Below are 58,631 nucleotides of genomic sequence, written 5' to 3' on the forward strand. Positions count from 1 at the left end.
TGAGTAGGACCCTTGGATCTTCAAGAGTGCATTGTGGGGGTGCTGATCATTGTAGCAGTGGAGAGATGTCTGTAGAAACCTAGAGTTTACCTTGACCAGCTAAGACATATTAAAACTACAACTTGTTTTAAATACACAAGGATTTTAATTGGCGAGTTAATACACGTTAGCCACTCCATGTTAAAAGAATACAAGATCCTAGCTACACTGATCGTATAGAGCTATCTGGAGTAAAAATCAATAAAACCTTATTTTAATCTCTAAAGCCACAAATACAAATCGGAAGTACAGGCTCTATGGAGTAACACAGTGCCATTTTTACATAGATTAGAACTATACTTTAAGAAGAAATTTTCTCTCTCAAAAGTTGACTATTATAACCCAACCTGTGCATCTCTCTAACATTAGCTTTCATGTTCTGGTATGAATTTATTCAAAACACCATCATTTTGCACACAAACTTTACCAGGGAGAAGACTGGATGCAATTTATTACCCCCAGACCTGGCTTTGAAGCATAGATTTCTGACTAGTATGGGAGCAAAGCATCAGAGTATGTAAAAAATCCAAAATTTATTGAGAACCACCCCACTCATTAATTTATCACCTCCTTAGACCTCACTTCAGATGTGGGAATGTTCATGTTGTACGTGCTACATACATTTTCTCTGCTGAAATCTTCCTCATTCTCCAGTCATTTCAGATGGCAATAGTTTTAACTGTGCTAGCTAGATTGGCTCTGTACTGAGTCCTTGATCTATGTTTTTTTAAAATTCAAAATGGCCTGGGGCAGAGTACAGAGAGGTCTTTAATAAAATGAGCCAGAGAGGTCCCGGGCAAAAGGTCAGAAGAGAAAATGGCTGAGTTGTAGTGAGCACTGAGTCCAGGAACAACTGAAAGCCAGAAGGGAAACTCGTATTCAAAGTTGATGCAGGTGATCAAAGACAGGAGAGATAGAATCCCTCTCACATTCTGAAGTGAGAGAATAGTCTGGCCATTGCATTGTGGGCTCCCTGGAGTTTAGAGGGTGGTAATTTAGGAAAAGTGTTAAAGAAAGAATGGCAATATTTGAGATAAAGAAAGATTAAGGAATTAAAATATTTTTGACGGGAGCAGGCTCAAAGAAAAGAAGTATCCTGATAATATTCACATACAGATAAAACTGAGAAGTTGACAATTTACAGAGAAGGAAGATGTAGGATGAACAGTTCCAGAGAAAGAATGACACAAATGACTTGTTTGGGGAGCAAAGTTTAAGAAATCAATAGTGGAGCCTGAGACAAGGGAAAAAGACGACTCTTTTCCAAAACGGACTTCGGTCCTTGCAGCATGTAGATACTAAGGCCCTTATGATGACACTAGGAACTAACAGTCAGGACAGGTGGCTAGAGGAAAAAGAGAAGTGTAGAGCTGGGAGTTATCTGCATGGAAGTGATGTTCACAATCAAAGCTATCAATGAAACCTCCCATAAAAAGCAGCTCTATGGAGAAGAACAGAGAGACAGTCTTCAGACCCAGTTCCTAGAAGAGGGATACATGGAAAACCAAGAGTGGCAGTTAGCAGTGAAATTCAAACCAGGGGACAGTGATGGAGTCATTACTGTTACTTTGACAACTGAAATTAAACACTTCTAGTCCATTTTGCTCTGCAAACATCTGACATCAGGCTAATGAAACTGTTTCTGTGTCTAGAATAATTTAGGATCTTGGTTAATTTTTTGCAGATGTTACTAACTTACCCTCATTTTCATCCCTGCCTCTTCCCTATGAGTTGGCTACACATACTATGTTAATGGATAACATGTATTTTTGTATGTTCCCCTACAGACTTCAACAAACTTTCAAAATGTGATCATAGTCAGGGGCTTACTTGGAGCCTTACACAACTGAGGAAAATAACTTGTCTTCAAGGCTTTAAAAAATTAAAAACTTTTGGTTTTTTTGGTTGTAAACATGACACTCAAACTCACCAGCTGCGCTGAGAACCACATCTGAGGAGCTTTTCTCAGTGAATTGCATGCCACAGACAACAGTTCCTTTCAGGAGCCTCAACCGCAGCTGGGCTGGTGGCTAGTAACTGCTGCATCTAGCACAGCTGGGCCCGTGGCTAATCTGCAGGAGTCACTTCGTATGATGTTGCATTGCCAAGGCTTCTTGATGTACAACTGAAAAGTGCCATCAACTTTTCTGCGCCATTTTTCCCATGCATGCTAATCAGCAGCACCTTGCCCTTTCCCATACTGGACTCATCCTCTCCATGGAAGATGAAGGGCAGTTTAGCTCAGGATGACACACTCCATGCTGAGACCAGCGTGTGGGACACGTAGGGAGCTGTGCTGTTTCTGGGGCACTGTGTTCTGGAGAGCCTCTGCCTCCAGCTGGTTGAAGGGGGGTGATTCATTTTGGGAGCTGTTGCTCTTGCCCTGGAGTGCTGGGAGCAGGGACCCTGCAGGGCTGGGGCAGGCGGGGGGGGACAATGGGTGCAGTGGGGGGGGTGCTGAGAGCCATTAAATCGCTGTCCACCCTGCACAGGATGGAAACCACTTCAAGCCAAGGGGTGCACCCGTGGTGCGATGGGAGCCGCGGGTGGGCGCACAGGGCCCGCCCCGAGTGACTCCCTCTGCCCCAGGCCCCACGAGAGCTGCCGCCCCGACAACCGGCCCAGCCCCCTCAGCTCCACGCTGCCTCCAGTCCCCCTGCTGCCTGACCCCGGCAATGCGCCGCCTGGCCACGCCCCCGCCCGCCTCCTATTGGCCGCAGCGCCGGCCAGTCAGCTGGCGGCAGAGGGGGGCTGGCGATTCCCGACGGAAGCTCCGCCTCCTGGGTGCGAGCTGAGCTCGCATTGGCGGCGGAGGCTGCCCGTCCCGGGCGCGTCTGTTTCCGGTTCCGTGGGGCGGGCTGGAGGGGGGAGAGGCAGGGACTCTGCCTGTGAGTGACACACAATGAGGCGAGGGGCCGCGGCGGGGCCGTGAGGGGCCGGGACCGAGCGGGGGGAAGCAGCGGGCCCAGCCATGGACAATCAGGTGAGGAGGAGGAAGTCCGGCTTCCCAGACACGGGGAGAGTGAAGGGGCGATGGGCCCCTCGCCCCCTCAGCGGCATGGGGGGAGGGGCAGCAGCCGGGCTGTTCCCCCCCCGAGTCATAATTGGGGGGAGGGGCAGCAGCCGGGCTGTTCCCCCCCCCGAGTCATAATTGGGGGGAGGGGCAGCAGCCGGGCTGTTCCCCCCCCCGAGTCATAATTGGGGGGAGGGGCAGCAGCCGGGCTGTTCCCCCCCCCGAGTCATAATTGGGGGGAGGGGCAGCAGCCGGGCTGTTCCCCCCCCCGAGTCATAATTGGGGGGAGGGGCAGCAGCCGGGCTGTTCCCCCCCCCGAGTCATAATTGGGGGGAGGGGCAGCAGCCGGGCTGTTCCCCCCCCCGAGTCATAATTGGGGGGAGGGGCAGCAGCCGGGCTGTTCCCCCCCCGAGTCATAATTGGGGGGAGGGGCAGCAGCCGGGCTGTTCCCCCCCCGAGTCATAATTGGGGGGAGGGGCAGCAGCCGGGCTGTTTCCCCCCCGAGTCATAATTGGGGGGAGGGGCAGCAGCCGGGCTGTTCCCCCCCCCCATCTCAGAGTCATAATTGGGGGGAGGGGCAGCAGCCGGGCTGTTCCCCCCCGAGTCATAATTGGGGGGAGGGGCAGCAGCCGGGCTGTTCCCCCCCCATCTCAGAGTCATAATTGGGGGGAGGGGCAGCAGCCAGGCTGTTGGCCCCCCCACCCCCTCAGAGTCATAATTGAGGGGAGGGGCAGCAGCCGGGCTGTTATCCCCTCATCCCGTCAGAGTTATATTTAGGGGGAGGGGAAGCAGCGGGGCTGTGGGCCCCCCATCCCCTCAGAGTCATAATGGGGAGGGAGGGGCAGGAGCGGGGCAGCAGTGGCGTTGTTGCCCCTCCCGTTCAGAATCATAAAGGGGGGAGGGGCTGCAGTGGGTAGTTACCCCTCTCATCTAGTGCTTAATTTGTTCTCGGGCTTGCTAGGGCTAAGCCCTGGCACTTTTTGGCTTGGCAGTTCAGCGCCCCAGCACCTCTGGGCTTGCTGCATCAGTTATGAATGTAAAAATATGGCTTGAGGCCTGGCATCTCTTTCATTACAAATTAAGCTCTGGTTGCCCCGTCAGAGGCATAAAGAGAAGGGCAGCAGCATAAAGAGAAGGGCAGCAGCATAAAGAGAAGGGCAGCAGCAGGGCTGTTCTCCCCCCGACCGGTCCCCTCAGAGCCATAATGGGAGGAAGGAGGAATGGCAGTAGGGCTGTTGCCTGCTCTAGAGGAGTAATGGGATGAGCAGTAGCAGGGCTATTGCCACCCCCCCTTCTCCTACCCAGTGGCATAATGGGGGGACAGGAGGGACAGCAGTGCTTTTGTGGCCCCCCCATGGCATAATGGGAGTGAGGAGGAGCCCTCCCATCCCCTCAGAGTTATAATGGGGGGGCAGCAGTGGGACTGTTTACCTCTTGTCTCCACAGAAGCATAAGGGGGAGCACACAGAGGGGCTGTTCCCTTCCCCTTCAAAGGCATAAGGGGACAAAAAAGGCCAGCGGGGTTATTGTCTCCTTCCATCCCCTCAGAGGCGTAATGGGTGGGGCAGGGGCAATAGTGGGGGGCTATTGCCTTCCCCTGCTCTCTCAGGCATAATTGGGGAAAGGGAAGCAGTGGGGTTGTTGCCCCTCTGCCCCTTCAGAGACATGAGGGGGATGATACAGCTGGCCTATAGCCAGCTCACAAGGTACCCAGACATGGGAAGGGGAGTATGATGGATAGCAGCAGACCTGTTGCTCCCTCACTCAGACATGAGGAAAGGACAATATCAGTAGCAGGGCTCTGTATATTGCCCCCTCCCACAATGAATGAGCAGAGCAACTGCATTGCCTTCTCTAGGCATTAGTTTGGGGGAGGACCAGTGTCAGCATTAAGGTTATTGTCCTGCGACTCTCCTTCACTCAGGCCTGCTTGAGGGGAAGTCATGTCAGCAATAGTGCTATTGCCTCTTGTCAGACATTGGGGGGAGAGGGAGAAGAGGTAGTGTTATCAACAGGGCTATTTCTGGCCCTGGACATTGGGGGAAGCCCTGCATTCCCAGAACATATATTATCTTGCTTGGCCAAATAGGAGGTCAGGGCTAGAAGTTTTTCAGATCATCATTTTTCCCTAGTCTTTTTCTGTGTCCCCATGTATGTCTTTTGACTGGAGTGTGACATATCCGCACAAGTACAGGCTTATGAAATCATACGGGAGGCTCAGTTAGTGCTTGATTGATAATCCATAAGGAAGAGAGAATAGGTAGAGTTGATGACTTGAAAACGATTGGTACATCGAAAGAAAACTAGAGGGGAGGATTGAAGACTTTCAGTAAAATATTGTAGTGTATATTCATCCCCACTATCACCAGTTGAACAGGGTTTTTTGTTTCCTGGGGGCATGAGAGGAATCTCTTCCTCCATAATTTCAAATGGGGCAAATTCAAATATTTTAGATGGGGAGGTTTTATTTGGATTTCCTTTCAGCTATTAACTGGACCTGAAGAGAATGCTGAGAATAATTCCCACTTGAAGCAGTTCTTTTCTATATTTAATTTTCCCCTCATCCATATAGTTTTAGCTGACAACTGCATGGGACTTCTTCCTCACTGAAACTGAGGAACCTCCGTAGAGTTGATAGCCATTTATACTTCCCTGAAAAGTAGAGCGTGTTGAATGAAGTAGCAAAATTTAAGGTGTAGTTGAAGCTACAGAGTAAAATGAATCTGCTGAAAAGAATTCCTGTTTGAACATCCTGGGAAATAAACTTGCTTTCAAGAGATTTCCCCCATGGACGTCAGAATTTAGGTAGACTATCTACACAACGGTGCATCACCATGTACTAGGTTTCCATGTGTTGATTAAAACTCAGTTTGCCTTTTCCCTTGGACCTTCATGATTTTTAAGCCTAAAGAAAGGGAAGCATTTGTTAGGAAACAGAAATATCTGACAACAGAGCACCTTCATCTTTAATACTGAGGTGCAGCCCATGGAAATGACAGGTCCCAACGTGCAGAAGAAGAAAATGACCGAGCAAGATAACTTTAAGAGGAAGGTGACTCAAGAGGCGGACATTGGTAGAATGGATTAAGCAGTTAATTAGAAGAGCTGGTTCCTGGGTTTTATGGTGGTTGTGTGAACTGCTGATCTCTGAAAGTATTTGATGCAGATGATAGCTTGGAAGAAAAATGTAAAAATCTTTTTGCCTTAGAGAAACAATTTTGAAGGTTGGTTTTCTGGTTGAGCTATTAGACTGGGACTCAGGAGATCAGAATTAAATTCCTGGCTCTGCTATTGATTTCCTGTGTGATCTTCAGCAAGTAGCTTAGGCCACGATTTCAGAAAACTCTCTGATTTTTGTCTGCTCTAATTAAGACTCCTTAAAGGGTCTAGCTCAGGGGTGGTGAAGCTTACTGACCCACCAAGCTGCATATGACAATCTTCAGAAGTTCGAGAGCTGGGGCTCAGAAGCTTTAGCCCCACCACTGCACTGCAAGGAAGAGGTCCCGAAGTGCCCCTCCCCACAAGTCTGGTAGGTGGAGAATGAGTGGGAGCATGGGGGGGCTCTGCGAGCCTCACTTTAACGATGAAAGAGCTGCATGTGGCCCGTGAGCCACAGTTTGATCACCCCTGATCTAGATAATCAGCAATTTCTGATAAAACACCTTCTGAAAACCAAGCCCCTTCAAAATGTGTCAAGTTTGGGCACTCTAAATCACTATTGTCATACTCTCAGATCACCATTTCACATATGGAGAAAATACCCTGATCTCATTTGGGACCCCTGCATGCAGCTGTAATACAAATAATAACGTTCTCCTTAAAAATGCCCATCTGAGACTTGACTAGTAAGTTACATACACAATTTATAAGTGAAATCAAATCCCTTATTCCTCCTAAATCTTAGTTGAGTGGGGATCAGAACCAAGCACTGCCAACCTTCATGTGGGTTTGAACTTCTACTTGGTTAATCTTACACTAAATTTAATAAAATGATCAGATGGTCTTGGCAACTACATTAGTTTGTGTAGGGCGTGTATTCTCAGGTGAGTCTCTGGCTCTTCAAATTTCTCCTGAACCCTTTTGATGTGCTTTAGTTTTTGTGTAATTAACACTTAACTCCCTCTCCTTCATCAGCCTACCTCCTTCCACTGTTTCAGCTATAACTTGTCTGCAGTAATCTATACGTCTTAATTTAATTTCAGCTGGGTTTTTTTTTTTTACTCTATGTAGTGGGCTTTTTTCCTGCTTGTATGGGGCACTATACCCATTTTTTTTCTAGTGTTATCTGTTTAAAATTATTTAGACTAGACTTCAGAAACTTTAATGAGGACTAGATCCCCATAGTGCTGGGTGTTTTACAAATACATACAAAAACACAGTTCCTGCCCTTAAAGAGTCTTCTGATCCTTTCTTTGAAAGAGGTTACATAAGTTATTTGGTAAATACACAGAACATTATACTTACATTTTTTGGTAAATTACACGATTCTTCTACTAGCAAACCCACAATAGTGTATTGTCTGCATAAGTCCATGTACGTGTAGGACATGTAAATCAACAAATATATGAAACTTATAATGCTACTAAATTCTAGTTCCTATGAAAATACATGATACTTGTGTCCTGGAACTTTCCTGACCCAAGTGCTGTCAAAAAGCAGTACTGTAAAATTTTTGATGGGCTTTCATAGTATTCTAACCCAGTGAGCAAATGCCTAATGTTCTTTTAAAGATTATTTTACTAACTGCAAATGCTGTAAACTGTTGGGATCTGAGAGTCCAGTTGTTCTGCCTCTGTCTTCCTGAATGACCAAGATTGTGGAGTCAGAACTTAGCTTACAGCTTAGTTGATATATCTGTCTTCTATAGCTGTATTGACTCTGTAGAGTTAGATGTGACTCAGGCACACACAATAGATTTATGATGTTAGGAACCATTTTCACAGTCACTTTTTTCACTGACCACAATTTAGTTTTAAAGAATCACCATGATCTTCTGTGGCAACTTAGTTTCATTGTGATACACTTAATTTTCCTCTTGTCCTTTTGATAATTAGCACCTTCTGTCTGTAGATCTCAAAGCTCTGTAATACAATGGCATGTGGCCTGTATTGACCAGTGTCCCACATCTCTCTCTCTCTCTCTCTCTCTCTCTCTCTTTCCAGTGCACGGTGCAAGTGAAGCTGGAGCTGGGGCACCGAGCCCAACTCCGGAAAAAGCCCACCACTGAAGGGTTTACTCATGACTGGATGGTATTTGTCCGTGGCCCAGAACAGTGCGACATCCAGCACTTCGTGGAGAAGGTGGTCTTTCGGCTACATGAGAGCTTCCCTAAACCCAAACGTGGTGAGTGTGCATGTTAACAATCATGCAGTCTCCTTTCTTTGGGGAATAGTCATGCAGTCTGGATCTGGCATTGCACTGTTGTTTCTGTGGAACATTTTCTTAAGGAGAAACAAAACACATATTGCATACACTTGAGTCTTGAGCTTTGCCACTTGTGTTTGAGAAAGATTAGAGAGAATGTGACCTTTCCTCTAATGAAAGGGTCAAAGGTGAAATGCTTCCTCCCTCTTTTTTTTGTTACTGAAGCATTAGTATATGAGTGTTTTCAGAGCACTTAATGCCAAGAGAATGGGGACAAATGACTGTCATGTTACATGGTGGGAAGTGCCACTGGTGGTTATGCAGCTGTCTTAAGGGTATATACTTGTCATGGTTATTTGTGAGACTCTCATCCTGTGAAAAACAGCTTGAAAAGTTATTGTTCTGTCTTAAACCTGTGCAGGTAATACATATAATGATGATGTCTGTCACAAGTTGGTGGCAATAAAATTGATGTATGGTAGGAAACTGGACTGCTGAACTAGAAACAAATTTATAGAAAGACTTGAATAAAAGTTGCAGTTTGCTGTGCTGGGATCCTTGTCAGCCAGCATAATTACCTTATAACAAACATCTTTATGATGACTATACATCTTTCCTAACCAGATTACTGTGTCACCCAGCACAAAAAATGGTAGTTTGTTTGTTTTCCCTTTCTTGATTCACACTTGCATTAAGATTCGCCATCATGCCAACCTGCTTTTCATCAAAGAGGGGTTGGAATAGAGGGATTTTGCAGTCCATCTATGCTATTCCTAGCAGGGCTCTGGAGCTGGGCCCCGCTCCAGCTCCAGGCAAAAACCTGCAGCTCCACTGCTCTGGAGCTGCTCTGCGCTCCAACTCTGGGCTCCGCTCCAAAGCCCTGATTCCCAGATTGGCCTGAAGGGTTGTTGCAAATTACTCTTTCTCTAACCTGGAGCACAAGATTGCTGGCAAGGTCTGGACTGCACTGCTAACAGGTTATTTTAACAACTTTAAAATATTGTAGAAACAGTTTAGTAAAATAAAAAAGGCTGCCTGCCAAATAGTCTAAAAATCTGAAATCATTTCACGGTAGGATTTTAATGTGAAACCAGAGTTAAAATAAAGTCTATTGACCCTTATTTCAAACTGGCTTTTTTATTGTTGGGAATGCAGGGAATTGTTGGGTTACATCTATTGGCATCCTTACTATAAAGTAAGAGTTTAGAAGTGGAAATGGTGTTAGGTTTGAGGAAATTACCATTTCCTAATCAAGCTAATAATTTTAAATTCTTTGAGTGATAGTCCCTATAGGTATTCCACATGTGGGTGCACATGTGTGGCATGCGCCTGAGTCTGGAAGTGTTTGGTAGCGGTGTCCGTTGACCCCCACGTGCATAGTGTTTCCCCTCCTGCTTGGCAGCTTAGGGTAGAATAGGTTGTCTGGGTTGACCTCTCTCCAGTTCCCTCTTACTGCTGCATGGCCTGAGTCAGAATCCCTGTTCCTTTGTGCTCTTAGTTTTCCCAAAAAGAGTTACTTCTGTCCATTTGTTGTAGATAATTGTATATAGTTGTAGATTGTAGTTTTAGAGTAGATAATTTAGTTAGTGACGTTTTTCCCCTATTTGGGGAGTGTCCTCCCCCTCCTAGGACTATGCCCTGGATTCTGAGTTTTAAAAACTGTCTCTCTTGCCCTCGCCCAACCTCTGTGAGCGGCAAGCACCAGAGATGCCTTTGTTGCATTGGCGAGGCTCACATCGTGGTTTTCTGCTCCATTTTTAAGTTCTTCCTGCCCCAAACCTGGGAAGCTCTTGAGCTCCGCCTCCATAAGTTCCTAATGGAGTAGGCTGTGCGACCACATGCACACTCAGATCTGGGACCATTGGACCCCCTGTACAGTGGCTGTAACCAGCGGTGAGTGCCCCTATGAGCACCTTGCAAGCCCTAGGTCCAGCGATATCGAAGACGAACAAGCTCCAACAGGAGACTCTCTCATGGGCACAAGAGCAGACCTTAGCTGCAGACTGTTCCCGCGCACAGCTTTTCCTACCTGAGCTGGGCAAGGTTGGATGAGATGTTGCGCGTTAATCTGGCTGGACCAGCACAAAGGCTTCCCTGGATGGAGGGTAAAGCTCAGTGCAAACAGGATTCAGTGGTGACCCTGGTACCCATGTATCCGGAGTGCTCACTGGCATATGCACCTCCTATCCTACCATTGTCCCTGTGGCTCCTGGAGAAGCTGGCCCCACTGGTTTCTGCCTCATGCCTTGTGCCAGAATCTTCTCTGCTCTCAGTTGTCTGCTGGACTTATTTAATGAACCCAATTTTCTTTAACTATTAAGGTTCATCTCACCGCAATATCAGGATTTTATTCCCCACTAGAAAGGTTTTCTATTTTTACTCACCCTATGTCATTGAGATTTATTAAGGGTCTGGGGAACCTTTACCCCAGGGTTAAGAATCCTACTCCAACTATTAAGGGTCTGGGGAACCTTTACCCCAGGGTTAAGAATCCTACTCCAACATGGGATCTCAACCTTGTACACAGATATGGGGGCCGCTATGAAGATGGCCTTTCTAGTAGCTATATTTTTTTCAAGAACAAGATGTCCCTGTGACTGCACCCAAAGTTCTTTCCTAAGGTGCTGTCCGATGTCAATTTTAACCACTCTATCCACCAATATTTGTTCCTAAACCATATAAATCTCAGTGGGAAACTTCCCTTCCCATAGATGTATGACAGGCATTGATCTTTTATCTGGATAGGACCAAGCAGTTTTGGAAATCACTTAGACTCTTGTCTCTATCGCAAAAAGATCAAAGAGATCCATGATCTCTTCACAGACACTGTCAAGCTGGATCTCTGGGTGTATTACTGCTTTCTGTGATGCAGCTGATATTTTGCCTCCCCAAAGAACTATGGCACACTTTATCAAATCACAGGCAATTTCCATGGTGTTACTCAAAAACATTCCAGTATCTGAGATATGTGGAGCTCCTACTTGGGATTCGGTGCATACCTTTTCTAAATATTATGCCTTAGTCCATGCTGCCAGATCTAGTGAGCCTGTTCTGGTGTACTGTCTTCAGTCTTTTATATTTAATTCCGAAGCTCGCTTCTCCCTGTGAGGATACTGCTCGGGTGTCAACTGGATTGGAGAAGCCCTACAGACACTACTTGAAGAAGAGGAAGAAAAGGTTACTCACCTTGTGTACTAACTGTGGTTCTTTGAGATGTGTGTCCTTGTGGGTGGTCCACTACCTGCCCTCCTTCCTCTGTGCTTCTGACTTCTTATTGGACGCTCAGCCAGAGAAGGAAGAGAGTGTGGTTTCCCCCATGCAACCCTATATACCTTCGTAACTCAGCATGAGGTTGTATAGGGTGCATGCGCAGGCCGAACAGACACTACTAACAAAATCTCTGCTTTGAGGGCTCAAGAGATCCACTTGCACCTGAAGTGGAGCACCCATAGGGCGCACATCTTGAAGAACCACAGTGACTGCACAAGGTGAATAACCTTTTATTTTCCAGGGTAGCGGGCGAGCAGTTTTCCTACCCCTAATTAAGCATATGATCTTATTCTGTATTGTTATAAGGGTCAAAGGTTTGCCCTGTGTTGTCAGAGGCTCATTTCTCCTACTTGTAATTGCTCTGATCTAGGATATTGTTACATTATGTCTGAAGCTAATGTTTGTTTTGCTTTTTTCTTAGTGTGCAAGGAGCCTCCTTACAAAGTGGAGGAGTCTGGCTATGCTGGTTTCATTATGCCCATTGAAGTATACTTCAAAAATAAGGTAGAGTCCTATTTGCCTCATTGTTTTGATTGCTTTGAACTGCACCAGACAGTTAAACTGCTTGGCAAAAATGTGCTAAATTATGTGACCATTTTGTGTGGTTTTGATTGCTCTGATAGACAGAAATTGACTCTGATTGTTGGAAGTTACAGCAAGCTTTCTGCCAGACTTTGAAAGGAAACACTCACTCCTGTCTGGTAGAGAGAATGTTATATAGAAAGGTAATATAAAGATAGTGTAGCAAGTTGTGCGCTTGTCTAAACACAAGTTGGTATAGTTGCACAGATTCCCAAGTGGGGGTGCAGTTATATTGATATAATGGTGTGTATACCAGAATAATTTTTTTGTCTTGCTGTACAGGAGTAAACTATAAGCACCTTTTTATATTGGTATAATGTCTTCCATACTAAGGATTGTACTGCTGTTAATTATTTTTTTAAATCACACCCTTAACCTAAATAGTTATACCAGTATTAATATGGTGTGTAGACACAAACCTAAGATTTGTGTGTCTTGAACATTGTAATTCACAATAGATACTATAGGTCTGCGTTTATGTTCATCCCAAAAGAAAATGCTAACGACTTTAAATCTTAAGATTCAACAATAACAATATGAAAGTTAAAATGTGGTACAGTATTAGCTGCATACCGTGAAGATAAAGTTTAGTCCTGTCTTAAAAGTCCTATGCCACGTGTCTTAAAGAAGGTTACAGAGAAGGGATTTGTCAAACCCAACTTTGCACTCTCTGGTTGTATATTCAATTCAAATTAACTCTCTGTTGTGACTCAGTACTGAGCATTCCCTTCTTGTGGTTACTACACACTAAATTTAGTGTGTATCAGTTGTTTATGTATAATATAGTTGACACACACGCAGAAAAGCTAGGAAATGAAACCATTAAGCCACCTAACAGTACATAACCTCTACTTCCTAACCATGGGCAGATGCCTTACCATTACCACAACTACTGTATACCACACACTAATACCATAACTCTATCTATCTGCTTTCCAGCACCTCCTTTACTAAAAACATTAGGCTATCTCCATCCTTGCCTTCTGCACCTCTCTTCACCACACTATCTCCTCTGAACACTATTAGATGTGAATTGTTTGGTGTGTTTGTCTGCTTTCCATTTGTAGCGTGTGGAGCTCTGATCATTATTACTGAAGCAGTAATGAGCTGGTGAGCAAGTCCAATAAATTTCCCATGTTTTGCCACAGAAGGTGCACCTCTGACATAGCATTAGAAGCTCTTTTTGCCCAAGACTACTGCTGTTCAGAGGCTGGGATATGGGGAAGCCCAAGGCATGTAAAGAAAAGTGGGGATTGCAGTGCCTGGGGCACGAGGGTGGGTAACGGAAGCAGCTTTTTCCAGACCCACAAAAGTAATGAGATTTTAAATAGACAAAGTTTGTGACTTTTTTCCTTCTGAATTTTTTGAAAGCTTTTAGGTGAAAGCCACACCTCCCACTCTCTGCACTCACTTTAGGTTCAGAATTCGCCTTTAAATATCCAAACAAAAAATGAGATCCTCTCCCCTTTGGCAGCTGGGAAGGGACTCTCCTAATCTCTGGTGTGGGTGAACAGTCATTCACTTGCTCTTCACTTCTCTCCCCTATCACTGTCTTTTCCTCTCTTCCATTTTCCTCCCATTCTTTTGCCCCACTTGCATTCTCCCTCTGTATTACCTTATGATCACCTGTCTTTCACATGCCCTCAGTCTCCCATCTCGCCACATTCTCTCTCCTGCACCCACACTCGATTGTCCTTCCTGCCCTCCATATTCTCTTGCTTTCCCTGTCTTCCTCCCCTATTCGCATGCCGTCAGTGTCCCCTCTTTGCCACCTAATGGCATATAGGGCTGTCACCTTCCCTGAATATAGCTTGGTTTCACCCCTTTGGGGAACAGTGGGAGGTGGTGGTCATCATTGCAAAAGACTACTTAAATCTCTTCCTTCGCAGATATTAGGGACCTGGTGTCCATCTTAACTGATAAAAAGCAGGGGTGCTCTCTTTCCCACTGAGAACAATGGGGGACAGTAGCCATTTTGAGAGTCTTTGCAGAGAAGGAAATGTGAAGAGGAGAAGAGAGGAAAATCCCAAAGATCTGGAAGTGGAGGAGAAACAGAAAAGAAGATTAGTAATCCTGCCCTCTCTTCCATGAGTCCTGCAAATCGGTGGATATCTGCTTTATATCCATGGACCATGTGTGCAGATTGGATGCAAATACAAATTTTGGCTTATAGAGAAGCATGCTTTCTCGCTGAGTGGTGAAAGTGATATTAAGGCACTGAACAAACAAATAACTAAATGTTTATTACTTAAAAGCTGTATCCTCCCCAAGATTTCTGTGCAAACTTACTGATATCAGCAGCAGGTCTGCTATATATTGTGGGCACATATAGCCCTGAATTTATATCACAGTTCATGGGTCATAATTAAATACGGAATTTGGCCCTCACTTCCAAATGAGTTTGATGCCCCTGCTTTAGCTTAATTAGAAGTTTTGGATTTGATACAACAATCAGTTAGTGAAATGCTCTGTAGCCTGTATCTATGCAGGAGGTCAGAGTAGATGATCACGCTGGTCCCTTCCGGTCTTAAAATCTCTGAATTTTGACAGTTCTGGCGAATGGTTGAAATGTGTCCACTTGGTGACTCAGAGGTGTTTGTCAGTTTTGACCCTTATATTGTGTTCCTGGTGAATTGAGAATTATGACGAGTTTAGGCCCTGTAACAATATCACTTTTAATAGCCTTTTGAAAGGTTGAGGGGTAGGAGAGTGGAAACAAACAAGAGAGGCAGTGGACTTCTAATCCACGAGGGTACATCTTTTTTTCATGGGTTGCTTAAATTTATTTTTAATTCCAAGGTTTTGGTTTCTTCTCTAACTCTTCCACTTTCCCATTTGGTTAGTTTCTGAATCGTTGCTAAGATGGGAAGTAGTGGTTGTTGGAGCCAATGTACTTTTTACCTTTTGCGTAATGAAGCATGCTGCCATCTAGTGCTATTGGAGAATCTTACTTTGAGAGTATCTTCAATGAGCTTCATCGGATTCTTCTGGTCAGCCTGGTATAAAGCTGCCAGTCAACTCTGTCCTCTGCATTTTCTCGCTGGCCAGTTGGAGTTGGGAGAGTCAGCAGCCCCAGCACCACCATAGCTGGAGCATGTTTAATTCTAGTATCTGTCTGAGAAGGCAGAGATAGCAGAGTACTGAAGGTGTTGTTGGGAGCTGTTCTTACCCCCAACCTCATGTGGCCCTGCCTTGACTGTGTGTATTCACCTTTCACTATATTGTAATTTGGTTCATCATGGGTGGGTGAATGATTAAATTCTTGTCCATTTGATTTGGAAAAAGATCCTAATGATCTGAAGGCAAATGATTTGAGTCCTCCACAATGTCAGAGCAGGCTCTGTGGGCAATAAGACTTTCATACGGTAAAGGTGGGCGGAGTGGGGGGGGAACCCTTTCATGGCTAATCTAGTGCTGGTGGCCAGCTGGAGCTCCTGTCTCTGGAATCAAGCCTGAAAATAAAATGGAAGGTTCTCAGCAGATCACCTGAAAAGCAGTTTTGTGAAAGTGAAATTGACTAATAGTAACTGCCAATTCATTTGAGACTGTTTGACTGAAAATGTTAGCTTCTATTTTTAAACCCTTTCTATTTCTTCCTGTAATTGGATCAGTATGAACTGGTTACAGTAAAGGCATTGCAGTCTTCCTCCTACTCCTTCCCAAGAAATCTGGTGGTATTGAAATTTCTCACAGCCTGCTGCTTGTTTCCAAATACATGTATCAGAACAGCACCCACTTAAATATACAACATAAAATATAGGTACGGTTTGTGGTTTTCAACCACTATTACAGTGTGGACACTGTCCAAATGATTATAAACTATCAAAACTAAAGAACCAAATACAGTTTCATGTTCTACCAAGATCAGACAGAAGATACTAATGTGATAGGTATCAAAAACCATTGCATTAAGACCCAAATAAAGTTTTCCATCTTCAAACTGCAGTGTTAAAAAGAGAGATGATTTTCAATATTTATATAATGGAATACATAGTAAGAAGGGAGATGGGTGGGGAAGGAGAAATACCAATTTGGTTCTTATCCAACATTTTGCTTTTATTTAAGAGTTTTTTTTTTTTACTTTGTCTAATATTTGTTTTGGAAGAAAACTTCTTTTGCATTAGCAAGTCTCCTTCAGGGTTTGAGTTAATTGTTTATGGTGATCCAGAAGAGTGTAACTAGGAGAAAAGGGATGGAATGAGCAAAGGAAACTTTTAGGCTAAATAGCGGGAATCTTCCTTTCAATGAGATGTTTTAATTTTGTAGAATCATCTTCCAGGGAAACTGCTGAGAACCCATTTTACCTGAGACACTTAAAACTTTTTACTGAAGAAAGTACTTTTAAGGTGCCATAGGGGGAAATTCATGCACAGATTGGGGGTGAGCAGGACTAGATTTGACCTCTTTCATCTCTTATTTAATTGTCGCATGCTGAAAAAAACAAGAGTTTAGTTTACTATTTTATTTTGTTTGTGCTTTAAATCAGAACATCACACGGTGATCTTGCATTTTTCAGTAGCATTCCTTATCTGTTTCTTAATCAGCCCTGCAGCATTTTCTAGTGGGCTGCTGATGAATGGAGCAATATCTATATATTTCATCTTAAATTCATATTAGTTGCTTTGTTTTAGCCATTTTCTTTTTGGATGGACTGAAGTTTGTTCAGTATGGATATGTCTACACTACGAAATTTAGTTTGATTTAATAGAAGTCGATTTTTTAGAAATCGATTTGATACTGTTGTTTGTGTGTGTCCCCACTAAGCGCATTAAGTCGGTGATGTGCGTCCTCAGTACCGAGGCTAACGTCGACTTTTGGAGCGTTGCACTGTGGTAGCTTCCCCCCCATTGGAATTGGAATTTCTCCACCCCCCATTGGAATTCTGGGTTGCGCTCCCAATGCCTGATGGGGCAAAAACATTGTCGCGGGTGGTTCTGGGTACATGTCATCAAGGACTCCCACCCCCCTGGTGAAAGCAACCGCAAAATATAGTTTCTCACCTTTTTTTCCCCTGGTTACCTGTTCAGGTGACATACCACAGCAAGCATGGAGCCCGCTCAGCTCACTATCACCGTACGTCTCCTGGGTGCTGCTGACAGACGCGGTACTGCAGTGCTATGCAACAGCAGCTCTTTGCCTTTGCAAGTTGGCAAAGACAGTTACCAGTCATACTGTGCTGTCTGCTGCTGTCATGGGTGCTCCTGGCCGGCCTCGGTGAGGTCGGTCGGGGGCGCCTGTACAAAAATGGGAATGGCTCCCCAGGTCATTCTCTTCTTTAAGTTTTGTCTAATGGAGAGTCAGTCCTGCCTAGAATATCAGGCAAGCCTACTAAAGAACCAGAGAGGCAAACGGCTGCTCCGGGTCAGAGCCCCAAACATTCCGGAGAAATGATGAGCTGTATGCTGTTCTGGGGGGTGCCCCTACAACAACCCCACCCATTGCTTCCCTCCTCCCCCACCCCTCCTGGCCACCTTGGCAGTTATCCCCCATTTATGTGATGAAGTAATAAAGAATGCATGAATTTGAAACAGCACTGACTTTATTGCCTCTGCAAGCAGAGATCAAAGTGGGGAGGGGAGGGCGGTTGGATTGCAGGGAAGTAGAGTGAACCACCATTCTGCATTTGCTCAGCCTATAGTTGGACTGCTCCTTACTACTGTCTAGGCCAGGGGTAGGCTACCTATGGCATAGGTGCCGAAGGCGGCGCGCGAGCTGATTTTCAGTGGCACTCGCACTGCCTGGGTCCTGGCCACTGGTCCGGGGGGCTCTGCATTTTATTTAATTTTAAAAGAAGCTTCTTAAACATTTTAAAAACTTACTTATTTTACATACAACAATAGTTTAGTTATATATTGTAGACTTATAGAAAGAGACCTTCTAAGAATCTTAAAATGTGTTACTGGCATGCGAAACCTTAAATCAAAATGAATAAATGAAGACTCGGCCCACCACTTCTGAAAGGTTGGCGACCCCTCATCTAGGTTTCAAGAACCAAGGGCGCAAGGCGTAGGCTGGAATAGGTGGAACTGTGCAATGCTGCCGACTGGGAGAGCAGCCTGATGCAGAAGCCTCCAGCTGGGATGATGATCCAGGCAGAATTGAATCTCCATTACACAAAACTTAAAGAGAGAATGACCTGAAGTCATTCCCATTTTTGTCCAGGTGCCCTCGACCAACCTCACTGAGGCTGGGCAGGAGCACCCATGTCTGCCCAGGCGCCTCCGACCAACCTCGCTGAGGCCAGCCAGGAGCACCCATGGGACGATGATGACGGCTACCAGTCATACTGGACTGTCTGCTGTCCGCAAGGCAAGTGGATGCCGCTGTGTAGCGCTGCAGTACTGCGTCTGCCAGCAGCACCCAGGAGACATACGGTGACAGTGAAAAAAGGCGAGAAATTATTTTTTCCTGTTGCTTTCGCAGGGAGGGGTGGGAGATTCAGACAAATTGCCTAGCTGCTGCTTATGCGCAGCCAGACACGAGGGCTACTAGAAGAGCACAGTAGTGCGCATCAGAGAAGCTTTGAAAAGTTCTGTTTTTCTCTTGATTAAAAACCTGCCCCCTTGATTCACTCCACTTCCCTGTAAATAAACTGCTCTCCCCTTTGAGTACCGCTTGCAGAGGCAATAAAGTCGTTCAAAATTCATGCAATCTTTATTACTTAGTCACACAAATGGGGGGATAACTGCCAAGGTAGGCCGGGAGAGATGGGGAGGAGGGAAGCACTGGGTGGAGTGGTAGAGAAGGGAAGGACAAGGCCACACTGCACTTCCAAACTTATTGAATGCCAGCTTTCTGTTGCTTGGGCAGTCCTCAGCGGTGGAGTGGTTGGGTGGCCGGAGCCCGCCCCACCGCGTTCTTGGGCGTTTGGGCAAGGAGGCTGTGGAACTTGGGGAGGAAGGCTGTTGGTCACACAGGCTGCAGCGGCACTCTGTGTTCCTCCTGCTGTCGGTCCTGCTCAACAATACGCCGGAGAATCAGAGTTTGATCCTCGAGTAGCCTGAGCATTGCTTCATGTCTCCTTTTATCATGCTGACGCCACATCTCCTCTTGTGTCCCTCCCCTCCTGTCCTCTCGCGTTCATTTTGTGCTTTCCTGCACTCTGACATTGTCTGCCTCCACACATTGTGCTGGGCTCTTTCAGTGTGGGAGGACTGCATGAGCTCAGAGAACATATCATTGTGAGGGCATTTTTTTTGCCTTCTAATCTTCGCTAGCCTCTGGGATGGAGATGATAGGGGGAGCGTTAAAACATTTGCAGCTGCAGGAGGGAAAATAAAAGAATAGTATTTAAAGAGACACATTTTAGAGAACAATGGGTACGCTCTTCCACGGTGAATCAAGCTGTTAACATTACATAGCACGTATGCTTTCTTTACAAGGTCGCATTTTAAACTCTTATATTGAGGGCCTGCCGGTTTGGTGTGAGAGATCATGTACCTTTGTAAATATTGTACACTCACCAGAGGTGCCTTCACTGCCTTCAAGGTCCATGAGCCTGCCTTGGGTAGGTTGGGAGGGTACTGGCTCCAGGGTAATAAACAGTTCCTGGCTGTTGGGGAAAACATTTTCTCTGCTTCCTTGTTGTGCGCTAACTTCAACCTCCTCCTCCTCGTTCCCTAAATCTGCATCCCTGTTGCATGAGAGTCCATTGATGGAGTCAAAGCACAAGGGTGGGAGAGTTGTAGAGGCACCCCCTAGAATGGCATGTAGCTCATAGAAGGGGCACGTCCGGGGCTCTGCCCCGGAGCGGCCGTTTGCCTCTCTGTTTTTTTGGTAGGCTTGCCTGAGCTCCTTAAGTTTCACACGGCACTGCTGTGGGTCCCTGTTATGGCCTCTGTCCTTTATGCCCTTTGAGATTTTTTCAAATATTCCGGCATTTCATCTTTTGGAACAGAGTTCAGATAGCACGGATTTGTCTCCCCATACAGCGATCAGATCCAGTACCTCCCATTCGGTCCATGCTGGAGCTCTTTTGCCCTTCTGGGACTCCATGGGCACCTTTGCTGATGAGCTCTCCACTCTGGGCAAACAGGAAATGAAATTCAAAAGTTTGCGAGGCTTTTCTGTCTACCTGGCCAGTGCATTGGAGTTGAGAGTGCTGTCCAGAGCGGTCACAATGGAGCACTCTGGGATAGCTCCCGGAAGCCAATACTATCGAATTGCATCCACACTACCCCAAATTTGACTCAGCAAGGTCGATTTCAGCACAAATTCCCTTGTTGGGTAGGAGTACAGAAATCTATTTTAAGAGCCCTTTATGTTGACACAAGTGGCTGCGTCGTGTGGACAGGTGCAGGGTGAAATTGATCTAACGCTGCTAAATTCGACCTAAATTTGTAGCGTAGACCAAGCCTATGTTCTTCAGCCTAAGTTTTCTTGTGCGTCTTGCTGCCTTTCATAGGTCTTCCAGTTTGATGCTCAAGGAGTTATGTGGTGCCTAGCCCAATCCAGGGGAAGGGAATTTTTGACTGAGGACATATAAAACTGTCACAAGAACTTTAACCCTTTATTAAAATTTTAAAATGTCAGTAACTAATGAGGAGTAAGTGGCAGTAATTGACGGGGTGCAAATGAATGCTAGAATAGTGAGGAATCAAGCATAAGGCAATCCGATAGGTGACTGGTGCGGGGAGTAGAGATGTCCATTGAATTGGACTCAAAGTGGTTGCAAATTGGTTAGGACATGTCTTAAGCTTTGCAGTAGGCTGTTCCTGGTCTACTTCTTTAATGATGTGTCAGGATTAAGGAATTGTTGTCCACGTGGAGTGGACAGAACCTCAATTTCCAAGGCCTCTAATTGAAAAGATCCATACAAGATTAACAGCATGAAGGGCTGAGTTAACCCTTAGACTTGAACTTGAGTTCTAGCAAGTTTTAGCATTGCAGAGACACTGTCGAAACATCCTCGCTAACTGCCTTCTTGGAGAGGTAGATCTGTCGCTTTAAGAAGGGACTGGGACTCTGCAAATGTTTTTCCGTTCCCCTTATGCATCTGTTTGTCACTTCTTATAAATTAATCTTGCCACGTATCTGTTTGAATGTGCTTAGTTGGCTCTTCCTTTCTTGGCATACTTATCAGCATCAGAGGTTGGGCTCTATATAGTGAGATCATTTGAGCCTACAACAGTTACCAGCCCTTATCTCAACAACTCAGGTAAATAACTCTGCTGAGTCCTCATGCCATATGTAGATGAGGCCTGGGAGAAGAGCAACAGTGCATGCAACTGTGCACCTAAGGCAGTTTCAGACAGGAAGAATGGAAAGCATAGTTTCTTACTGAGAATGGCTATGAAGTCTGGCCTTGTAGACATACTGGGACTTTCACTTTAGAATTGAAGGGTGAGTATCCTTTAATAAATCATGTTGTGGAGGTGCTCTTGGGCTTTCCTAGGTGTTTGGAGAGTCCTGAGGGAGAAACTGGATGATCTTAACGTTTTGGGATCCGCAGGGTTCTAAGCTCTAGTGGTCACTGAACACAGCACTGAAGAAACAAATACTTGCTAGCAGCTCTCTGGTTTAAGGCTGCTTGCAGTCATTTCTCTGGTACGATACCTTTTTTATTTAAAAATGCTTGTTTTCTAGAGTTGAAAACCTGTGAGGTTCCAGAGTAGCAGCCGTGTTAGTCTGCATCTTCAAAAAGAACAGGAGCACTTGTGGCACCTTAGAGACTAACAAATTTATTTGAGCATAAGCTTTTGTGGGCCACAGCCCACTTCTTCAGATGCATAGAATGGAACATATAGTAAGGAGAGAGATATACATACAGAACATGAAGAGGTAGAAGTAGCCATATCAACTCTAAGAGGCTAATTAATTAAGATGTACCATTGGCTCTTTAACATAGCACTGAGAAACTAGATTTTCCAAAACTTACCTTAGGGGTTCCTTAAATAAAGATAGGGTCTTTAAAATCTATGTTATCTGTATGCAGTATGTTCACACTCTGTTTACCTGAGAACCCCAAAACCTTTGTGCTCTAGCAATCACCTGCATGTTAGTCCTCTTCTGGCCTGGGAAGCTAGAGACTAAAAACTTGATTCCCAAGTGCTCTCATGGGTACTACTTCTGATGAAAGGCCAGCTGTGGTCACAGATGCTTGTTTTAAGGTTAACAGTGGCTTAGCTCTTAAGGGGAATGGCTTCCATATATTTCTCTCTCTCTCTCTCTCGTATCTCCATGGCAAACTTCCAGAATCTGTGTGGTCTGCGAATTGCCAGCACTTCATTAGATCTGCAGAAAATAGGTTGACTTGGGCTAGAAGCCCAGGGCTTCTGTTCTTGTATAACAGCAGCACTATACTGGGAAATGAAATTGCAGGACATGATCTGTAGTAAAACAGACTGCTGTGAAGTTGCTGAATGTTATGGACTGAATGCGACATGCATGGAATGCATGCATGCAAGTATGGGATCTTCTGAAAGGCTTCACACAGCTTCAGAAGGGTCCCCTTTGCTATGCTCAGTAGCATTTCTTGAAGCATTGCTTTTCGGGATGATCCTAGGAAATGGAGTATCAATATACAGGGTGATGGACAAATGCGTACAATGGTGAAATGGATTGGTGCTGTCCTGATGTGGACAAGAATGCGTCTGAAGAAGCTTATGCCCAAATAAATCCGTTAGTCTTTAAAGGGTCACCGTACTCCTTGTTGTTTTTGATGAATGCTTGGGTAGCTGTAGGGCAATCTCTGTGACATACTCGCTAATGCCATCTGGCATAATGGAAATGCAGCTTCCAGCTATACCAAGCCGTATCTTGTGACCAAACAGTTCATTGTTACACAGGAGAAGATCAGGAAGTTTCTTACGGTCAGAAACATCAGTGGGTGTCTGCTTGGCCTTCAAGAGTGTTGGGTGTGATGCTATTGCTGAGTCACTGGCAAATGTCATCCTGTGGCCATGTTCAGCAGCATTCATTTTGAAGGGATGTCTGAAAGGGATTTGGGTAGTAAGAACTTATCAGGGTGATGACTGTATTACCTAAACAAAGGGGTAGGATAAAACAAAAGGACTAGGGAGAAGAGGACCTAAGCATGCCTCTTTCTAGGGCAGAGATGGGCAAACTGCGGCCCACATCCAGCCCCCGAGCTCCTGACCTGGGAGGCTAGGCCCTGGCCCCTCTCCTGCTGTCCCCCTTTCCCTGCAGCCTCAGCTCACTCGCTCTGCTGCGGCGCAATGCTCTGGGTGGCAGGGCTGTGAGCTCCTGGGGCAGCCCAGCTGCAGAGCCCAGCTGCAGAGCCCTGCCTGACCTAGTCTCTGTGCTGCGTGGTGGTGGCAGCGGCGTGGCCCGGCTCCCCACCAGCCACTGGTGCTCCAGGGAGTGCGGTAAGGGAGCAGGGGAATTCAGGGTGGTGCTCAGGGGGCGAGGGTGTGGATAAGGGTTGTGGGGGGAACAGGGTTGAATGGGGGCAGGGGTCCCGGGTGGGCCATCAGGAAGGACAGGGGGTTGGATGGGGTGGCAGGGGGCAGTCAGGGGCAGAGGTTCAGGGGGCAATCAGGGGACAGGGAGAAGGAGTGGTTGGATGGGCCAGGGATCCTGGGCGGGCCATCAGGAATCAGAGGAGGGATAGGATGGGGTGGCGGAGGTCCGGGGGCGGTCAGGGAGCAGAGGTGTGTGGATGGGGCAGGAGTCTGGGTGGGTGCAGATAGGAGGTGGGGGCCGGGCCACGACTCTCTCCCCTAACCAGCCCTCCATACAATTTACAAAACTTGATGCGGCCCTCAGGCCAAAAAGTTTGTCTGCCCCTGGTCTAAGGAGCCAAAATCTCCGTTCCCTCCTTAAAGTAGGAACAGACTGTTGGTCTGAAGCAAGCTTCTGTGCTCCCTGTGTGTGTAAGAAAGAAGGCTCACCCTAGTCCTTGAGGCTTTTCCCTGTTGTAATAAATAGGACGTCTAATTTCAGTGGTGTCATGGGGACACATGGGCAGCAAATCCCCAGAGAGGAGAAAAGCACTTGAGATTATAGTTTTAAAGGTGATACATAGCCTTAAATAGGCAAATAGAGGAAGGTTTCTCTTCCTAGAGGCCACTATCTATGCAATTTGCCAACTAAAACAGTTCTTTCACTTATGACCCCTGCCTGGGATGCAAATTGGGCCGGATGGGCATTCCATTCTATTTTTCTAGTGAAATCTGTTATCATTTTACACCTCCCTAGTAGCGCTGTATGCTACTTTAAGGATCATCATCTGAGTTAGGAGAACTTCCTCGCTGCCTCACTCAGGGCTGTGAAACATTTCACGCCCTGTGTAATGTAGTTAGGCTGACCTAACCCACACTGTAGATGCAGCTCTGTTGACAGAAGAGGGAGAGGTGCATTAACTGCATTGACGAAGAACCCTTTCTGTTACTGTAGTCATGTCTATACTACAGCAGCATATGTGCCGCAGTGATTGTATTGTAGACATACCCTTACACTTATCTATGTGTGTAATGTGATACTCCTGCAGCAAGCTGAGTCCTTCCATTAGCAGTAGAACTAGACACTGCCCTGACATATGCTTAGAGACTGATAAAGCATCACAATGGCTGAGAATTCCCCTCTCTCTAATGGCTGCACTTATGTTAGTAGCAGCCAAAAAACTAGCAGCCAGTGATACGTGAAAGGGATACAGTCAGCATAAAACTCGTATTCAAAACCCTTATTTCTGTTACTAGCCTCACCTTGGATTACTAACTCCGTTTTAAACACCTGGTTTGTTTTACACCACTTAGATTGTTTGTTTATTTTCTCCAATTGCGTTAGGGTTGGATGATGAAAAGAAACTTTTGTGTACATCTTCATTTTCTGGTTCTCCTGACCTAGTACAAGGAATCAATTGCAGGAGACAGGTTTTTGTTGGTTTTCATAGCATTGAAGACAAACAGCATTCGTATTATCTTTTGTAAAACCTTTAACAATATAAACCTGGTTAATAAAACTAGTAAGTGTCTGTCCATTTGCTAACCTAGTATTATCGACTCTCCTAGTTCCTTGATATTACAAGGATGAGTGACTGAGGAGATGTCACTCCTGCTTTTTCTGAAGAAGATTAAGGAATTGTCTACCTGTGTGGAAAGAGTTCCAGCAGTGCTCTGCCCCATAGGCTGTCCATCCCACACAGCAAATGCATGAGAAGTCTCTTCACTGATGCAGCAGGTGGAACAGAATCAGTTGGCCACAAACAGGAAAACAGTCTGACTTGTATACACATCCCAGACTTCATCAGATAAAGATGGCTCATTTACAATACTTGGCAAGCTGAAAGAACTAGGGCATCTGCCCATTCATCAGCTTCCACCCAACTCATTCAGTTTTTATTTCAAAAGGGATTTTGCATATCTAGCACTCCTTCCCTCACAGTGGCTAATCTTTCTAGAACCTGCACTCCTTTGGAGTCCAGGAGTTGTCCTTTCCCTAAATAATAAAGCAAAATGTGTTTCTAATGGTGGTAACTATAGTTCCATTATTCTCCAAAGAGGCTGAATAGATAGACTGTGTGTTCGTACCAAAGAGTGGAATGGATAAAATTTGCACCTTCTTTCTTGGACCTTGGATGGCTTACAAAGACCAGCATCCCTGTAAACGATCGATTTTAGCAGGTGTCAGTCAATATCCTTATCTATAGATTGTCACTCTAGAGGAAATTCATGTCTGAGTGTTTTGGTGTGAGATATTGGCAACTGCAATCATTGCAGGCATTTTAGAAAATGAAGTATTTGTACCTAGGTTTTGAAAACTCTGCAATCCGAAGATGAAAAACTCTGTTATGAATGTGACATTCATTCAAGAGTTTATTCAGTATTCCTAGGACTGACCATTTGAAACCTCTTAACCTAGTACACTTGCCAAAATCCTTCATGAGTCTTCTGCTTTCTTGGTTTTAGGAGGAACCGAAGAAAGTTTGCTTCACCTATGACCTTTTCCTGAATCTGGAGGGAAACCCACCCGTGAACCATCTTCGCTGCGAGAAACTGACATTCAACAACCCCACCAAGGAATTCAGACACAAACTTATTAAGGCTGGAGGGGTGAGTGCCAGAAGAACCAGGGATGCGAAAAGACTTTTAGTGAAAAGGTGTGAGATATTGGCAACTGCAATCATTGCAGGCATTTTAGAAAATGAGGCTCAGGAAAAAAGATATCTTACAGTGTCACTATTCCTCTTTCCCACAAGTAGGCTTAATAGTTGGCACTTCTGGCCAGTAAGTATCCCCTATTCCTGGCATCAGCTGCCTATCACCACAGGAAGCAGAACCAGGGAGAAGTTCTGGGTGCCAGATTGTTTAAAGCAGGCTCAGAGGAGAACACGCCTCTGCATGTGAGAAAACATTCTCTCTCTGCACATGCTGGTGGGGGCCACCAGTTGCGGAGGAGAGAGGAACCATTTCATCATGTCTGCTTTTTTAAAGCTGGTATGTCTGCGGAGAGATTAGAAACATGAAGTTGGAGAAATAGAGACTGAATTAAAATGAAAGGAAAAGAGGAGGAAAGGGAGAGAGATACTAAATGCCAGGAGAAGCAGAAAATGAAGGAAACTGATTTAAAGGAGAACAGGAAATATGGAGGAAGGATCCAGATTGTGTGATGGAGAATGGAGGCAAATAGTGGTAAAAAGAAGTGAAAGCAGGTGGGAAAGGAAAAAGTGAAAGTAAACAGTAAAAGTAAAGTTATGGAGAAAAGGCTAGATAGATCCTTGAAAAGCTGCAATAATGAAGACATGGGCAGCCACAGTGCGTACATTACTGGTTCTGTGGAAATTGGTACCCCAAGGGATCATTCACTGGATATTGCCAAATAGTTGTATAAAGTCTAAGCAAGTTACCGTGGTCCACATTCCCTGCGAGATCTGGCAAATTTGCAGTCAGGGTTCGAATATTTGACAGAGAGTCTTTTCTTTAGTCTTTTTCAGCTGAGGTTGTAATGTGACAGGGTTTTAGGCCACCCTGATACATGACTCCAGTCCAGTCAAGCATCTTACTATTTCAAGTATTCCTAAATTAATTGCAAAAAGGTTGTCTGCCTAAAACCATCTTTCTGGCCTGGGGTGGTAGAAATAGTCTTGTTCCATGAGGAAGTTTTATAAGCAGAAGATCCCAGAAGTGGAACTATTAATTTACTTGACTAAATTCTAAATCAGTCTACCCAGGAATTCCCCACAAGTCCCACATCCTCCCGCAATGAGGATGAAGAGAAAGAGGCTTATTTCAGCCATAGGATGGTGCTGAGCACTATTTGCTTTTTGACACTTGTACTTTATAGGATTTTAGTCATGCATTTTTCTCGCACATCTCTAGGATCATCAGATATTGGAGTAACATTGTATCGGGCCATTATTTAGAAACTGGGTGGATCAACTATGAGTCACGTCTGATATGACACATCAAAAATCGTATTGGTCCCATAGCTCATTGGCAAAAAATGTGGAAGAGATTTCTTTCAGCCCCAAATTCTCAGGGGAATTACTTTAGTCACATAGAGAGGAGCCTAGGGACATTCTGGCCTCTCGTGGCTGTTCATATGTTATGCTTCTGATCTTGCCAATAAATTGTTTTTCATGGATGTTTTTTAGCTGAAAGAATCCAACTATTTCATATTCTATGAAATCTTGCTCTCCCTTGCTCCAGTTTGCCTCTAAACTGTTTAGGGCATAAGAGAGGCTAGTGCATTTTACTCTCGGTGTCTCCAGACTCTCTTGGTCATAGCCACAGTTATGCATCCTACTTGTACACAGGGTGCTGAAGTTCCCCTTGGTGGAACTGAAACTTGGCATTGCATCTTGCTCCCAAACTCATCCGTTTGAATGTTCTCTATTTAGACATTGTCCTTGGAGCTGGGAATCTTAACTGGAATTATTCAGGAGATCTCTTACTTCTTTAAAGGGAAAAAAGACCTAAATAATAATAGCCAGAAATGATCAAAAGGCAGTTGCTGAAGAGTACTCATGTTAAAATAGTCAACATTTCTCCTTACTTGTATATCATTTCTCTTCTTTATTACTAGGTGATGGTAATGCCAGAAGGAGCAGAAACGGTCTCCAGGCCAAGTCCTGACTACCCTATGTTACCCACAATACCGCTCTCTGCCTTCTCTGATCCCAAGAAGACCAAACCATCCCATGGGTCAAAGGTCAGTGAGGCATGCTGCATTTATTTTTGAGCATTGGAGTACAGGGGTCTATTGCTGGAAATGCACCCAAAAGTGAAGTTTCCTCTGCAGTAACTAATTCTGATTACTTACTCTGAGCATTTGGGATTTCTTCTTCCTTAGACTCTAGTGTCCCAGGCAATTTGTGTTGTAATTGCTCTGTAGAATTCCCCTCCAAGCAACAGCATTGCGATTTCCTCAGCTTTTAATGGAGGAGGTGCAGCTCTCTGTAACCACTGTTGTCATCCTCTGTGCCGACATGTTAAGAACCCTTTAAATGCCTCAGAGGAGCCTTGGTTTCCTTTCTAGTAGCTCACCTACACAGGCTATTATTTAATCCCTACCTAGTATAGTGACAAGTGCTTTGGAAATTCATAGATGAACATGTCCCTAGTGGAGTCCCATTGAGTCCACTGCTCCTGTTTCTCTCGCGCGCGTCCAGAATGCCTTTAGAATTCTTGTGGCTTTTTGCCTCTCTGAAGAGATTTTGAAAAATTAAAGCTGTCAGGATTTATGAATATTTGTGAGCTAAGCCTACGTGTTCAACTGCTAGAGCTCATATCTTTAACTGAGGCTGGTAAAGCTTTCTTTTAAAGTCATTTCCAGTTGTTATAACTTGTTTCCATATCACTGGATATAGAGTAATTGAATTCAGCTTTTGCCCCCGTCTCATGCAATAGCTGTGGTCAGAGTCCCTGAGGAATTCAACCTCCCAGCAGGAAGGAGAGGTTGACTAGAGAATCAAAACTTACTCTAGCGGTGTGAATGCTTGGGATGGCCATGTAAAGAGCACAAGATGTGCTGTACCTGATCAAGCCAGTGGTTTGAAGGTTTTGATATGCTGCCTGCAGCAATAGCTAGTTCCCAGAGGCTCTGATAGAAGGTAAAATTCACCTTCAGCCTAATGCAGCTGACCTTGTGTAGGTTTTTGTACATAGCAAGGGCAATTCTCTCATGATCCCCACAGGCAATGTGCCTTGAGGCAGATTACATGTATTCTGTCAGTCTGCATAGCTACAAAAATTAATGGCCAAACAGAATGCTCAAATGACCTGAAGAAGAATTCTGTCTAAGCTCGAAAGCTTGTCTCTTTCATCAACAGAAGTTGGTCCAATAAAAGGTATTACCTCGTCCACCTTGTCTCTCTAGTGACCAAAGAGTTTATTCCATGCTGTAATCCAGTCCTACTATATTTTCTCCATTCTTCTAACGTTATTGTATTTTGGCTGTGTCCTTCTTCTTATAGGCTGCAGCAGGGGAAAATGACTTTGAATCATGTATTGCTTGTCTAATAGTGGCTGGTTTGATTTTTGGACTGGTATTAGGTAGAAAATGCTGAATCGGAAAGAATGACTATGGCCATGTCCACACTAACAAGCACAGAGTGGTGCAGATGTCCTAATACACTGTGCCACTGTAAGATTGCTCATATAGCCGCTCTGTGCCGACAGGAGAGAGCTCTCCCTTCGACATAATAAAATCACCTAAACAAGCAGTGGTAGCTATGTCAGCAAGAGAGTGCCTTCCGCTGACGTAGTGCTGTGCACACGAGCTCTTATGCTGGCGAAATGTACGTCGCTCAGCTGGGTGGGTTTTTTTACACTCCTGAGTGACATAAGTTTTGCCAACATAAAGGGTAATGTAGACATGGCGTAAATTAGAGACGCTTTCTCTACTGTCTCATTCCATGCAGTCATTCCATACGTTCCTCTCTCTCCTGCTTCCATGATGGCAGAGCAGCGTGTGTGCACTAATTGGGGCCTGTCATCCAAAAGTGGCAAAGGAAAATGATTCCTCACTATGTATTTCTATCCCCTGAGATAGGCAGGTCCCTACTGAGGTTTTTTTTGTACTGCTTGTTAAGCTAAAGATCTGCTGTGGCAGGAAGCCTTGGCTGTGGTACAAGTGTCAGAGACCTCAGTCATTTTCCTAAGATCCAACATAGTATTAGTTTCATGCTTGACAGGTAAGGCATTTTTGGAGGGGGATGGGTGTGATCACAGCTTACTCTGGCAGGGTAGAAGATCTAATAAGTCTCTTCCATTGAATTGTTTTGTTCCTAAAATGTCTGTTTTAAAGGGACAGCTTGGTATAAAAGTTTACCTTATGTTTAACACTTACATGAAGTAATATAGTCTTCACCATAGTCTGTGCAAATTTGGATTATAGTGCTGTAGTGAGTTTCAGGTTTTTACATAGCTTCTGTGTTTCTGTCCCTAAATTTTTAGGATGCAAACAAGGACAGTAGTAAAGCATCTAAACCACACAAAGTAACCAAGGAGCATAGAGAGAGGCCAAGGAAAGACTCTGAAAGCAAAAACTCCTCCAAAGACCTCGAACGAGAACAAAGCAAGCCTTTGAAAGATTCCTCTAGAAAACCAGCTGAGAACAAACTGCCTAAGGATGAGAAAGTACCTCCTAAAGCTGCTTTCAAGGAACCAAAACTGGCCCTGAAGGAGACCAAACTGGAGAACACTTCTCCAAAGGGTGGACCACAGCCGGAGCCAAAATCTTCCAGCAAGAGGCCCTCCAATGTGGAGTCACCAAAGCCTAGCGCCAAAAAGCAAAAAAAGAGCAGCTCCAAAGGGGTGAAGAACATCCCAGGAACTTCTCCCCGAACCGCATCTTCCTCCTATCCAGAGAAGAAACAAACCAAGGAGAAGATGAATGCCAAAGTGGAGAAAGTAAAATCTGAAAGTGAAGCCAAGGAGATCAAAAAACCCGTGGAGATGGAGGAGTCAAATTCAGAGGATGAAACTTCTTTTAAATCAGAGGTGAGAGAGGGGTTTTTCTCCTAACTGGCCTGGTGGGTATGTTGCTTGGATTTCATCGTGAAAAAATGCAAACTAGATATAGTCTTTGATCTAGTCCTATTTCAAAGAGGACTAGATGAAAGTGAGATAATGAACTGTTAATGCATGATAGTGGGGCCTCAGATGGAAGGGGTGAGCTGGGCCGGGGGCTAGCCTTCCCAAGCCCATGGTTCCCACCGCCCGTGTGTCTAAGTTATGGTCTGTCATTCAGATTTAGTTTCTTTGCAGTGACATTTATGGTACATGGTGTAGACCTGAATATACTTTCAACTTCTTCGGTGATAACATCATGATTTTGTGCCCTGGTCCCAGTTAAAGAATTGAGTAAATAATTTTTCTTTCGGAAAAGCATCATAAATGTAAAAATAGAATGTAGTGATTTGTCTGAGGCTGATGGCAAGAACAGAGAATATAGTACCATTAGACAGACTTCAGAAACACTACCTGATGCTTGCTAGCCTAGCCAGAGGACCAAACTTACTAAGCGAAGGGTTCTTCTACAGATAGGCACCTGCAGTGGCTTCAGGATCATCACAAGGCCTCGTAATAAAATTAATGTATGGCCCCAATCTTGGCTGAGTAGGTTTAGTTCTGTGGTGTAGATGTCTGGTGCTGGGATAAGCTCTACACCAGTGGTTCCAAAACTGTGGGGCACACTCCTTCTGGGGGGTGCAATGGAGGAACATAGGGGGGTGGCAGGGCCTGGGCCAGCCCCCAGGATGTGCATGGAGGTGGGACCTCCCAACCCCGCTCTGCGCCAGCTCCACTCTGGCCCTGCCTCTGTCCCCCACTCTCAGCTGCCGGCCAACAGCCCCTACTTCGGTCTGCGGCTCCACTCTCTAGCTGTGGCCCCCTGCCCAGCCACAACTCCGCTACCGGCCAGGGTGGGCCCAGATATACTTGATAACTGGTAAGGCAGCGGGGGAACACGAGGAAAAGTTTGGGTACAGCTGCTCTACTCCCCCCCCCCCCCCTCTGAGCTAGGGTGCGAATCCCTGCTCATGTAGACATATTCGTGCTAGGTCTCATCTGAGCTAGTGTGCTAAAAATAGCTGGGAAAGCATGGGTGGAGCAGCACAGGCTAGCAGTACTGAATACAAACCAGTCTGAATCGCATAGGTACATACTTGGCACACTTAGCTCAGGCTGCTGCTGCCTATGCCAACTCAGCTACATTACTATTTTTAGCACGCTAGCTCCGATGAGAGGTAGACTGAGTATATCTGTGTGAACTGGGAATCACACCCCTAGCTCAGAGTGTAGTTGTAGCCTTGGTAAACTGAGAGTTCCATTCATTCGTTATCTCCCGTCTGTCTTTGATGGCTGCTGGGAGAGGCGAAAAACCACTTTCACCTTCAAGGATGGTGGTTTACCTGTTCTGCATTGAATCACAGGAGCCCTTGGAGTGCTTCATTGGTTATTCTGTGATTTGCTTTTCTGCCTGTATATTTCAGGCAGAGAGCCATAGAGGACTGGACCATGGATAGGACATCACGTATCCTCATGCCAATTTGGCTGGCTATGGCAGAGGGCATTTTTTCCAAACCCAGCCCTTTGCATGACTTTTCCTCAATATTTTGATTCAGCATTAAACTCAGGAAGGGCCTTGGATGCCTTGGTGAGAACTGCATGGCATTTGGAAAATTGAAACAAGTATGCAGAGAGCAGCATTCTGATTGTCCACTCGGTTTCCTGGTAGAATGTCCATGCACCCTGCCGCTCAGGATGAAGCTGGTCCCGAAAGAACTCCCGCCTTCCTGTTTAGAATGGAGTATAAAATGGTTTAGCTTCCCTCACTGTGGCACGACGGTGGTCTTACCCACAGCAGTACATAATACAATGCTTAGATCTAAATAAGAGTTATGATTTTAAATTCCATTGTTTTTATAACAGCCTCAATGAGAGGTGATACTTAAAAATAAACAGCTGGAGAGGCTTGTTGCTAAGTTAGCATTGGTGTTGACAATGATCTGTAAAATAATCTGAGCCAAAATTTTGGTCAGCTTCTGGACCCTTGCCAGAAGACTAAGGGCTACACCAGGCATGAGCAACCTTTCAGAAGTGGTGTGCCGAATCTTCATTTATTCACTCTGATTTAAAGTTGTATGTGCTAGTAATACATTTTAATGTTTTTAGAAGGTCTCTTTCTATAAGTCTATAATATATAATTAAACTATTGTTGTATGTAATGTAAATAAGATTTTTAAAATGTTTAAGAAGCTTCATTTAAAATTAAATTAAAATGCAGAGCCCCCTGGACCGGTGGCCAGGACCCGGGCAGTGTGTGTGCCACTGAAAATCAGCTTGTGTGCCGCCTTTGGCACATATGCCATAGGTTGCCTACCCCTGGGCAGGTGTAGCTGTTGTTTTAAATATGGGGCTGCAGTTATGAAATGTATTTGAGCAATGGAAATCGGCAAAAGTAATTCAGCCAGTTGCAGTTGACTTTATTCATTTGTAACTGTAATCACATTAGTTAAAATGCTCTAATTTTTTTCTCATTCTTTTATCATGGTTATGTCAGTCATAATGTACAATATCCATCTGAGGAGGATATAGACAGAGAGGGACTTCAGGAGTGAAATGTTGACTTACCAGCCAAGTAGAGATTTTTGTTTAAAAAAAAAAAAGAAAAGAAAAAAAAAAGCATTGTTACCCATCATCGCTTATTTGTGCTTCACAAGCTTGTCTCTCTCACCAACAGAAGATGGTCCAATATAAGATATTAACCTCGCTCACCGTGTCTCTCTGGTATCCTGGGACCAACACTGCATGCTTCACATATAGACATAAGAAATAGGATGTGGTTGTAAGATCATGTGTGATATGATCACCTGATGTTCCTGGATAATCCCTGCCATCCCAGGGAAAGGCAGAAAAGACTCCAGCTAATTTGTCTTGGAGGAAGTTATTTCCAGGCTATTCCCTGTCCTCCCCACCCTCCCAATCAACTTAAGGGCCATGCTTGAAAAGGCTTACTGGTCCTGACAGCTGTCCTGACAGGTAGTGTGCTGATGGGCCTTTAGCATGACTTTTATCAACCAAACCACTGGAATTATCTTTTTTAATAGTCTAAAACCTTAATCTCTGAGATTCACAGCATTCAGAAGCTACAACACACTGGTTTCTGACATCAGCAGTTCTTGAAATAGTGACCACCAAAAGTGAAGGTCGTGGCAAGAGAAAGCAAGACAGTAATCATGAGAACCTGACTAAGCCTAATAATCTCCAGCTCTGGCTGTCATTACTCACAACTAGAATACCTTGTTTTTCCAATGGAATGTGGCATTGTTTCTAGCCCAAGTTGGAGTAGCTGTCTTCAAATTCACACTAGCCGCTTAGATCGGTGCCAAAAAAGTACTATTCTTCCAAGACTGACCCCTTGCCAAAGTAACTTTCAGTTCCTCGCAAATTAGTGTGAATATCAGAGGGACAAGGTGGGTGAGGTAATATCTTTTATTGGACCAACTTCTGTTGGTGAAAGAGACAAGCTTTTGAGCTACGTGAATGTTGTTATAGCCATTGAAAACACTGTTAGGTGTAATTTTCTCATTTCTTGTGTTGACGTAACTTGTAGAAATATTAATGTGCATGGTGTGTATGAAGGGGAGGGCTTCCCCTTCCCTAGTGCCATCAGAACAGATCTGTGCAGAGACCATTTCCCTTCCAGGGCACTGGGTCCAATCTAGGCAACTCCTTCCCTCAGCCATGTGGGCTCAGGGAAAGGAGACATGCCGAGGGTGGAGTCAGTCATCGAACCAAGCCATCAGAAGCAGCAACAGCAGCAGGTACCTATGGACTCTGGGACATCATCTGACCATGCTGTCTACAGTTTCCATTCTAGACACTGTCTTCTCTGCTGCTTAGCTCTGTGCTCCATTCTCCTTCCCCCCCCCTTCTCTGAGTCATTTTGCTGAACCCTCCGTGCTTTCCTCATTACTGCTCTCTGCTTAGTATCCCCTTCCCTTTGGCTATTAATCACTTGCCTTTCCCCCTAATGCCACCACTGCCCCTTACTACAGGATATATGAGCAAATCGAGTAAAATAAACCAAGTGCCCCATGGAAATTACAAACAAGAAAAACAAATCATGGCACTAATGATGTTTTCCCACCATAACGTCTTTTTATTCTGGTTTTATCCCTTCCTTCTATCCCTTGTCTGTTTAGATATTAAGCTCTTGAGGGCAAAGATTGCCTCCTACCGTGTGTTTGCATGTGGCACTGTGTGCCTGGCACACACTGGTGCACCAGTCCTGTTAGGAACCTCGAGCTATTACTGCAGTAGGGTTTTTAGCTGCACTTCCATAATGAAGGAGCCCCAGTTGTGACTCTATAATTAAGGTTGTAAGATGGTTTCCATTATCAATCTCATATTTATTACCATAAACGGTCTAACTTTTTCTGATGAGTTGGAGGAGATATTTAATATATAGGAGTTTGGGAAAGCAATGTGTTTCTCAGTTTTCAAAATGTGTTCCAAAGTTTGTTTGTTTAAAATAGCATCCTAAACATCTGAGTCCAGAAGTTTCAGGTTAGTTTTATTCAGTCAACTTGAATGCAGCTAAATGCATCACATTATATTTACAAAGGCTAGGGGCAATGTTGAGTTTCTCATTACACAAAATTGAAGCTGAGAGCTCAGTCTGTCCCTGATCACTTATAAACTCTGGTGGCTAAGCAAAAATATAAAAAATAAAATGGTAAGCTTGAAGTCAATGGCTCTTGTTCAATGAACCTATATATTCACTGCACATCTTTTAGATGTTGTAAACTCTGAAAGTCGAATTGCTAGTGGTCATTGTTCTGTTTTGGACTAAAGAAATTCCAAGCTCCATTAATGGAATTTGTATATTCTGTGAGCCAAGAAGTCCCTGTTCAAGAAATCTACAAGCTTAATTGGAACAGGTATAGCTTGCAGATTCAGTAAACCTATTCAGGTGTCAGTGTGCATGTAGAACTACCTATGCAGTGTATATATAGGTTATGTACAATATGCATGTGTATAGCAGGGAATGACTATTCCATCAATGATTTTTGGAAATATAAACATTTTAGATGGAATAATTTTCCTGGAATTCACTGTAGCCAGTCTTATTCATAATGCAAACTCTGAACTGTTTAAATTTTAAAGCTGCTAAAATGTGTACTAATGAACTGATATATATAAGAGCATGTATAAAAGTGAAGGAGAGATCACTCCCACAATCTGTAATGACATGAATTGGAAATCTCAAAATAGACAAGTAAGAGTTGGGTCAGATTGTTCTAAAAGTAAAGATTCCTCTCCTTCCAGACTTAATATTACATTCTTCTCTATGGGTGAGGTGTTCCAGTGACTCTCTAGACCAGTAGCTCCCAAAATATGGGGCATGTGAATAGTACTTGGATAGGCCTCTCATTTGTTCTTGAGACTGAGCTTTTATATAAGGAAAAAAATTTTCTAGCGGTTATGGTTGAACAGAAAATCTTCAGAACCCGACGACAAGTGTAATATACAGTGGTGTCTGCCTGAATTTGCAAAGAGCCTGAAACAACAGTTTCGAGGTGTGAATTTCCCTGTTTAAATTGGTGGGTACTAAATCAGATTACAATAATATTTCAGATGTTGACTCTAACTATTTCACTGCTCCTCACGGTATGTAAGAGAGAAAAAGTAGTATGTTATTAAGGTCAGCGCCAGCATTTTCTGAAGTTGTGGGAGAGCATGGCATGAAGGACTAGCTGGGAGGCAGGAAAATGGAAGATGTAGAAGATGTCTTTTAACAACATGTAGCAGAGTTGCAGGGGACGATGTGTGAGATTGGCTTCATTTTTCCTTAGTGAAAGTTCAGCTTTCACAAGTTTAGGAAACTTCAAAACCATGACCTTCCTATGAATTGGGGATGCCTTATTCCAGATACACAAACATAGATAGTTAGAAACACACACAATTCCACCCTGGATGGGGTGAGGAAAGGCAGCTTTAGGTGGTAAGGGAGTAGATCTCAGATACTGAGGAACATTGCAGGAGGAAATTAGTCTAATCAGTTCTACAAAGACAAATATTTCACTCAGCTGTTAACTTCAGCCCAACTTTAGATTGGCTATGCTCACAATAATATGACAGGTAGAACCTCATCCAGTAGTCATAAATGCACTCCTAAAACAATCTACTTATTTGAGAAGAGACCATGTAATTGGAAAATAGCTTTGCCGTAGTCACTCTTTAGTTAGTAGTTTGGTATTTTTCTGTGCCCAAAACTATTGACTGAATAGGTATTGGCTGAAACTAGCTTATATGATCCCATGTCATAAAACAGAGACCCCTTAACCTAGGGTAATTTGAAACTGTAAATGCAAGGCAAAAAGACCTTGTCATTCAGGACAAAAGCTTCCCACTGAGTGAAGCATTTTAAGCATATTCTTTGATATTCTGCAAGGAGTAGAGTAAACTGTAGCAGAGTGTGGCTGCCTGCCTTAGTAAAGTGGAATGGACCAGGGAGGGCATGTAACACCTGTGCTGTGCACTTTTCACTGGTTGCCAGTCGCCTCGGTCCATTCAAGATGTTGGTTTTACAATTTACACATTTCTAAATTGCTTGTAGCCCATGGAGCTCAAACAGGTTTTCCCTGTGAGTCAGCACAGCTAGGGTTGCTGGAAAGTCTGGTTGAAAGGGTCTTGTACAGTGTCTGGTCAGATGTACTGACTGGACACAAAAGTCAGGTTGCCTGGGTTGGGGAGGGATGTGAGGAGGCTCGAGTGACCGGGGAGAAGGAAGAGGAGTGAGTGGGGTGGGGCCTCAAGGGAAGAGGAGGAGCAGGAGGGGGTTCCAGTGCTCCTGTTACAGTGTCCAGTTTCCAGAAATTAGAAAGTTGGCAGCCCTAAGCACACCTCTTTGTTCACCTGGAATGCTTCAGTTAACTGTCCCAGGGAGGCTCAAGGAAGCGGGGGCAGTGTGAGTAGTGTGGGATTTTTTGCTTTGTTTTTTTTTTTGTTGTCTCCTTATTCTTGGGGAAATTTTTGTAATCTAAGTTGAGCAAAGTGTGCCCAGCTACTGGAGTGCTGGGTGCCTCCCAAGTGTTTGAAATAAATGGATGCTAATGAAGGACCCTTCCCCTACGTAGTTAGTTGTTTATGAGCCAAGTAGGTGCAGTGCAGGGGAAGAACATCTGTTAGTTGGTCAGATACCAGAGTTATCAGGGTGGCTCCGGGTTCAAAAGCAGCACCTTGGGGAGAGTAGCAGCACCACCTGTTCCCAGCAATCCTGAAGGAGCTCTGCTGTAGTTCTTTGGTTTCTGCTTAATAGGTTTAATCCTCATTGGCAAATAAGTGTCTCATGAACTTTCTGACCCTTGCTGCTATATGCCAGTGTATCAAATATACCCAGTGTTAAAATGTTTACTTCGCCATGGAATAAGTTGTAACTGTAGAAAGATCATATTTAACACTTGTATTTCCCTGGTTTTGGTATGAGATACATGCATCTCTGGTGTGCTAGACAGTAAACTTACAACAGAAAAATATAGAGAGAAAATACCTTCATTGCCTTCTTTTGCTAATGTTGAAAGCTGACATGCATGTTGCCGAGTCCACAGCACGTTCCTGTCTAGATTAATGTTTCCTGGTATATACAATATATTAACCAATAGACAAGCCTGACTTTCAGACTCAATATTTGGTTGCATGAAATAATAACCATTGGTTTTCTAGGAGTATGCACAAATTAAAATGCTGTTACTTGGGAGAACTACCAAGTAATAACACTGCATTCTGTTACCCAGAGGAACTTTAAGTAAATCTAGACCCCAAAGGACTCTCTCTTACAATAATCCTTACAACAACTCATTTTAATTATCTCTTTACTTTCTGCTGTTTTGGACTAGAATACTTGATTTAGCCTTGACTGCCACCTTGTGGTCTCTGGTACTAAAGAATGTGAGTGCTCTGCAAATATCTGATGCTACATGAAACACTGTAAAAAGATTTTAATACTTAATTTCCTTATGTTACTAATAGCATCTATTAAAACTCCTATTTACTTGTCACAATTTTATACTGTTTGCTTCTTGTATTTCTGCTTGGAAGAGTGTCAGTGAAGTTGACTTCATCTGTTTGGTCAGTTTCATTTTCAGGTTCTCAGTGTTGGAGTGGCAAACAATTCGAGGGAATATTTGCAAGGGAATATATAATTGTTTTCCTTGGCATTTTTTAAAGATGAAAATATTTTTTATTGATCTTGGCTTTGGTTACAATTTCTGTAAAAATCTAAACTAGAGCCAAATCACAGTTGTCTTGTAAAGCAGTCACCGCTAGGAATGCTTAGTTTAAAGATGTACTGTCAGTTTAGAATATAGTTCTAAACAGAAATATTGTTAGTTTAAAGAGCAATTTAGGGTATGAGGATTAAAGTAATTTTAAACATTTAATTTATTTTTCATGATTTATGCTAGTTGTTACTTTTTGCACTTCATCTTTCCCAGTGAAAATAGACTTTGTATCCAATTTCACTTCCAGGTTGTCACATACTATTTCATGGCTTTTGAGATGGTTTGAGACTCATTAGCGCAGGTGCTGTGCATTGGAAGCTTGTGCTGCTGCTCTTTCAGCTGTCCTGGGGCTACATAATCCCAAAACCAATCAGCCCAGAATAGAGTGACCAGAGAGCAAGTGTGAAAAATCGAAGACCCTTTTTTTAAGGAGTGTGGGGTATATAGTTGCCTATATAAAACAAAGCCCCTAATATTGGGACTTCTGGTCACCCTAGCTAGTCCAGAATCTTTCACTAATATTAATTAATTGAAATTACATCTTTTATGTTTTTTAAAAAATTAGTGAGCAGTGCTGTAGATAAAGCAATGTAGAATGGAATGATGTGACGTTCTTGATCACTGCTAGACCATGTTGCATTCTCTTCTGTGGATTGAAAGGTTAAGATTTTTTTTCTTTTTTTTTTTTCTTCTTTCTTTTTACCTTCTATGGGGGGTGAAGTCTGTCCACTCCAGTCCTTCCAACTCCAGTTCCAGCTCAGACTCCAGTTCTGACTCGGATTTTGAACCATCTCAGAAACACAGTCAAGGTGTGTTGCAAGAAGTGATATTCTTCAAAAGCCTTCTCATTTGATTTGTATAAAATGTTTTTTACCATATGTTACAGTCCAGGAATTCCCAAGGGGGATATACTAGAGGCTAAGGGGGGATATGGTAGAGGTTTATAAAATCATGAGTGATGTGGAGAAAGTGACTAGGGAAGTGTTATTTACCCCTTCACATAACGCACGAACCAGAGGTCACCCAATGAAATTAATAGGCGGCAGGTTTAAAACAGAAGGAAATACTTCTTCACACAATGCACAGTCAACCTGTGGAACTTGTTGCCAGGGGTGTTGTGAAGGCAAAAAGTATAACTGAATTAAAAAAGAATTAGATAAATTAATTAAATAAGTTAGATAAGTTCATGGAGGATGAATCCATCAATGGCTGTTAGCCAAGATGGTCAGGGATGAAGCCCCATGCTCTGGAGTTCCTTAAGCCTTTGATTGCCAGATGCTGAGACTGGATGATGGGATGAATCACTTGATGATGATTGCCCTATTCTGTCATTCCCTTTGAAATATCTGGCATTGGCCACTGCTGGAAGACAGGATACAGGGCTGGATGGACCATTGGTTTGACCCAGCATGGACATTCTTATGTTATCCTTTTTACACCACCATTCAACAGGCAGAAGTTAAACCTGCTTCCTAAAGACTATATAAGGCCAAGGATGTAGCTTGGTTTTGCCGAATGGAATTGATGCATGTTGAATTTACTATGTGATTTTATGCAAGGGAAGAAGTAGTGCCTTATGTAAACAAATATTTGTTGCTTCAGTAGTTAATCTGTGGGCACTGAATATCTCTTGAACTGGCTTTTTCCTGCACAATGTGTTGGCTTCTGCTTTTATTTAATCTTTTAAGATTTTTGTGATCTGTTCAGTTTAAGAGGTTTTAGTTTGTAAATTTGTTCAGCTGACTAAAATCTCATGGCATCACCAGTCATATGACTTTATCCCACAAAATCAATTTGTCCCAATTAATAGAAATTAGAGATGGTAAAGACCTATTAATTATATCAAGTTCATGCCCTTGCCAATGCAGGTGTGTTCCCCTTATTATATTTCCAGTGCTTTGGTCTGTCCAGCTTTAATTGCTCAATGAGATGGAGCATCCACCACTACTTTCCGCAGTCATAATGAGCACTGTGGTGCTGCAGCTGCCACTTCTTGGGTGACACTTAAAACTTGCCTGGTGTGCACACTCTGAAAAGTGTCTGTTTTTATTTTAACATGAGCAGAGGGAGTAGGGAAAACCCTTTAACTTTTACAAAACTTTTTATATTTTAATGTCCTTTTTCCAGTGAACTATGTTAGAAAACTGAACATCAAACACTTCTTCAGTCTTGAAACACAAGCTGACATATCCTTGGATAGAACTTAAACATCTGTGACACCTGTGTAATAAATGGTGACTCTTCTGGGTTACCATAGGGATAAACTAAGCCAAGTTTTGTTTGGAGCAGTCAAATAGATTCTGTAGCAATCATGCTGAAGACATTTTGCATCCGTGTTAAACTGCTTTTCTCCCTTTTCCTCCCTTTCCTCTAATCTCAGGCCCACTGCGCTCCATGGTAGAGGATCTGCAGTCGGAGGAATCGGACGATGATGACACCTCTTCTGAGGAAGAGGCAGCAGTCAAAGCTAACCCAGTCAGCCGGGATTCCAGGTGATAAGGGGATGAAAGATGCCTAGTCACCTCTTCATTTTGCTTATGTTTATATGTCTATGTAACTTCTGTGACCATAATTTTGAAGAGAGGAAATGAGGGCACTGCCATGAGTGCTGGAGGGGGGCAGGGGGTTGAGAGGAACAAATTCACGGGGGTTTAAAGAAGGGGGCCTTGAGCAGTATTATATGCTGCTAGACTCAAGGGCAACAAAGTGACTAAGGGGACTTGATATGGTAGAAAGCCCCTTAGACTTGAAAAGGAAGAAGTCATTAGAGTCTTGTGGAAGCTGTTTCACTGGAATACGGAGGACAGAAATTGCGCTGGAAGAATTAGAGGAGAGAGATGAAGGGGAGGAGGTCAAGGTGCTTGGAAATAAAGACATGGGCAACAAGGCAATGAGACACAGAGGTTGACTGAAGACTTCTGCAGAATCTAGGCTTTTTTAAGGGAAACCTTTAAATCTTCCGCCAGTGCAGTGTTGTCCTACTGAGGCTGCAGGCAGCCTGTGTAATTCTTATTTGCTTTGCATTGCAGTAGCACGTAGGAGCTCCAGTCATGGACAATGGCCCTTCAGTGTACTGTACAAACAACAAAATAAACTCCCCTCTCTCACCTTCCCCTTTAATCTCACTGCAGTGTTGATACTAAGGCCTAATATTTGTGGTGGCGGTGTAGCCGTGTTGGTCCCAGGATATTAGAGAGACAAGGTTGATGAGGTTGTATCTTTTATGGGATCAACTTCTGTGGGTGAAAGAGACAGGATTTCGAGCCACACAGAGCTCTTCTTCAGGTTCCAAAGCCTAATGATATTTTAAATGTCAGCACTGATTATTTAATTGCTGATGGTTTTAGTGGAGGGGATGCTGTAGAGGTAGTGTGAAGCCTGTAGGCATTGGGAACTTGGAGATGCTGCAGAGAAGAAAATGCAGAAGGGATGGGGTGGGGGGATACAGAGAAAAGAAGAGAGGGAGTAGAAATAGTAAGGATCCCAAAGGGAAGCGTAGCTTTCCATGGAGTGATGCTGGAAATGACTACGATAATGAACATGATGATTAGTAGTAGCAGTAGTAAATATTTTATGGTAACACACAATCAGGATTGGGGTCCCATTGGGCTGGATGTTGTAGACACACAGAAAAGAGACCGTCTGTGGCTGTGTGGGACTTACACCCTAAATATACCAGATGATAAACTATCATTAACAAAGGGGGAGCATAAAGGCTTTAGAAGCACAAGCCCAGCTGACTTACAATGAGATTTGTGCTCCTAACTTCCTTAGGTGGCTTTGAAAATCTTTTCCTAAACTTTATTATTTGACAGCATATTCTAGCCTGTGACCATGGCAGGGACTCTGCTGTGGACTGGAAGCAGTAATTCATCCTACACTCAAACCATGGCTCAGGAACCATAATTGATATGAAATTCATCTCTTTCCACTGAATGAGTGTGATCTGGAAAGACTAGAGAAATGGCGAGGCTGGCTGGCTGTGTAATCTTCTCTTTACCTCAGGTTACCGATACACAGCCCAGAAGTGATTCTAATTCCTGCTTCTGATGCTCGCTGATTAGACTGTGCTCCTGCAGGACTTGACCAAAAGCAGTTTCCTGCTTTAGTCAATGGAAATAGTTGGGTTTTGTCTGTCTCCCCTCAGAGTATGCTGCTGTAGCCAAGAGCTGGAATCTCATGTTGGACACATGAAATCAAGCATTTAGCCCAGTGGTTCTCAAACTTTTTTCTGGTGACCCCTTTCACACAGCAAGCCTCTGAGTGTGACCCCCCCCACACTTATAAATTAAACACTTTTAAATATATTTAGCACCATTATAAATGCTGGAGGCAAAGAGGGGTTTGGGGTGGAGGCTGACAGCTTGCAACCCCCCATGTAATAACCTATGTAATAACCTCATGAACCGCTGAAGGGTCCTGACCCCCAGTTTGAGACCCCCTGATTTAGCCCAAGCAGCAGCTGTAGGTTTTGAATGGGGCCCTCTATCCACCACAAAAAGATACTTCTTTGATTAGCTTCTGTCTATATCATAGTGACCAAAAAGGAGTGTGGAGGTTTTTAAGGGTCTGTCATTTATGGTCAACTTGTATTTAAATACAGTTGAAATTGTGGTGCTTTTGCATGTTTATACAGTGAGAAGGAGCTTTCAGTGGAAATTTCATGATTTTCCTCCTTATTCATTGTAAATGTTTAGTGTGACTTGTGTACAGGACCAACAGCATTGCAAATGTTGAGCTTCCGTAGGGGAACAAGTGCGGTAGTATGTCATCATTTGGAATATATTATTCATTCTGAATTCGATTGAAATGTGCTGTATTGGAACCGCACGTTGACCAGAACAGAACTGCAACCTAAACTACAAAAAGAAGGTTTTTGATCCATGTATTTCTCTTATAGCTAAATAGCAGTTTCCTACTAACTGGTGATGTTAATTCTATGCTACTTGCTTCTCAGATTGAGTCTTAGCGACAGTGACAGTGACAACAGCGCGGACTCCTGCCTGCCGAGTCGAGACCCCCCTCCCAGTCAGAAACTACCGCCAACTAATAATAAGGTACTTGCAACATGGGTATCGACACGATGCTCCTTTTTTGGCTTTGGCTTGGATCTGCATCTCCTAAACAGGCAAGACTGAACACCCTGGGAGCTTTGCCTGTGGAAGGAACTGCAGGATTAGGCCCTTAAAGGGCTCGTGTTAATTGAGGGGGGGGGACACTATCAACTTGACATCTAGTCAGTTTCAGAGTTCAGAATTCCAGGTGCTACACCTGCTTGTGAGACTCCCTGCAAATATCCCTGGTTTGACATTCACATTTTCTGACTTATTAATTTTGTGTTCTCCCCAAGGCAAACTGACTACATACAAAGTAAGCAAACTGGAAAATAGGAATAACTTTTACTCTAGTATCTTTCAATTACGGTAATCTGAAGTTAATTGTAACAGTAGTTGATGAAGTATTTTGAGTCTGAAGTGATTTGTTGTGCAGTGTCTCTTTAACACAGTGAAATATGGCTCCGTGGAACTCAGTGATGCCAAGAGAACTGTGTGATGATGGAGAGTAAATTAGGTACAGCCATTAATGTGAGTTGCCAGCCAGAGATGTCAGAATTTTGGGTTGCATCCTGTCTCATTGCAGCAATGATAAGACCGTAGTATATTGCATGCAGTTCTTAGCATCTTATCAGCAAAAGGGCAACAAATTGGATGGAATTCAGAAAATAAGATTAATTTTTATATTGTAAGCAAATCTCTCCATCCCCTCATTAAATAATTGTTTAATATTCCCCTCAGGAAACAAAGGGTAGGAATAAATGGTCAGTTTTCAGAATGGAGAGAGGTAAAAGCGGTGTCCCTCAGGGGTCTGTACTGAGCCCAGTTCTATTTAACATATTCCTAAATGGTCTGGAAAAAAGGGGTGAACAGCGAGGTGGCAAAATTTGCAAATGATACGTAACTACTCAGGATAGTTAAGTCCCAGGCAGACTGCAAAGAGCTACGAAAGGATCTCTCAGAACTGGCTGACTGGGAAACAAAATGGCAGATGAAATTCAATGTTGATAAATGCAAAGTGATGCACATTGGAAAACATCATCCTAACTATATATATAAAATGATGGGGTCTAAATTAGCTGTTACCACTCAAGAAAGAGATCTTGGAGTCACTGTGGATAGTTCTCTGAGAACATCCACTCAATATGCTGCAGCAGTCAAAAAAGCTAACACTGTTGGGAATCATTAAGAAAGAGATAGATAATAAGACCGAAAATATCATATTGTCTCTCTCTAAATCCTGTGAATACTGTGTGCAGATGTGATCGTCCCATCTCAAAAAAGATGTATTGGAATTGGAAATGGTTCAGAAAAGGGCAACAAAAATGATAGGAGTATGGAACAGCTTCTATATGAGGAGTGGGTAATAAGACTGGGACTTTTCAGCTTGGAAGAGATGATGGAGGAATATGATAAAGGTCTATCAAATCATGACTAGTGTGGAGAAAGTAAATAAGGAAGTGTTATTTACTCCCCATAGCACAAGAAATAGGGGCCACTAAATGAAATTAATAGGCAACAGATTTAAAACAACCAAAAAGGAAGTATTTCTTCATACAGTGTACAGACAATCTGTGGAACTCTTTGCCAGAGGATGTTGTGAAGGCCAAGACTATAACAAGGTTCAGAAAAGAACTAGATAAGTTCATGGAGGATAGGTCCATCAATGGCGATTAGCCAGGTTGGGCAGGGATGGTGTCCCTAGCCTCTGTTTGCCGGAGCTGGGAATGGGCGACGGGATGGATCACTTGATGATTCCCTGTTCTGTTCATTCCCTCTGGGGCACCTGGCATTGGCCACTGTTGGAACACAGGACACTGGGCTAGATGGACCTTTGGTCTGACCCAGTATGGCCGTTCCTATGTTCTTAAACACAGCTTAGATGATGAGTAAAGAGTGCTTACAATTAGCTGCAGGGCAAAAACACCAAGATGGAAAATAATTTTTTGGGAGGTCCATTAGAAATAATGTTGTTAAACTAATAAGTGGAAAGTGCATTCTAAACATCAGAAACAGTTTTCTAAGTGAGATCTTTTTGAATTGTGGATTGTTAAGGGATGGAAGTCCAACTGCAAGCCAGTGAAAAATGGGCAAAATGCTAGACATACCCTGTAGGGAACAATTCAGTGCTACTCCTAGGGAATGGCCTAATGACCTACTAGGCTATGACTGCCATGGTTTTCTGACAGGTTTCTCTGTAGCTTGTTGGCAGTGTGAATCAGTTTGCCTCTGCTTGCAGTTGCCTGGGGTGCCATTCATAAAGGAATTTTTAATTGTAAACTTTTTTTCGTATTATACAGTTCACGTCTTTACCCAGCACTGTGAAAAATAAGAGTTGTCACTCTAAGTTGCAGAGCTACTGAGTTTGTGATCATTCCCTTTGCCCGAGTCGATCAAGGCAGCAAGTGTTCCGAGTCTTTTATCAATATTTAGTGATGGAGAAACTTGCCCCCTCTCTGCCCTCAATCCTTGGTGCTGTGGATTCCACAGCTCATCTACTTCACTGCCCAGGTCAGCCAGAGGATTTCCTTCCATTGGATGCTGTGCAGCCAAACCATTACAGTTCTGCCCTGCCTGAATTATTTTTGGTCACAGCCCACTATTTGTTTTCCCTTCAGGCCTCTGGAAGAAAGAGTCCAGAATCTTGCAACAAGCCAGAAAAGATCCTGAAGAAGGGAACATATGACAAGGTACTTTTGCTTAGGGTAGGCATAGCATAGTATTGTGGGATACAGGAGGACATTTCTCCATGAAAACGAGCTCAGGAGGAGTACTTGCCCTCCCCCCCCCACTGAAACAATTTTGGCCCATTAAAGGCTTGCACTCTGAAATACTGATGCTGGAAGTACCGGCTCAAAATGAGGTGATAGAAATGAACCCCACATCCTTTCCATGTGTTGCGTCTTACAATAGTTCTCTCTTACTTTGGTCTTTGTCGTTCCCTTTGGCCACGGTGACAAGGCAGTTTATAGCTGTGTTTGACCTTTGCCAGAATGTTAGAATGGCAGTTCAATTATTGTTTCATGCTCTGCTTGCTTAGAGCCTTGCACTCCTGAGAACTTTATTTATCTCAGTGGATGTCCCTTCTTTCTCCTCCCTGGGGCAACTTAATCAAGTTTTTTGAACCACACACACTCTTTAGCTTACTGAGATGCTAAACAGTCAACAGTGATTGCCTCATTTCTTCACTGTTCTGAAAGATCTCAGTGGGAGAACTCTTCCTATGTAGAAATCCTTCTAATGGCCATTTAATACCTTCATTTCTGAGCCACACATCATATTACTAAAAATCAAGCCGGTTTCTCTTCTGCTTTAATATTATTCAGCCAGAAGAAAGGCAGTGTCTAAATATTAAAGACAACGTGTGCTTGTGATCTTGCTAGCAGAAGGGTCAGAATACACACTTTCAGTGGTCAGCGTAGGGTGTTCTGGGTGAGACGCTTATCCCCAGGTGAAACTTCAGGGTGCTGTGCTAAGGTGTATCTCATGACTCATTTCTTTGCCTTGGTAGGATTGCTTAAATGAGCTCAGTTTTGCTGGTTCATGCATGAATAACTCTGGGACAGCTTTACAGGTAAAAAATCTGTCCCCTGATTGAAAGCACTAGAACAGTGGTTCTCAACCTATTTACCATTGTGGGCCGCATATGCAGCTCTCTATATGTTATGTGGGCCACATCCACACAATATACTTACTACCTGTACTACCCCCCAAAAAAAAGGTTGAGTATTTGTCATATGACAGCAATACAATTCAAATTGATATAGTATCTTTCATTTCAATACTGGCAAATGTCTACCAAGAGCATTTTAAGTTAGCAAAATAAAACATTAACTGTTAAAATTAATTAATTTACTGTAAGGGTGGCCTGGCATGGTATATTGCCACCCTCACTCTCGTGCTGCTGCTGATAGCGTGACTGCGGAGCCTGCCTGTAAAGATGGGGAGCCCTGGCTGGTGCGGCATGCCCCCCAGCCAGGGACTGTCCCTATGCACCCAGCCTCCTCACCCAGGGACTGTCCCCCCAGCCAGGGAATGCCCCCACTCATCACCCAACCAGCCTGGGACTGCCCTCCCTGCCCTGCAGAGACAGAGTGCCCTGTCCAAGGCAGAATGGCGCCCCCAGGGACTGTCTCCTTCTGCATCCAATCCACCACCCAGGTACTGCCCCCAAGCAGCTGCACCCAGCGCCCCCCCCCCCAGCCCCAAGGACTGCCCCCCAGCAATCAATCCCCCCATCCAGGGACTATACCTCAGTATCTAACCCCCTGTCCAGGGACTGCCCCCAGCCATGAGTTTCCCCCACCTAGAATCTGTACCCCATGTACTGGCTGTACCCTCGCCCTGTGGCCCTAGTTCCCTGTACCCTCACCCTGCAGCCCCAGCGCCCGCTGGTTTACTATCTTGGCAGCACACAGCTCAGCGTGCTCTGCCTGCTTGCCTCTGTGGCCCTAATGCTGGGGAGCCTGCTCCAGCAAGGGTCACTGGACCCGCGGTCCTGTGGCATGGCGGTGGGACACTGAGCACCCTGGCCTCCTGATGATGATGCTGGGCCTGATCCTGCACCTCCCCATTTTTCTCTCGCACGCACCCCCCTACTGGCTCTGCAGGTGCCCCCCCCCCCCATGGATATCACGTGGGCCACAGCTGTGCGCCGATTGGGCTGCAGGTTGAGAACCACTGCACTAGAGTGTGCTTACAGAGATTTGCCCTCTTGGCTGGCTTCCCTGAAAGTCTGGTCTGATTCTTAAACAATTGAAGTGGGTGAGGGTATAAATGTCCCTGTTTCCCGGATGTGATATCAGTGAAACTTCCTGGGGAACAATGATTTTAAAATGTTTCTTCCTCAGTTTTGGTTGGAAGCTTAATATGAACACAAACTAGTGTCCTATCATAGGTGACACACCTCCTTGGTATTGTATTTTGGGGGCACAGGTGAGCATTTAGCACCCACTGCTCATAGGGCACTACCATGGAAGTTCACCAAGAGACATTCAGCCTGATGCTGGGGTGCTCTAAGTTCATAGGTTCAGATCACTTCTCACAAGCCGTTTGTTTGGAGGGAGACACTTAGTGGTGCACTATGAAACATACCTGGCTGGACCCAACGCAGCTGGATTTCAGTCAGTTTAATTTCCAAGCAGATGATAGTTGATGAATTAGACTTCAGAGAAGGGGCTGGGAGGTTTTGTGGGGGAAATGGGAACAAAAAAGTGACAACAGGCCCTCAAGCAGCTGCCCAAAATTTTCATTGGGGAAGTAACTGCTTTGCTTCCCCGGCAGTGCTGGAAACAGGCCAGATGCATTGTTTTATTCCTTTTTACCTGTCTCTTTCACAGGCCTACACGGATGAATTGGTGGAGCTTCACAGACGGCTAATGGCGCTGCGGGAACGCAATGTACTACAGCAGGTAGAGAGTGTGTCGGGTTTGTGTTAAATTACAGCCTAGATCCGTGTAGCGTAGGTGATCGTCTCACATCACTGCTCTAACTCAGACCCTTTGTGTTTTAAGTGGCACTTGTAATTTTCCATTGCAGTGGGTGGTTCACCACAAGTAACTGATCCCTCTTTATTAAAGCAAAAACAATGTAGAAAGAAGCCAGATACGCATCGAGAGCTTGTATTAAAAAAGAGTTGAAATGTAGGTGTGGGAAGGGGCCTGTGTACTATCTTGTTCGAGCCATACCCAACTTGGGCTCCTGGGAGCATCCAGAAAATTAAAATGCCTCAGAGAGATTTAAAAGAAAATGGCCGCCCAGTGCCTTTTTTCAGCTTGAGCCAGCAAGATGGCAAGAGAATGATGTTGGCTTTATTTTGTGGCTGGGCATCCGTCCCTGCCAGGAGATAAGTTCTCTTGTGAGTGTGAGGGCAAGGGAGGGGGTTTGATTGGGCCCTTCCTTCCAGTGCACTAGGTATGGCTGAATCTGTGCTCCTTATTCCTTTCTCTTCAGATTGTCAATCTCATTGAGGAAACTGGGCATTTTAACGTTACCAACACAACCTTTGACTTTGACCTTTTCTCCTTGGATGAAACGACCGTCCGTAAGCTGCAGAGTTATTTGGAAGCAGTGGCAACATGACGCTTAGCCTTGGAAGCGGGCTGCTTTTGAAACCAGAAATCCCATCTCTTGGTACCAGGAAACAAACCCGTGGAACTAGGCCTTTTTACTCTCTCAATTCACCCGAAGCACTGCCTTAGAGAACAGCCATGCTCTGTGAATGCACAGCCTGCTGCACTTTTTTCAACCAAGCACCCATATTGCTGAGTCTGTCCTCCCTCGCTTCGTAAATACACTTGGGCACAGGTACTGATAGAGCAAAAGATTTGCTGCTCCCAATCACACAAGAGTGTGACCTTTTTTGGTTTTACTTCAAGAAATTGTGTCTTTAAGAATACGTTTTCAGGTGTCTCTGAGAGCTGAAGAAATTTGGACAGTGCTTTCTTCGCTAAATCCAGGGACCAACTTGCCCGCAGAGAGACTCAACTGAGTTAGATTTCTCCCAGCTCGGGGAAGAATTGTTTGTGCTGTGGAAGCAAGATTGGCTTTTACAAAGCTAGCCACGTGACTTGCCACAGAGAATGCTTCCGAACGGGTCCCGTTGGGCTGTTGCAGAGGAAGTGGATAGTTGTCGCTTTTGATCATCTGCAAGTTCTAGAGCGGTTTGGTACAACGTATTGTCTGTAATCTGATCCCTGGAAGGCATTGTTTCATATGCAGAGTGCAGGGCCTTATTCTGTGTTTCAGCTTCTCAGAGAGACTGAGTTTGTGCTTTTTGAAGAGGTGTCCAGAATCTGCTGTCTCCCACTGGGGTTTTGAGACTCCTTGTTGATCCAAGCCCCTAAACAAAGTCTCACTCCTTTCAGTCTGCTTTAACTGTAATAGGACTACAAAACTGTAAGCTGTATATTTTATATATATATATATATATTATATATATGTATGTACTGTATGTATAAGAAGGGCCTAGTTGGGTCTTAAGATTTTAAAGGTGTGTTTTTTCTGTTATGTTTTTTTTAACGATAATGGCGGGGGGGTGGTTACTAAGATTTGACTTGTTTGTTTGTTAAAATGCCTCTTGTGAACAATTTTTAGTGTATGAAAGCTGAACAGCGATCTTCAAAGCGTTTTGTGCTCTGGAAGGGGTTTACCTGTCTCACTTTCATTCTTCAGTGTTTGAATAACTTTGCCAAAAGATGTCATTGGTTCTTGTTCTATGTTCTCAAGGATGAATTTTTCCTATAGTGGCCCCTATAGTAGTGGCTATACTCTGGGAAAACCTAAACAAGGGAGTATTTTATCTTGGGACACCTTTAGAAAACTAAAAGATCTTGGACCAAGTGAAGTCAGGTTTTTCTCTCACCTGTTCAAAAGATGGCAGGAAATGGCAAACACTAATCCTAGTTAAACTATCATTGACTTCCAAATGAAGGTGGGGGAAATAGCTGTCATGTCTTCAGAAATATATTAAACCCTTATTTCCTAAAGTCAGTATTTTTAAAGAAATAATTTTCACTTTTCCAATCAAGTTTTAAGCTTTTGCCAGCTGTAAATGGGCTGCTGGCAGAGAGCTTTGGGGAAAGCAACAGTTCAGAATAACTCAACACAGACAAACAAACCTCTTTAAAAGATCCACGTGGGAGCTGGATGAGATATAAAAGATCGTTCTAAGGCTTTCCCCATGTGCTGTCCCACTTTTCAATATGAAATTGTAGTCCCTTGTTTTGGATGTTCCCTTTCTTTATCATGGAAATGTTGCAACTAATAGATTTAAGTGGCAATATAATGATAAGCTTGTTTGAGTTGGGTCATGTTGACCCGATTCCTGTTAATTTTGTCTGTCTGAACCATCTGTCACATGTCTTTATAGAAACGTCAGGCTCATGCTAGGTCTAGCCCCTGTCACGCTGACGGTGATCTTATCTGTTTTGTTTGTTTTTTCCTGATGGACATTTCCATGCCTGGATAGAAACCGTGTACAAGAATGTGCTATGGCAAGGTTAAGAGGATTACCAGGAAAGGATGAGACTACAGTACAATCTCACGCTCTGCAACTGGATATGGCTAAGTGAAGGAGGTCGCACCAGAGACTTAGCTTTTTAATGTTCTGCAGATCCCTTGGGCTGTTCAGGGCTTAGTGAGTACATTTAAACTATAAGAGTAGTCAGTGCTTGTTGAGACTATTTTTGATGGAGGGAGTGAATTCTGTAATGTTGCATTATGTCCAAGCCCACTCCCAAAACTTTTTGGGTGTATGGAGAATGGCTCCAGGTATTCAAAGCCCCAAAATAACCTTGCTCCAGAGACTCTAGCCAAGGGATGTGTGATGAGTGAGGCCTTCCCCTCTATGAAACAGTAACAGCAACAGTGTTAACTGAACTGTTTGTGTGGAAAGTCCCTGAGACTTTCACCTCCTCTCTTCTCCCTAGATCAACTTCCTTCCCTGCTCCCAAATCCCATTTCTAAATCAACTTCACCCCTAGCACCCATACTTACTGTATTGGTCTTGGGACTACGTAGCTTCCAGATCTATAGTACAAAGGACTAGAGAGAGGCACGCAAACACTTCCCGTCTTATTAAAAACAGAACCTTCATCGTGATGCTCCCCAGCTGGGCCAAGGAGCAAGAGCCTTGAGGCTGTCCCTGAACATAGCTGTGCCATGTGGTAGTGCCTAGGGCTCTACCTGTGGCCACTGTGCCGTCTGTCCTGGATTTTTACTTTACTTGTGAAATTTAACAAGTATTACTATTTCATGGGAATCTTTTTTTATAAAAGGTATTTTACATATGAATTTTTTAGACTGTTTATAATAATCTGGGAAACCTGAAATGGAAATGTTCCCCCAACGATAGTGTTCTCCTTTGTGTGTGCCTGCTGGTTGGTTACTAACAGTACTTTGTTTCTCACAAGTACTTTGCCGGTATTTTACCAAATCATTAGTTTTTTTGGGGTGGTGGTGGTAGGATTGGGGACCACATGAGGAATTACTCTGCAAAGAAGGAAAAATTGCTTAAATCGTGGACCTCCCAACCTTTGTGTCCCCTCTTAGTTACATGTAAGAAAAGTTCCACTTGTAGATTCTCTAGTAGGCTGACTGGTATTCTGAACATGCCATGTACAAGTATTTGTGGATAAAGTGTTTGTTCTTGTGTCACTCTTGAGAGCATGGATGGATAATTGTAAAATAGAAAGGAGATTTTGATACTGCTACTGATAGTACCACTACAAATCTGTACGACGATGCATAGTAACGTGCATTGTTTTAAAAAAATGCAATTGTCTGACTGTTTTAGCCATAAATGATTTTTCCAAGGAAAATGGACAAAACTCTCGTTTACTCTAAATGTCCTTCAGCTTGGTATTAAGGGTGTGTACAAGTAATGATTAACCTGAAGGCTTTCAGAGTAATGTGGATGTGAGATCAGGGCATAGCTTTTTCCTTTGCCCTTGGTCTATATATAAATGGGCAAAAAAGGGGTCAAGAACACTGTCCAGTTGTCTTGGTCTGATCTGTATTAAGCCTTGAGGCTTTCATTACTGGCATTTACTGTAGAAACGGACAAAAGGTTGTGACCAGATCACAGAATGCTAGTTAGGAAGAATATTGGACACAATAGTAGTGTAAAACGGGCTTCGATGTAGTCAGCCTGAGTATATGGAAGTGCAATGATTTAGCCACAAGTTCTTATACTGCTCTGCATGGTGGGAGCATCAGAACTAGTAAGGAGCTATGATGCAACAATCTAGGACCAGTTCTTGTCAGAGATCTTTAACTTATTTTGATGGTAAAACATTTAAACTTCCCCTTATGGAGCTTGCCCCATCATATTCTCTGCATGCAGAGACCTGTGTCATTATTGGTTCAGTAAATTTCAAATGTAATGTTGTCCAGTGGCCACTAATGGCTTTACATGCACTATAGCACAGTTGATATACTCAAAAGAAGCTTCCTTTATCATTTCAGGTGCCTGGCACTTGCTAGTTGACATTTTGAAGTGTCAAAACTAGACACAACCATTGTGCACCTTGTAATGGTTATTACCTTTAAAGATAAATTGAAATCAGATGGGTATTGCTTTCATGAGGCATGAAATAGCCATCAAGAACTAAAGAGATGAGTTTGCACTCCGAAAAGTGTGTAAGGACTTCAGCTTCTAGATTTTTAATTGTATTCTCCCTGAAACCCAAGGTATTAAATACCTTGTCATTTGAAGATATGAAAGGTTGTGCTGGGAAATGAGTTCTTCACTCAACTAAAGAAATTCATCTGGCCCCCAGGATTAAAAGAGAGAAGAAGAATGTTTGTAATAAGTTACAGGATTGTTTCTGTCCTGAATTTTAAACTTTTTGTTAAATTTGTGGAATTATGGAGGAGTTTTCTAGAAAAACGTGAAATAAAGTAAGATGGAAAAGTAAAAATTAAGGAGTATTTTGTTTCTCTGAATTTCATTCCTCCGACTTGGAAAGGAGATGCTCTGTTAGAGAACGACCTCTACTTTGTAAATCTGCTTCGGAAAATATTTCCCCCTAGAGAAATAATATGGAAACAGTGGCCTTAGCTTAAACTTGAAATAATCAACTTAATGGGACTCCTGCAACTCTGCTCTCCCAGCAGTATCAATAATACTTGGAACATGAATTCACTATCATGGAGCAAATGACAAGTCTCTAGAAAACACAGAACGGTAACTGCTTGACAAATGCAAAAGGGCACAAGTGCTAAATGTTATCACACTTCTGAATTACTGTTCACCATTCTCCTATAACTAATCTTCACCAGTGTGGTTTGTGTGTGTAGTGCATTCTGATCGGACCTGTATTTGCCATAAAGGAGCAACTTGTTGTATAGCAATAATTGTCAGTGAGCACTCTACTGTCCAGGCAGCTTCTGCTTTTTAAAAATGCTTTCTGCTTATTTTTATGAGAAATGCAGGTCTTATCTGCTCTGGAAGAGGCTATGGGACACAGGAACTTGTGATTATGATACTAGGTACCAAGGAAGGGAAATGTGAGTGAGAGGGAAGAGAGTTTAAAAGAATTCAAGTTTTTTCTTTCGCATGGGTGAAATTTTTGAAAGTTAAGCTATCTAGGAACCAACAGATTCCCCCCTCCCCCCAATCACTGCAATAAGATTATCCTCAGACTTAAGAATTTATGCTCACGTGACCCCTAAAGAGGGAAGAATTATCTGTGTTGTACAGTTGGGAAACTGACTTGCCCAAGGTCAGAGTCTGTCAAAGCTTGTAGTCAAACCAGGCCTCCTGAGTTCCCAGGTCAGCAGCTTAACCTCAGGACTGTGCCATCTTTCTTAGAGGCGCCATCGTCCCCCCTCCTCCTCCTCCTCCTCACACCTCCAAGGGCCTTTCAGCAAAACCAGTGAAGTCCAAACTTGATATTATTCAAGTTGGCAAAACAAGCAGGAAAACTCCCCCAGCCTTTGGCTGCCTTTATACAACACAAAATGAGATAGAATAAAACCCAGTTGTCTTTCCTTCCCAGGTCACCATTTAAAGATCTCACTACACTTTTATCTTGGTAGTTAAAGTATTTGCATGGATTTGAAACTGTATGTTGGCAGGTACAGTAGTAGAATTTTATGGTGAACATTCAGTGCTGTTTATTCTACTGTAAAATCTCTTGTAATCAGTCACACTAGGACCATTATTTGCTATGGGGTTAGAATGTTTTCTAATGTGTAAGGACACTGTTTCTTGCTGGAATTAAGAGTAGTGTTACTAAAATTCCCCTAACAGGTGTGTTCAGTATTAGTATTAAGGTTTATAAACCTTAGAATGCACTGCTGGATTAAGCACTGCACACCAGTGTTTATCCCTGCTTCTGCCATATGATACTAACTTTGTCCATGGGCAGTGAACACACCCTAATAGCAATGCGTAATCAAATGAATAATTGCAGGAGGCAACCTGCTCTGTGACTTGTCCATCAGATTTAACAGCACTGGCAGCAGGTTGGTTACAGGGTGGCTGGCTCATGCTCTCAACCACCATTCTCCATGATGGCAGGACACTGCCTGTCTCTATTCCAGTGGTTCTCAACTTGCAGCCCAATCAGTGCACAGATGTGGCCCATGTGACATCCTCAGGGCCATGCAGGTAGCATATATACTGTGTGGCTGCAGCCTACAGTGGTAAATGGGTTGGAACCACTTATCCAGTCTAACACTCCCTGTCTGCAGGTTACAGTCTGCCACAGACAATACAATGCTAGATTAAGACCCAATTTTCTACATGGATTTAAAAACCATTGACTTGAGTGTTACTTTAACTAGTGTGGCTCTCATTAGGCTGGGCAGTACATGTCGAAAAGTTTCCCTTTCTTCTGTAGATTCAAGTCCTCTGGGCTTTGAGTGTCTCACCAGGAAGCCTGCTCTACGATTGTGTAAGTAAGCTGAATTTTTCCAATAGTTGCTGAGTATTGTCATGGAAGTATTACCATGTGCTACCTGACCCCTTTGACAGATGTTTAGCTAAAAAAAAAAAATAGTTCAAGTGTACAGAATTCTCCCTGCTGCCTCATCAGCATTGAGCAACACACTTTAGGAACAGCACTGGGAGCCTGGCTCTGAGTTAAAGAGCATTCTGCATTTTATGTTCAGACAACCCCAGGAGAAGATTTTTGGTGCCCCTGGCTCTATTTCCTCATTTAGTAAGAGGGGGATTGGCAGTAGTAGTGTCACCAGAAGAAAGGAGGGGCTGATGGGGAAAGCCCCCCTACCCCCCATTCTGTGTAAAAAGGTAAGTGTGAAAGGTAGATCAAGCCTTTCTAGAGTCAGGTGATGATTTTGTAAATGTGACAGCACTCCCCACTCCAGGACAAGGCCCTAAGCATGTGTTTCAAAGAGGTTTTAGATAAGTATCTATCCAGAGCTAAGGCTTATGGCTCAGAAGAGAAACCTAGCCTCTTTCCTTGTGGGCAAGTTCTCTACCTTCCTCAAAGAGCTGGTACTGGCCTCTGTATTTGACTGAGTGGAATTTAATTTCTTTAGAGGGATCTAGGCAATTAAATCTTCAACAACCAAGCCTGTCATTGTTCTTTCCTGGAGTTGATAATGATTTTAATCACTTTCTAAAGCTAGTATTTCAAGGCAGCTGAGTTGCAGTTCTGCAGCTCCTAGATCTCATGCTGCACTTCAAGAGAGAAAGGCATGTAAAGTAAGGGGCACAGGCTCTTTAGGATGGTTTTACAACATGAATACATCCTATTCCACCCCAAACTTTAGGGCAACTAGTGTATTCAGTCATAGGTTTCAGAGTGGTAGCTGTGTTATCTGTATCGCCAAAAAAGAGTCCTTGCATCTGATGAAGTGGGTTTTAACCCCCAAAAGCTTATGCCCAAATAAATGTTAGTCTAAGGTGCCACAAATACTCATTTTTACTGTATTGGTCATAGCACCCTTGTGTATAAGGTAGAAATTTCTTTGATGCTACTGGAACTAAAGTCACCTCCCCTACCATGTTCTCTAGAGAGACTTGATTGAGCCTTTTCCTATTAAGATGGCAATTAGGACTCAACTGCTGATTTGTAGGAGGAGTTTCTCTTATCCTTTTACACAAGGTAGCTAACAACCCACCCCTACCACCTCACTTTAGGCTGGAACCTGCTGCTATAGACCATATAATGTGCATCTCTGCTAGGGCTGCCAAGCAATTTTAAAAGTGATTTAAATGGTATTAGTGCAATTACATTTTCATATTGTAATTGAAATCAAAGTGTACAGTGCTCACTTTAAATATTTGCACTGAGATTGTATTAGGTGGAAGTAGTATACTATTACTGTAGTGCAATCTATCATGAGTTAAACTTTTGTAACTGCATTCAAAAATAAAATAGAACATACCAGTCCCCTCCATCCTACTTCTTGGTCAGCCACTCACTCAAACAAGGTTGGTTGCAATTGGCAGGAGATAATGCTACCCACATCTCATTTACAATGTCATCTGAAAGTGAGAACAGGTTTTACATAGCCCTGTTGTAGCCAGTATTGCAAGGTATTTGTGACATGTGCTAGTAATTCATATCCCTTCATACTTCAGCCACCCTTCCAGAAGATGTGTATCCATGCTGATAATGATCCAAGCAGAGCAGACAGATGCCAC

General features: G+C 43.8%; 1 protein-coding gene across 5 annotated transcripts; it reads left to right on the forward strand.

Annotated features, from left to right (window-relative positions):
- The first annotated feature begins 2,911 nt into the window (after positions 1-2,911).
- Positions 2,912-53,946, forward strand: MLLT1 (MLLT1 super elongation complex subunit). 5 transcript variants are annotated; one of them, XM_050934430.1, is made up of 13 exons: positions 2,912-3,022; positions 8,215-8,395; positions 12,108-12,190; positions 26,137-26,280; positions 28,253-28,378; positions 30,625-31,170; positions 40,180-40,267; positions 41,839-41,950; positions 44,416-44,515; positions 47,131-47,202; positions 48,024-48,086; positions 49,852-49,923; positions 50,465-53,946. In XM_050934430.1, the coding sequence occupies exons 1-13, from the start codon at positions 3,011-3,013 to the stop codon at positions 50,591-50,593; spliced, it is 1,728 nt and encodes a 575-aa protein (XP_050790387.1). In that variant the 5' UTR covers positions 2,912-3,010; the 3' UTR covers positions 50,594-53,946. The 5 variants fall into 5 exon arrangements, with proteins under 5 accessions (XP_050790387.1, XP_050790386.1, XP_050790389.1 ...); XM_050934429.1 differs by having other exon boundaries at positions 30,625-31,169; positions 40,170-40,267; XM_050934432.1 differs by lacking the exon at positions 48,024-48,086.
- The last annotated feature ends 4,685 nt before the right edge of the window (positions 53,947-58,631 follow it).

Source organism: Gopherus flavomarginatus, chromosome 24 (assembly GCF_025201925.1).
Source record: "Gopherus flavomarginatus isolate rGopFla2 chromosome 24, rGopFla2.mat.asm, whole genome shotgun sequence".
Taxonomy (NCBI): domain Eukaryota; kingdom Metazoa; phylum Chordata; order Testudines; family Testudinidae; genus Gopherus; species Gopherus flavomarginatus.

What these genes read in the sequence shown, in the direction of transcription:
- MLLT1 (XM_050934429.1), top strand. An exon ending in AGAAGGGAACATATGACAAG is followed by an intron (nt 47,203 to 48,023) that starts GTACTTTTGCTT and finishes TTGCCTTGGTAG; the next exon opens with GATTGCTTAAATGAGCTCAG. An exon ending in AACGCAATGTACTACAGCAG is followed by an intron (nt 49,924 to 50,464) that starts GTAGAGAGTGTG and finishes CTTTCTCTTCAG; the next exon opens with ATTGTCAATCTCATTGAGGA.